This window comes from Rhopalosiphum maidis, chromosome 1 (assembly GCF_003676215.2).
Source record: "Rhopalosiphum maidis isolate BTI-1 chromosome 1, ASM367621v3, whole genome shotgun sequence".
In the NCBI taxonomy this organism is placed as follows: Eukaryota; Metazoa; Arthropoda; class Insecta; order Hemiptera; family Aphididae; genus Rhopalosiphum; species Rhopalosiphum maidis.
The window spans coordinates 17,929,615-18,001,703 of NC_040877.1; the positions used below are offsets into that span (position 1 = coordinate 17,929,615).

General features: G+C 27.3%; 6 protein-coding genes across 12 annotated transcripts; 4 read left to right on the forward strand and 2 right to left on the reverse strand.

The window, feature by feature from the left end:
• Positions 1 to 4,238: 4,238 nt before the first annotated feature.
• LOC113557060 (linear gramicidin synthase subunit D-like) lies at positions 4,239 to 15,045 on the reverse strand. Its single transcript, XM_026962352.1, is given in 22 exon segments — positions 4,239 to 4,456; positions 4,591 to 4,749; positions 4,821 to 5,054; positions 5,124 to 5,368; positions 5,623 to 5,930; positions 5,990 to 6,102; positions 6,226 to 6,502; positions 6,891 to 7,092; positions 7,596 to 7,731; positions 7,811 to 7,946; positions 8,023 to 8,211; positions 9,114 to 9,302; positions 11,399 to 11,601; positions 11,871 to 12,089; positions 12,188 to 12,312; positions 12,371 to 12,386; positions 12,388 to 12,496; positions 12,613 to 12,778; positions 13,656 to 13,787; positions 14,349 to 14,609; positions 14,706 to 14,850; positions 14,920 to 15,045. Coding segments are annotated over 22 exon segments (3,834 nt in total). The 3' UTR covers positions 4,239 to 4,312.
• A 4,763-nt stretch (positions 15,046 to 19,808) lies between these two features.
• LOC113548567 (anaphase-promoting complex subunit 7) lies at positions 19,809 to 24,308 on the forward strand. The gene is made up of 10 exons (XM_026949513.1): positions 19,809 to 19,958; positions 20,037 to 20,259; positions 20,349 to 20,530; positions 21,280 to 21,389; positions 21,461 to 21,647; positions 21,723 to 21,929; positions 21,998 to 22,108; positions 22,165 to 22,296; positions 22,622 to 22,896; positions 23,924 to 24,308. The coding sequence occupies exons 1-10, from the start codon at positions 19,890 to 19,892 to the stop codon at positions 24,165 to 24,167; spliced, it is 1,740 nt and encodes a 579-aa protein (XP_026805314.1). The 5' UTR covers positions 19,809 to 19,889; the 3' UTR covers positions 24,168 to 24,308.
• Positions 24,145 to 31,400, reverse strand: LOC113548566 (vam6/Vps39-like protein). Its single transcript, XM_026949511.1, has 15 exons — positions 30,872 to 31,400; positions 30,299 to 30,454; positions 30,129 to 30,235; positions 29,863 to 30,069; positions 27,751 to 27,931; positions 27,430 to 27,683; positions 26,193 to 26,322; positions 26,002 to 26,126; positions 25,805 to 25,930; positions 25,518 to 25,740; positions 25,066 to 25,449; positions 24,845 to 24,993; positions 24,505 to 24,783; positions 24,344 to 24,438; positions 24,145 to 24,287 (listed from the first exon to the last, which is right to left on the reverse strand). The coding sequence occupies exons 1-15, from the start codon at positions 30,939 to 30,941 to the stop codon at positions 24,218 to 24,220; spliced, it is 2,556 nt and encodes an 851-aa protein (XP_026805312.1). The 5' UTR covers positions 30,942 to 31,400; the 3' UTR covers positions 24,145 to 24,217.
• Positions 31,401 to 32,186: 786 nt separating this feature from the next.
• Positions 32,187 to 41,258, forward strand: LOC113561188 (serine/threonine-protein kinase WNK1). 6 transcript variants are annotated; one of them, XM_026967465.1, is made up of 25 exons: positions 32,703 to 32,988; positions 33,195 to 33,406; positions 33,468 to 33,588; positions 33,643 to 33,959; positions 34,033 to 34,135; positions 34,198 to 34,591; positions 34,651 to 34,808; positions 34,908 to 34,996; positions 35,069 to 35,282; positions 35,343 to 35,472; positions 35,560 to 35,645; positions 35,784 to 36,395; positions 36,459 to 36,640; positions 37,216 to 37,414; positions 37,493 to 37,624; positions 37,794 to 37,916; positions 38,034 to 38,093; positions 38,156 to 38,370; positions 38,446 to 38,653; positions 38,722 to 39,042; positions 39,123 to 39,215; positions 39,864 to 40,013; positions 40,125 to 40,246; positions 40,315 to 40,445; positions 40,512 to 41,258. In XM_026967465.1, exons 2-25 carry the CDS (start codon positions 33,201 to 33,203, stop codon positions 40,676 to 40,678), a joined length of 4,533 nt encoding a protein of 1,510 aa, XP_026823266.1. In that variant the 5' UTR covers positions 32,703 to 32,988; positions 33,195 to 33,200; the 3' UTR covers positions 40,679 to 41,258. The 6 variants fall into 6 exon arrangements, with proteins under 6 accessions (XP_026823265.1, XP_026823268.1, XP_026823266.1 ...); XM_026967464.1 differs by lacking the exon at positions 32,703 to 32,988 and adding an exon at positions 32,187 to 32,369 and having other exon boundaries at positions 35,784 to 36,640; XM_026967462.1 differs by having other exon boundaries at positions 32,705 to 32,988; positions 35,784 to 36,640.
• A 1,638-nt stretch (positions 41,259 to 42,896) lies between these two features.
• Positions 42,897 to 44,822, forward strand: LOC113548495. Of its 2 annotated transcripts, none has more exons than XM_026949398.1 (2): positions 42,897 to 42,982; positions 43,843 to 44,821. In XM_026949398.1, exon 2 carries the CDS (start codon positions 43,866 to 43,868, stop codon positions 44,712 to 44,714), a length of 849 nt encoding a protein of 282 aa, XP_026805199.1. In that variant the 5' UTR covers positions 42,897 to 42,982; positions 43,843 to 43,865; the 3' UTR covers positions 44,715 to 44,821. The 2 variants fall into 2 exon arrangements, with proteins under 2 accessions (XP_026805199.1, XP_026805198.1); XM_026949397.1 differs by having other exon boundaries at positions 42,916 to 43,209; positions 43,843 to 44,822.
• Positions 44,823 to 56,569: 11,747 nt separating this feature from the next.
• On the forward strand, positions 56,570 to 64,386 carry LOC113548783 (protein tramtrack, alpha isoform-like). Its single transcript, XM_026949846.1, has 4 exons — positions 56,570 to 57,708; positions 62,993 to 63,794; positions 63,940 to 63,996; positions 64,081 to 64,386. The coding sequence occupies exons 1-4, from the start codon at positions 57,523 to 57,525 to the stop codon at positions 64,320 to 64,322; spliced, it is 1,287 nt and encodes a 428-aa protein (XP_026805647.1). The 5' UTR covers positions 56,570 to 57,522; the 3' UTR covers positions 64,323 to 64,386.
• Positions 64,387 to 72,089: the final 7,703 nt, after the last annotated feature.

A 72,089-nucleotide genomic window follows, 5' to 3' on the forward strand; every position in this document is an offset into this window, starting at 1 on the left:
CTGTAGGTAGCAAATAGTTGTCAAGCGAAGCGAAAAAAAATTTTTTGAGTTGGCACATTATGCATCTCACCCCCCTTTATTATTTTGTTCGGGACGGTTCTTCATTTATATTGATAAACATAAGATTCGTTATATTTTTTAATATCAATTTAGATCTTACATCTGAACATATTATGTTCAATAAACATTAAACTAAATCCCGTTCACATTTTGCTGTAATAACTAGCAATATTTTTATAAGTACCTATTTTTAATTCCTGTATTTCTTTATTCATTGTATTATTATGAATAAAGTTTCTCATTCCTTATACTAGTACAGATGTATTTAATACAAATCTACGGCCCAATTGTTGTATTTCATTTTCCTCATGTCTTATAGGTGTATATCATATTGACGTCATAACTCATAATATTAATTTTAAATATTTAATTTGACGTTTGGACAATTTAAAATTTTTCTATTTCCTACCATTTTATAATTAATCATAATTAATTATTCTGGTAAACCAATTCTTTTGAAGTTATGAGAATAAAAAATTAGAAATGTTCAAATTATAAGTTTATTATTAATAAATTGTGGTAATTGTGGTAGCCAAAAGGCTACCACCATATACCGGCGTATTTGTTTTATTTTCTTTCCAATACGCATTTAAGAATTTTAGCGTTTTGGGTATACCCGCGTACCCTCCACTACACCACTGGGTTTATTTTGTGCAAATTAAGAAATTAATCATACAAATTCATACAAGTTGTGTATTAATTATTGATATAATAAAAACAATTTTACCATCAATTTAATAGTTTTTCCTGAACAAAAAACTGATATTTTAAGTATTCAATGAAAATTCCAAGGTTCTTAATTAATTCCCGTTATTCCATCATTTCCATAAATTGTTATTAGTTTTTCATTATGCATTTAAGCATTTATTATAATTGCAAAGGTTAAAAATCAATATTTGGCAAATTCAAAATTCAATCTAAGTCCAGTTATCTTTCAGGAAAAATACTGAATTTAAAAATTGGCTTATTATTATTTATTTTTAGTTGAAAAGTTGTTTCCAAAAAAAAAAAATAATTGATAACCGTTCAGATAGCAAAAAAAAATTTAAAAAGAATAGGAACGCTTTCCTTTTTTCAACTGGAACGGGAGTTTTTACACATACAGCATAGCCGACAACTTCGTCTACTTGAGTCCTTATACTCATTACCAGGGTTGATATTTTATAAATTATACCTATCTATTGGCTATTATGTTATGTTACAAAGAAAGTAGAAACAATAAGTTCAATAAAAAAATAATTATGATTAATGAATTTAAATATAAATGTACTCAATTATTTTTGTCACCCTGACTAAAAAAATAAATAAACTATAAAAACAGTTTGAAAAAAAAACTGAAATTAATTAATTTTCAAATTTAATATTTTTTAATGCCTTTAATTATTAAAGGCATTCAAAACTATAATGATAATGATAATGTTTATCATGATATTTTCTATAACTCTTGAAGATAAGGCTATGACTACAATAGTCCGAAAGACGTGATTATCCAAATGTACTTGAGAATTATCATATTTAAACATGTATTGATGTATGTACCTATATAATAATAATAATAATTAATACGTACTTTCTGATAATTTGCCGATTTCGTTCGTACATTACATATAATAGGTACGTAATTTAGATATACGATACGCTGTATGATATTTGCTTTAGAAGCTACTTTATAAACGTTGAGTACGGCCATTCTATGGGCTAAAAAAAAAACATTGATAACTGCGAAGAACTAATTTTTCGTATGATAGACATTTGCGAGACAAGGATTTAATTGGAATTTAGCATATACCTATATAGGAACAAGTATTAAAAAAACTATCAATATTTTAAATGAATAGGTTTATAATAATACATAATAGTTAATACATACAGGTACATTAATTGGCTGTATGTAAATTATTAAAATAATTTTGATTATTTTCATTGTCTTTAGTAATAAAGAATTTTTACGAATTAATAGATAAAAATAAATTTTAAATTTTAAATTGCAATAAAATAGATTATTTTTTTTTTTCATATAGGTAATCCAAACAACCTCTTTCCTCAATCTCGTTTGGATTAACGATACATTACTGATACATAGTATTCAAAATTACAACAAAGCAGAAAGCTCAATGACCACTTATTAGCTAAGTGATTTAAAAATAGTTGGACAATTAAATTCAACCATAAACATTAAAAATAATATAAAAGTGTGTATGTAAGTAATTAAAACTTAAATATATGTATACATATAATATTTGAAATATTAAATACAGATACCAAATACCGTTAATTATTTAACGGATAGATTCATAAACGCAATTTGAGGGGGTTAATCCCTCCCCCCAAAATGGTTTGTATTTATCCCCTTCCACCTTTTATTTATCTCCGGGAGCATACATACAGTACATGCATCCAAATTATAATAGCCGCCAAATTTAAAACTCAAATTGCACCTATGGATAGGTTTACAGAGTGTACCCATACATGCCTTGCTATTTTTTATAGGCCAAAGCGCCCATGTCTTAATCAAATTGCCTATATTATACAGTAATAATTCTCTAAAACGAATTTTAAGTGACCAAGAGATTTCTTACGTTATTAAGAGTTTTCGTAATAGAGAGGGTATAAGAATTATATAATAAGTTATATATAAATCAAACCAACCATTATAATGTAATATTTACGTTATATAAAGTTTTTCGTTGTAACAAGTTTCGTTATAGAGTTTTTACTGTATTAATGATTGTAATAAATATATATAAATTGCCTAAGTCAATTTTAGATTATATTTTTGAAACAAATTCAAAAAATTAGAATAATTTTATTCACTATGTACACTTAGTAGTTAAACAGCTGTACAGCTCAACGTAGCCACGTAGACATAAACACTTAGTGGCTAATATGTAGGTAGTTATGTATAAAAATTGTTGACTTTAGGAGTTAATTGTACTTAATTAAGATTGAAAAATAAATTGTTCAATGTATTACTTTAGTGATTATCTATTATTGATAAAATAATAACATTATTATTATTATTATTTGATTTTTGGTTATATTTTAACTTTAACGTTAATTCACCGCGATTATTTTCTCGAAAATAATGTGTAATGTGTATTTTTTATTTATATATTATATATACATAAACTTTTTAGGAGGGGATGTTTTTCATGTCTTGGCACCGCTTGAATTAAAAAAAATAGCCCAATATATTGGTATTTTACTAATGTCTATCAAAATATTTATATCCAAACTGCAAAACTCCAAAGTGAAATTAATTTTATTAGATCCAACCACACTTTTCAAGGTATATTTTTAAGTACACAGTTTATCTGAAATATCCAGGAATTATCCAAATTTAACCAAGTTATTAAGAGATATTTTTGATAGGTACCTTCCAATGAACCAATCAAAATACACCAATGAATATGTACAAATTATATTTTTCTATTATATGTATATTAAAAATTTAAATGCAGAGATTCGAGGACCGAAAATAATATATGGGCATTACCTAGGTATTTTTATAGTTTGCACATGTCTATGAGGAATCATATCTGTATATTGAATAATTAATTTAATAAATATCTAAAATATCTATTATAAATTATTATATAAATATTATTGGGTGTCAATATTAATATTGGCAATTATTTAGCTATCAATTTTATTAATAAATACTTTAGTTTAATACTTGTGACGGATTTTAAAATTTTTCTGGGGGGGATCCTAAATATTATACTAATATGTATGTAGATCTAAAATTCAAAATTTACAAAATAAAATCTAGTCTTCTTATAAAATTATATATGTTTAAATCAGTGTCTATGGGGAGGGGGGATCCAGACCCCCAGCCTACGTAAATCCGCCATAGTACTTTATTGTATTTAATATATAGCCACTAGGCATCATTAATAGAAACAATGATAATTCCTACATACATTTTAATAATGATCATATTATTTCCAATATTTTCATAACATCTAAGTTTATATCTATTTATAAATAGTATTCTCATTTAGAGTAGTGATATATAATCCTTTTTCTCATCTTTTATAGAAAATAATAGTACCTTAATACCTAATTATGTTGAACAATTTTAATATGGTCAATTTAGTCTATTAAAAAAAATATATATTTATTAAAAACAATAAAAAAAATATAAAGAGTAATATAATATTGCTAAAAAAATAAAATTAAAATACATATCTTTCTTTTATAATATATATACATATCTTTTTTTGTACTATAGAACTGTGATAATAAATATTTAAATTGGGAGCATTTTTGGTTCAATTAGAATTTCATTGACAGCACAAAATGATGGTTGGGTAACAGCAAATAAAACAGCTTCGGCGATATTTGATGGCTCGAGAATTTCATTATTAGAGCTGCAGTCATATCGTTTTAAAGCCTAAATTTAAAAAATATTTTATACTTTATAGTAAAGTATTATTGGTGGTTAAGAACAAATATTTGTATATAATGTATAATAGTATTTGTAATATAATATTATAATTGTATCAAAATGCAGGAAACTATTTTTACCTCATAATCACTAGTCTTGTGTAACAATTCAGTTTTAACATCTCCAGGTTGAATGCATGTGACTTTTATGTTATGCTCAGTCATCTCAGTTCTTAGTGCACTAGATATGCCCTCCATGAAAAATTTTGTTCCCGAGTATACCCCTAAACCTGGAAATGACTATGAAATGCCATTATTTTATAATTTATATTTATACATTGAAGTATACAAATTTTGAGTTTATGACTTACTCTTCGACCAGCATTTGATGTTATGTTTACAATATGGCCGGAATTTCTTAGTGTCATGGTAGGAAGGACAGCTCCAAGACAATTTAACATACCATTACAATTCACTTGTATCATTTCATTCCATTCGTCAACTTTACATTTGTCAAAAGTTGTATAAAACATTACTCCTGCATTTATAATCATTATATCAATTGGGCCAATTGATTCTTCAACATTTTTAACCACGGTTTTAACCTTTATTAATAAATAATAGCTATAAAATCTATTTACAAAATAATATATAACCTAAATAATTAAATGTACATTAATTGGATCAGTAACATCCATTTCATATGGAAAAACTATGTTTTTGTTGGTTACACCCAGTGAAAAAATCTTCTTTTTTAATTCCATCAGGCGATTGATTCGTCTTCCAGTTGGAATCACTATAGCACCAGCTAATGCTAAGCTTTTAGTTATTTCATAACCAATACCTGAAGAAGCTCCAGTAATCAATACAACTTTTGACTTTAAAGGCAAAAACTGTGTTGTTAATGGTTTAACTGAACCTAAATAAACAGGTATATTATATAGTTTATACAATACTTAAGGTTTATAGCACATACCATGAAAAAATGATGGAATGAAAATAAGAACCTTAACAGTTAACAGTAGACTATTTAAGATGATATAATTTTTTTTAATCAATATTACTATTTACTTAAAATGTAAAGACTGTGTGTAAATGTAAGGTTTTAATTTTTTTTTTTCAAAATATTTTTTTTATAAAATTATTCACTATTAATTTCAAAAATATCTTTACCTTCGATTAGGGCCGGTTGGGGAATCAAATTTAAATTGGCTAATGTCACTAAAATTCTACGGCATTCATTACTGTCTAAAATTGGATATTCTAAATTGACAGAAGTTAAATAAGATTTGACATTTGTTTTTTTCACTGTTGACTGATTCTCTAAATAATTATTATCTTCCACAGAAGAATTTAATAAATAAGCAAGAGAAGCTAATTGAGGTTGAAGATTTGAATTTTTTTCAATTATTTCTGACCATTTTTTATAAGATACACATTCTAAACTATACCCAATGTCTTTCATTACTTCCCATAAATATCTACAAAAAAAATTAATAATCATTATTTACATAAATTCATTTTAAAATGGAATTCATACTTTGAATCAAATGTGTCATTAATTAAATGATAGATTTTTCCTGAGGATTCATTTAAATTTTGTGCCAGTTCCACAATAGTATTTGCAACAAAATCAACAGGAGTTAGTTCAATCTGTAAATAATTTTGCATATTATTTGTTTGTTTGTCTTATCATTTATCTTCTTATAGCTTTCTTATACCCTTATATAAAAATATATTGAATACCCTATCAACTTTGGTTAGTATAATATTCACCTTCCAACTTATATCAGGATATGTATTTGTATATAATACACCTTGTATTATAAATAAAGTAAAATCTGCAAAGTTCCAGCAAGGTATCAATCTACTTCCACTTATGTTACCACATCTAAATATTGATGCTGGTAATCCTTTTTTAATAGCATTCAAAGTTAATTGTTCAGCCAGCCACTTAGTTTGCCCATAACCACTTTTGAGTAATGGTGCCCAGTTTTCAGGGTTATCATCTTCTGACAAATCTTTAAGCCCTTGAGGAAAAACAGCTGATGAACTAAAAATATGATAAATAAATGTATTATTTTTATTTTATTTTAAAATGTTTACATATTTTAATATTTTATTAATTTAGATTAATAAGTGATTATAAATATTGTAGTTATTTCTTATTATTTATGTTTCAAAATTTGTATCATTTTACACAACTTTTTTTATATTTTATTTTCAACACAAAAATGTATTTATGTAAATCACCACATATTATTGTAATTTACTAAAATAACACACATTGTAATCTATTCATATTAAATTTTGTATATAATTTTAATTTTCTCGAAAGGTCAATTGAAAATGAATATATATGATACACAACTTAAAATTATTTTGATATTTTATGATAAAAAATAATAAAAATAGCTTTAATACTGATTATTTTTTCTAACCTAATATGATGTAGTGGTTTAATTTTACCATCCATACAAAATTGTATTATATTTTTGGTACCTATGACATTATTTTTATACAATGCTCCAAATGGATATGATAAATTAACTTGAGCTGCTGCATGTATAACATAATCAATATCATAACATATTGCTTCATAGTCATCATCTGACATTCCAAATTGTATTAATGATACATCACCTAAAATATAGTTGAGCGGTTTAAGCAATTTAATTTATTAATGATATAATAAATACAAGGTTTAACTACTCCTACTTAAAACATAATATAGATTTTTATGACCAGAAAATTCCATGGAGTAGGTAGTTATAAAATATTACTGGGAAAATAAAACCTGTCCTAGGACAAAAATTTCAGAATTCAGCATTCCATATGATGCCTAAATCTAGTTATATATGTATGTAAATTATAAGTGTTTATCAGCGGCTATCTCGAAAAATTTAACAAGTGCTCATTTAAAAGAACTAGTACCCTTCCTCCTAACCATTATTTCAGGTAGATAGCCCAAAAAATTACTAATTTCATAAAAAATGTGCGTATTCACTATTATAGTATTATGTTATACAAAATATATTATATTTTATTATTATAGCATAAATATTACATAGTACATAACATACATAGCAATTTAGTACATAGGTAGATAGTTTAAAAAATTTTCAATTTTCAATTTATACAGGTACCTTTTAAGATAACAACTTTAGAATAAAATGGGCTATTTAAAGAACCAACATTTATATTATACTTTTTCATTGTCTGTTCAAGCTTTTCCAAAGGTTTGAATTCTGCTGAATCCCTTATCAAGCAGAATATGTTTACCTAAATAAAACATTGATAGGATACTTGTAAGAATAGTACAATTAGTATTAGTAAATATTAGTACACGGATAATTATTACTTGAGTTTGCAATAACTTTTGTAAAATAAATGCACCGACAAATCCTGTTGCGCCAGTAAGGAGTACATTACCATTGGTGAATTTATTTTTATTTAAATTTGCAGCTCTCCAAAACCATCTTATCATTTTATCTGAACTAAAAAGGTATATAATGTTTGTTATAAAATGTAATTATATGTATTTTTATTCAACCAAGAATCTGTATACATTACATGATAGAATCATCGACAAGATTATTTAGTTCTTTCATTAAGTTAATTTCATTTGATGCAGATATGTTTTGATCTAATAGTGATGCCATTGCTTTAACATTAGGATTTAGAAATAAGTCGTATACACGCAATTGAGTTCCAAATGTATTATTTAATTCACCAATTACACTAGCTGCTAATAATGAATGCCTAAAATTAAAAATAACAGTCAATACAAAATAATTTGATGAGAGTATATTTAATAACTAAATCTCACCAGTAACAATATAGTATTTTCTAGAAATAAAATAATAAAAGTTTTACCTATTATTATAAGTAGGTATGTATAATATAATAATCTCTTTTCTATGAATGTACTTATGACAGTTGGTGCATTCTATAAGTAATGGGAATTAATAGGGGCCTGGTCTATCATGAATGTGATAGAGTGTAGAGACAGTAACACACTGGAACAACTACCTCATAAATCTTGGAGGGGGAGCTTAAGCCTTTTAACCAGGCTATAGATAATATATATAGATAGTACATATCTAATATCTATAGCTACCTATATTACTATATTAGCTTGTTCACATTTTGTTACATTATAGTCATTATACTTCTTTATGGTCTATTACTAACAAAATGTGAACTGTACATAGTAAAATAAGATCAAATGTTTCATTTTATAAATTTGTGTTGACAGTCTAAAAAAATGGTGGTATTAAGAGTCTATGGTGGTTTAGTCTCACTAATTAAAATGAACTAACTAGTAACTACTAACTAAATATTTGAATTTAAAACTTTGCTAGGTATATAATCTCTCGTGATTTTTAATTTTTATTTGACAAGAATTAAATGTAGGTGTATTAATCGTATTTTATTAAAATCGATCAATACAAATAACACAATAGACAATTTGGCATCATTACATATTGATAATTAATGTGTAAATTGTTAGAAATTTAATAAAAATATGTTTTGAACATGATAACCTAACCACAAATCATCAATTTTTATATTATAGGTATAGATTTCTTAACTATATTCTATTATAGTAGGTAGGTAACTACTATAAAAATACTCTTATAGGTAGATTATTTTCTACTTACCCGCCATTCTCAAAAAAATTATCTTCAACATCAAGACTATAGGTTTTCAAAGCTTTACAAAATATGGTAGCCACAGTTTTTTCAGTTTGTGTTTTCCAGTTTTCAATTAAAATACCATTTGATTTATCCAAGATAATTTTTGGTAGAACTGACTTATCCAATTTACCAGAAGCTTCTACAACTGGCAATCTATAATTAAGTTATAATATACAAATTTTAAGTACTTTAGTCTTATTATAAATTATAATATTTAATGTTATTATAGATAATTGTTATTTATATATTATTGTAACGCTAGCTCCACACTCTCACGAGGTCGCCTCGTCGTGAAATGTGAATTGAACATTTTAACGACATTCCCCACTTTCTGAGAGGCCGAGAGTGTAGTTACTAGTTGGTGCTTCGTGTCCTTTAATTTGTGTTGCGACCAAAATACCGACTTGGAGTGTAGCACGTACGACACGAGTGAATCAACTACACTCTCGCGCTGCCTCGGTGGGTATTTAAAAGTTTTCCATAGCTAATAATAATATTATACTATTACATTAATATTTTAAGACTAAAGATAAATTACGATTATGAGTATTGAGTAATGACTATTGATATTATATTATAAGTATTATAACACTTATAAAACATAAGTAGTCATATTTAATTGACAATTGTGTTTAAATAAACTATAAATAGTCTATAATATAGTATTATAGTAAGTTTTGTTTTTAGGAATTTATTATAATATTTATTATTAGTATTATTACCTATATCAAATTTAAAGAATTGTCTAACACACACACACAACATATTAGGATTATATACGTGTTCTATTTTCATCGTACCGATTAATATAATTAAGCGATAAGAATTCTGAAAACTTATTTAAATTTAGCGTTAAGTCTTCTTGTGATCAACTTTCTCATATTTTTGATTTTTACTTCTCCAAAAGGAAAAAATTATAATATGTCAATTTTTTAAATACTCTTTTAATAAAACGTTTTTAGGATTTTGGGGGAATAACATAAAAATGTGGGAAAGTCGATTTGACGATAATATCTGTGTTCAAAATATTCTTATTGCTTCGTTACATCAATTAGTACGTTGGAAATAGAACACGTCTATAATCCTATATTGCGTAAGTATTAGACAAAGAAAGAAAATCACCGCTTTCGATTCCCTTAAACCAACCTAAATGCTATAGATGTTAAAGGTCAATCATCACCACCTCCTAAATTTTATTATCCAAAACCGTATAATAATATATTGTTATATTTCACAGCCAAGTTTCGAAAGCAAATTGGTTTTGAAGCAATGGCCTCATGAAATACCCTATCGTTCCTATTACCTTATTATGACGCTACTATACGTCTAAAACCCCGTTACTACGATGAATATACCTACTTTTGCGTTGATGTCTTCTAATAATGATACATTGACACTCAACAATCAAGAGTCAAGGACATTTGAGCTAAAAATATGCCTATAATTTATTAATATAGAAGTTTAAATATTCTTTTGTATAGTATTCGATTTGAAAATGTGTACGAATTTAAACAGTTTTATGTTGAGGAATTTTGTTTTTGTGTAATTAATGCTTGGCCCATACTCGTCTTTTGGCGGGGTTCTATGTCAAATGTCAAATTTATCAATACTCATTAATAAATAAAATGGAGGAATGGTGTTAAGACATCGGAAAAAAATGTCACGTTCTGACTACGAAAAATCAAGGCCCAGTTTACACGAACATTTTTGAGTATCCGAAAAACAGATCTCTATTAGATATATCGTATACATACTAGTTACAGCAAGGTCGTACCCCCCAAAAAATGTTCACAGGGGGGGAGCGTATATAAATTTTATTAAGTGGTGTACCTATAAAATAATGATAAATTTGCGAAATGCAAGAAAATATTGAGGAGGATTTGAGCCTTCCCACCTATGTACGACATTGAGTTACAGTGAAGTATTTGAGATATATCAAAACATTTTTTAATAATACTAATATAATATTGCTTTTTTTCTATAAAATGTTACTTAAAGCTATTAGAATATTTTTTATCATACTTAAAAGTCAAGAGTTAAAAACTTAAAGACACACATAAATGTATTCACAAGAAAAAATAAAAAATGATCTTAAAAAGTTAAAATTACTGAATACATTAATTAATACTTCCTTCAGATAATCGAAATTATCAAATAATGTAATAAATAATCTATCGTTTTTTTGTTATCATAAAAAGTAAAAAAAAATAACGGTGCCCAAGAGTCACCCCTATATGTTCTATATATACCTATCTAAGAAGAAGAAAAATGGTGGAACCATGTAAAATGGTAATTTAAGTTTCAATCTTTGTTTTAATGATGATGCAGATAACTTTGCTTCAGCTTCTAATACAACATAACCTATTAAATACTTGTCAGTGCCTTCTTCTCCGATGGATAAGACACACACGGAATTTACTTCAGGTTCACTTAAAATAGTAGCTTCAATAGCCTATAAAAATAAAGTGTTTATAAATTATATTAATATATCATAAAATCTAAGAACCAATAATAAGGGTCTTTAATGGATGCATACAATACATAAAATATATAAATTATAGTCATATATTTATTTAGATAATATTTGCAAAAGATATATATTTGTGATTAAATAATAATCACATAATAAATGTCATATGTGATAGCTAAACAAAAAATAATTATGTAATAAAAACACTTGCATCTGGTAGTTTAATGTATATACTATAGTGCTATACTAACCTGTAGTTCAACAGTATAGCCTCTAATTTTAACCATAGTATCACAACGTCCACAAATCTCTAAACTTCCATCAGATCTTAAATAACCCCAATCACCGGTTTTGTATAATCGATCACCAAATTCTTTTGGTACTGTACTGGGTCTTTTAATGAATCTTAAAGCATTTAATTCGGGACGATTTAAATAACCAATTGCAAGTGTAGGTCCTCCGACATAAATCTATGTATATACATATATAATCATAATATTAAAGCGATTATTATTATTTGAGAACCTAGCGAAAGAACATTATTCAACCGAATAAAATATAACTTTACCTCGCCTGATATTCCTATGCTTTTAACTTTATATTCGTTGTCCATTATTATTATGTGAACACCAGGCAAAGATGCACCAACGGGAGCAAATTTGCTTGGTTCTAAGTTATATGCTTTTGAAACATCTATAAAATATTAAATAATGAATATTATAAAATAATAAATATATTATTTAATAGTTACCAGCACAAGTCACGTCAGTGACATTCAGACACACTATAAAAATTAAACATTTTAACCCACGGAGCAATTTTTTCCATTCTGTCTCTTAAAGAGGATGTCATTACTTCTCCACATATCCAAATTTGTCTGATGTATATGCAATAAATAAACAATTATTACAAAAATAAAGATATATTTAAGTATTATGAATATTAAATATGATATAGCCTAATAGTTTTTTAATATTTGATTAAATATTTTACTTAAGTGATTTGAATCCTTTGGGAATGTTTATACCCTTGTAATCGAGGACTGCTTGTAAAAGCGATGGTGTGAATAACATTCTTGTTATTTTATTTATCCGTAAAAACATTAGTAATCTTGGCGGATCGTAAATCGCATCATCAGGAATTATATACATCGGAAATCCTATAAATATTTGCGCCGTGTATTACATAATAGACAACAAAATCTAATAAATATGCAATTATAAAAAAAAAATAAAAAAATAACGAAGTACGTATATTATTTAATTTAAAATTCTGTAAGTATAATATATATTAATCATAACTGTTTCGTTATTAAGCTAATTTATAAAACTTACAAATTAATTCATGTGATTAAAATAATATGTTTACTCTTTATGTGTTATCAATTATTTATAAATTTATTTTAAATAAAAATAATTAATAGGTAAAAGGTAATATATAATAGTTACATAAAATATCAATAAAACGTACATGCTGGATTATAGTGATTATATGATACAACCAACTCTTTAAGAGGCCGCAACACTCGCATGTGTTGTCTCCGTCTAACAAGTACGTAACATGGCAAATGTGTGCTCAGCAGATCACATTTAGCTCCGTTAGCTTAAAAATTAAAGTGAATCGACCTATTATGAAACTTGCTGGTAAGAACATTATCTGTGCTTGTGTGTTGGTTTTTTACGATTGTTAAGTTTTTAAGTGAGTTATGAGCATTTTTAATTTACGCTAAGTTATATACGCATAATTTACTAAAAAATTGAACTATCGTAAAAAACTAACATACAAACACAGATAATTTTCTTACCATCAAGTTTCATAATAGGTCGATTCACTCTAACTTTTAAACTGACGGAGCTAAACGTGATCTGCTGAGCGTAAATTTGCTTGTAAGACAACTTCTAAGACAGAGATAACACATGCGGGTGAGATGCCCTCTTAATCGTTTTTGATCTTTAATGTACTGTTTTTTAAAAATACCACATGTCCACAAATACCATCTACTACCAATTAATTAATAAAAAAAAATATAAATTTACCTTTAAGTAATGGTCTAATCATTTCCCAAATAAAAAATACATTACAAGCTTCTCTGTCATCATCCACGTAAGGGTATGCTTTATGTCTCCATGTAAATGAATACACAGCACCACGATGAGGACATTGAATACCTTTACAATTATTTAGTTTTATTAATATGAATATTTGTTGTATCTGTTTAATTTTCATCTAGCTATATAACTATACAAATACATTAATATTTACTATTGTGTATATAGTCAGTAGCAAAAGAGTTCTACAGGACTATACATTTTCATTTTGTAGCCAAATCGTTTAAATTAGGTAAACATAACTATATAATACATAATATAACTTTATAACATTTGACAAAAAAAGTTTTGATCTAGTAGTTTTTTATTATTATATTTTAGTCTATTAATCAAAGTTAACAATAAATTAATACAAATAGTCGCTTTAATATATTATTGTCTAAACTAAATATTTAAAAGCCTACATTGGTATATGGAGTTAATAAAAAATTAATAAATTTATATAAATTGTATACATTATATAAACACCATTTTATATTAAAGCAATTTTTGTATTAATTTACGTTTACAACTAAGTTAAATAGTTTTGTCTATGAATAATAAATATACATATAATAAATTTTATCTTGACATTATCTAAGATTAATTTTAAAAGTATCATACATTTTTAACGAAAAATACCTTTTGGTTTTCCCGTGGTGCCAGATGAGAACACTACAAGAGCTAAATCATCGAGTTCATTTGGTTCTTTCTTGAGAAGTGATTTATCCACTTGTGTTTTCAAACTATCGTACCAACCATTATCCAAGTAAATTAGTTGCTGTTCTTTAAATCGACTTTCAAAGAATTCTTTGGTAAGAATTGCTTTAGGAGACGAATCCTCTAAAACCGAACGAAGTAGTGGTAATGGATAAGATACCTCCAAGATTAAACATGCGCCACCTATACAGTTAGAATATAATTTGTTGAATATTAAATTATTAAACCTTTACAAATAAAGAATTAACAAATAATAAATGTCACTAATGACGTAGGTACCAGCTTTATGAATAGCAATGTAACTAATAGTATACTCAAGACAACGTTCCATCATGATTCCAACCATCGAGTTTTTGGTAACACCAATGCTCCTTAGTTTTACGGCCAATACATCTGTCATTTCATCTAATTCTTTAAACGTGACCTTAAATGAAAGTAACAATTGATTATATTAAATGTCGAATTTATATAAACTATAAACAACTGAACTAACCGTTGATCCATCGACATTAACTACGGCAACTGCATTTGGGGTAGCGTTTGCTTGAATTTTAAACATTTCATCGAGGCATCCTTGTTTGTCATAATTAGACATATTTACAGCAGGAACTTTTGACATTTTAATAAACAAAGTTTTATTTTAATTAATAATAATGATACGTATTTAGAAATTTAAATTTAACGTTTAAATATACCGAGTGAAATAAACCTAATAAACACTCAACTACAAGTTACAACGTATATATACACTCCAACTGTAGCGTAACCGCACCTAAACGACTAAACATACTAATAATCCTAATATTATGTTTTTATCTATAACCAATTAATAAGGAAATAATATGTAGTCTGATGTACAACAAAGTGGCGTGATTTGGTTTACAAGCATCATATTAACGATGTGTTTATATTTACTACCGTAACTGTTCTATCTGGCTGTATGTATTTACAATGTATTGTATCATTTTTTCATATTTAAATATTTATAAATATTAATATAAGTTGTGAATATGTTTTTTATTAATTGTGTTTGTATTCAAAATTATGTATCACTTATAATTTTAATTTAAATATAAAATTAATAATAAGTATACATTTTATTAATCTTTTATTTATTATATAATCAAATTATAAATCGAATATTCTGATACTAAAACTAATTATATATTGATAATAATGATAATTATAATTATTGAGCTACATTAGTCATAAGTCAAAAATGTAAATATCCAATATATAGCTTGTTGGTTCTATTAAAATACCTAACCGTATACCAACAGTCAACACCTACAAGGTTTAAAAGAAATATAGATGTTAATCATATTTAATAATTATCATATTATTAGTAAAATTGTTATATAAGTATATATAGGTGTTTAAATTAAAAACTAAAATTTTTTTACATAATTTAAATATTTGATTTACGTTAATTAAAATTATATATCAATATAAGCTTAGTTTTATTGAAATCGTATACCTAGGTAGGAGTGTAGGACAGGTATGAACTTATTCATTGATATGATGAGTCTGAGATAAAATGCATATTAAATTATGTAGTTAATATTGATGTACAAAGTTTCATGTTAAATATGGGTACCAAAAAAAAAAAAAAACTGTTAAAATAATATTCTAAAGTATAAAAATAATTTTGTAAGTAAAGTCATATTAATGTGTACTGAAGTAATTTATTGTTATAGACTCAGTGCTGAACTTCTGTCTAGGTAAACTAGGCAGCTGCCTAGTGGCTCTTAGATACCTACCTTCTCGCCTTCTCGGTGCCCAAGTATCGAAAAAAAAAATGTCACACAAAATCAATCAACATGGAGAAATATTTTGTATATAAAATATTATTATTTATTTATTTATTTATTTTAAGGCTTCAATAGAAATAGCCTTATATAAATATTATTATGAGGTAGATAGTAACTTGGAAATTAATAATATGTTTCACTATATTGTTAATGTTATGGATGTATAAAGTAATAATGTCTATCTTAATCATATTTTATACATTTTTAATAGCAAATTAAAAGCAGTTTTTATTAATACATTTTAAAATTACGCCCTTTTTAGAAGCTGTTTTGGGGCCCGGAGACCTTTAAGTTTGATACTATAGTTATGGTAGATAGTAGTTAATCCATTTCAGCAGCTATTTCAAAAAGTATTATTAGTTGAATTATTTTGTATATATATTTTTTATGTTTCCGGAATAAAGTATTTATTGAATGAATAATACAATTCATATATAAACCTAGTGTCGGTAAACTGGATATATAAACATGGCTAACAGGTTTCAAGTAGTCAAGTACTTATCTATAAGTATAAATTAGATACTTACTACATACCTAACTACTTATATTAGTTATATTGTAATTACTATTACGCAATTAAACGAATAACTATGTTTATATTACTATATAAAATGAAGCTACAGAAATATTAACCAAAGACCACTTCAAGATCCGATCCACTTTTTCATAAAAGTAATAATACATTAGCTCTGATATCACCCTCAAAAGCATCCGCCATCGAAACCCTGCGTGGTTGCATACACTATTATGGTACGGCATCTCTTGAAAAGTGACTGCATACACAGAGGACAGTTAATAATAAATATATATATTTATATATTTATAGATAATAGAATATAGACCATAAAACGATTCACTTATCTAATAAACTGGAACCAAAAGAATACAAATATTCACATTTCCCCCCAATTAATAGGGGAACGTGATTAATTTTTAAGGAAATAATGACAGTATAAGTTTTTAAAATAGCTGTTTAGAATTGGTCCTCCTTCGAGAAGACGTAGTTAATATTTAATAATTTTATTTGCATTATAATATGAGTTACCTATTGATAAAAATATGATAAATGTGATACCGTGTAAACGGTGATCTAAAAATAACGTTTTTAATTTTTAATTTTTTCTTTGGTTGAAGATAAATTATTTTTACATTATTAATTATTTCAGCAATGCATGTATACACAAAGAGTGTTTTCATAAAAATAATAATTGTCATAACGTCTGCCAAAATAATTCAATAAATATAACTGCATGTGTTTTAGGGGCAAAATGGGGACGTGATATCTAAATGATGATGATATTTGTTTTTATCGCGATGAACTTTACTTTAGTCTTTAATATGTCTATTGATGGCTAGATTAAATGCACAATCTTTAAGAGATATGTTCATAATCTTTGTGCTGGTATTGATGTGAATTTTGTTAATTTTTTTTATATACACATTATATTACTCATAAAACTATTTTTTTTCTTTATGTTACCTATTCATACAATTATTTGTAAATATGAAATAAGAAAACTTAGATTAGGTAATAAAATAAATAAAAAAATCAAAAAAATTGTTTTTAGTTAAATTTTTATTCAGTGTATAAAGAGTATTCCATTTTGCCCCATATATGGGGCAAAATGAGATTTTTAAGTTTTCAATTTTTACTAAGTTAAAAATTATTTTATTGTTATTAACTAATAGTTGTATCATATGAGATGACATAAAAATTATATGACTGTAATTTTAGAAAAAAATTATACGAAGTAAACAATTTATTCCTATTAAAACCTTATTTCGTCCCATGTTCCCCTATACTCGACAACTTATATATTATACTGCCGTAGTGCCGTGTGATTCTGTGAAGATTTTCTAGTAAAAAGCGAGGTGGCGTGGTATTATTCCACCCGAATCTAAACTTCAACGCCTAACAGTTTCCGTATCAACTATCAATATCTTAATATCTATACATGAAAAATAGAAATATTAAACAAAATGGAAGCCCGAGGTTTAAGTGAATCGAACACGAGATCGTGGCAGGCGTTTATACTTTATATAGCATAGTCCAATGGTATTAGCAGAAAAAAAACAAAATCAGTCACACCGACAGTAAGACTCAAGTACTCAACTAACTAAGTATCGAAATTTGAGACTCAACCGATGCCCCACGTGAATATTATGATTCAATTATATCTATATGATATGACATTAAGTTAAATTTTTATAAAAATAATAGATATAAGATAGGTATTAACTGAAGTTCATAGTCTTCTTAAGAAATAAATAATTTGAATATTATTATTTATTGGTTATGAATTTATTATGCTTACTGGATAAAGCAAAATGATTTTACTAGTGCTACACAAAAAATATATATCGTCAACAGTTCAACATAGTAACACCTTTCAACCTTTGTAACAACTCTGCAGCCTGCAGGTACTTGTACAAGTAGTCTTAGAATACTAACTATAAAGTTCTATATTCTCGATATTTCGATAAATTTATGGTCTAGAGATTAAATATTTAATTAAAAGCTAATGCGTCTGATTTGATTTCACGATACTATTTTAAATGTTAGATCTCCGGAAAAAAAGTTTCCGTGTCTGCGGTCTACCGCAACACCGCGAAAGAAGTTAATTTTCTATTAGATATAACGACCTGCGTTATGATCGTAAAAATATTATAATGTATCAATGTATAGTATACTCGGGATAGTTTCAAACTGAAATGCGTGTATAAAGGTTTATATATACATTATGTATTTATGATTTGTGTAGATACTGTTTTCCAACAGACGGCGTTACCGTGTTTGTGTAGGAATAAACTATATGTCTACACGGTAGTATGATATGAGGCAAGGGGTTGTTTAGGATTGGCAAAGTTTGTAGACCCAGCGTTGATAAATTGTGTCGGTCAGTCAATGTCTCAACGAGTCACTTTTTAATCAGTCTCTTCTTTTATATGAATTATGAATATATAAATATTATAATATAGAAGATTAACCTTCCTCGTGATCGTATTTACTGTTGTTATCATTATTATTTAATTGTTAAAATTTTTGAACTGTTATTGTTGTGTCTTGTGCGTTTAATAATTAACTATTGAGTTTAAATGTTATTTGCGCGGGAATATGAATAAAATTAATTGATTATTTATGACGAGGAGCGCTACAAATTCTCAAATTCACAAGAACCCTCATGAACCGTGATTGGTCTCTTATTCCATTTAATATCTATGTTGTTATTAGTGATAACTCATACAGATTACAGATTACAGATTATTCGTTATTTTGTTAAGACATTATTAAATATTAATTAATTAACGCTGTGGCTGTATTAAGCCGTTAATCGTTATTATTACATTTTTTCTTTTGTTAGCCATTTGGTTTGTAAAACTTTTTCTACTATATAGTGTACTGAAATTTTATTTTTCCGGAATACCAAATAACCTTTTCTCATGATTTTTAACTATACATTTATCTAATTGTACCTATTGTTTTGTTTATTTTAAATACTTCTTGAATATTGTATTTTCCTATCTTTTATTTTGGATTTTTACTTCTAACAAGTAACAATAATATTAATTTTATACATAATTACATTTAAAAGTGCCAAAAGTTATTATTTTTAAAGGCAATTTAATACAAAGTTTAAATTTATTTTTCAAAATGAGTATGTTATTTGATCAAATAAAATTGTTACACAGTCAAAAGTTACACTCCAATGTCATAAAAGTGGTAAATTTTTTATATATTTAGAAAGTGTAATTTTATTTTATTATATTTTTTGATTAATTTTACTTAAATTTTATTTAGGCAGAGATGGTTTTAAAAGTTAGTGAACACTCAACAGATATCTTAACAGCCCCACATAAATTCCGTATATTAGCATATCAGGGTGATTCACATTATTACTTAGGTAATTATCGTCAAGCAGAAGCTGCGTATAAAACAGCATTGACCTTTAAAGATGCCTGTTCTACAGCAAAAGCTACACAAAAACAATATGATGGATTAAAAGATCCTATGCCTGATTTAGGTTAGTATAAATAATATATGTAATACATTTGTAGTTTTGTGTTTTATTTATTTTTATTAAAAATAGCAAAATACTGTTTATTCTTATAGATATAAAATATCATTTGCATTTATGTTTGGTGAAATTAAAAGATAATAAACAGGCTTTAGCTATTTTACAATCAGTACCATCCAAACAAAGAAAAACTAAAATTAACATGGCCATAGCAAAACTAAATCATCAAATGGGCAATATTGTTCATGCTGTTACTGCTTATAACAAAGTTTTAAAAGTAAGTATCTTCAATCTTTTGTAATAGTTTTGGTATTCTTGTCGTATGCAGTCTACTACCCATTTCTATATGTCACATGTGGTCTCTGTACACTTGTTGTTTACCACCCATGTTTATATATGCCTACCACATAGGTAAAAAACGTCAAGAAGTCCTCTTTCCTTTAAAAAATCTATGGTATTTTCCAGTGATGGGAATAATCGAATGATTTTAATAATCTAATGATTAGTAATCGATGTAATGAACAATAATCGAATGCTTTTTTATCTTACTAGCCGTATACTATTAACTGACTACTTTATAGTTTATACCAATAAAAATAATAATACAATTAGGTAGGTAAATAATTTATAATAAAATAATCGAATAATTTATCAGTTCAAATAATAATAATAGATTAGGTGTGAGATAGACCATATTATATAATGTGTAAAGACATGCGTGGTAGATGACAAGTGTGAGGTAAACCGCATACATCAAGAATACCAGTTTTTTTATAAGCTAGATATTATATTACTGTTAATTTTCAATCTTATTGTTTAATTTTAACCTCTATAAAAATTGTTTTCAAACTTAAAATTAAATTGTTATAAAAAAATGTCTTAAATATATCACTTATATTTTAAATTTATATTCATAAAAATAAAATTAAAATCAAATTTAAAAAATTATTTCTGCATTGTTTGTTTTTCTCAGAATATTTAACTAATTTATAGATAATTTAATTCAGTTTTAATTTAATTTTCAAGGAATGCCCACTAGCAATTGAAGCAGCTGAAGGGCTTTTGAGCTTAGGTGTTAAAGGAAATGAAGTAAATGCTATTATGTTAGAAATGGTTGGAATTAATGGACTTGAATGGTTAGTGTTTAATATTTATGAAATTATATTACTGATTGCATATATATAGTATATATTATATATATTTTTAGGATTAGTGGTTGGATAAAAGCCCATGCCTATCTATTTCAACAGACTGAATATCCTGCAGCTATTAGTACCTTAAAACAGTTGGATGATAATTCACCTTTATGTAATAGTAATAGATTATTAGTAGCTATTGGAAGATCATATTATTTTTATGGAGATCGTAAAAATGCACTAATTTACTTACAAAGAGTTAGTATTTAAAACCATTCCTTGTTTCAATTTTTATTTTTTTTTAAATATATTTTAAGACAGTTCATGTTGTAGGCTTACAGGTTAAATCCACTAATGCAAGATGGTCTGTGTACTCTAGCTATGTGTCTATACATGGAAAAACACAACAGAGAGTTAGAAAAATTACTCCCGACAAGTTATGCAGATGAATCATCGATTGATTCCCATATGTGGATTGTTCTTGCTTTTGTATGCTATAGTAATAGTAATTATTCAAAAGCTTTGTGTTTGGCGCAAAAAGTATTTATAAAGATTTTTAAATAAATATATTTAATATACTGTGTGCTAACTATTATGTGATTATACAGGCTTGTTCTGTTGATCCAAGAAATATTGAAGCATTATTGTTGCACGGAATGATATTAACAAGTATGAAAAAGTATTCTGATGCTATTTTACAATTTCGTAAAGCTAATGATGTAAGTTATTAAATTCTCTTTTTTTATCATGATATAATGGATGTTTTATTTCTTAGATTGCTTCTTATCTGTTCGATCCACATAAAGGTATGGTAGATTGTTACATAGCATTGCATAAGATGAGAAATGCTGTAACAGCTGCTAGCAATTGTTGTAAACAAATGAATAACCATCCAAAAGCATTAACTGTAAGTATTCATTTTATTAATAATCTATATGTTATATATATTTTTGATTTAATAGCAACTATATCATTAATGCAAAAGGTTGTTAAATTTTTTTTTAATTGATCACATTTTATAAATTAGTATTTTTAAAGCAGCAATATTTCTATGTAAATACAAATCATAAAAAAAGTCATTTTCATTTCAATTTTCTTGTTCCCTATTTTACTTAGAGGTTGGAAAATTTAGTAAATCAATATCAATTTAGTTATTATATCTCTTAAGTAAATATTTATAGGTTTCTTTGTATTTGTAAGTATATATTAAATAATACATATTTATTTTCTAGTTATATGCTTCAATATTAATGAAAGATCCAATGACTGTTGGCAAAGCAAAAATACTTTTGGAAAGAGCATTAAATGTTGACGAATATTATCTTCCAGCAATATATATGATTGCTCAGATATTTGAACAAGAAGGAAATTACAGTCCTGCTGTTGCTGTATTACATAAGCAAGCATTAGATCAACCAACTTGTAGATTATATCAAATGTTGGGTGATTTAAGTGTCAAACAAAATCAATTAGAAAAAGCATTTGACTTCTATTATTCTGCACTAAAGTAATTAATTTGATTTATATTTTATATCAATCATATGGATATGGCATTTTTATTTTAGCTAAATATACACTTTTAAACTTACATAATAGAGAGAGAAATAATGATTCTCACATGCATAGAAGCTTTCGAGCGATAAAGATACTAACATTTAAACAAGAAGAAAAGAGATGTTATAATATTGTGGTTAACAATGATATTAGTCATTTTGACTTGCAGATTTTTATATAAGGCCGTATCCATAAATTTAATAGAAATTATAATTTATTTATATATATATTAAACAATTATATAAATTTAATAAATTACTATTAGGATAGGATAAGCTTCAGCAATTTTATTTAACTTATATAATTTTGCCAATTTCATCAACCTTTAGTGTTGCACATAGACCATGTGGTAATTATTTACTCCAATTCACGATCTTGTAGTAATATATCAGTCTATGCAATGATCTAGTTATCTTATTATTATTATGCTATAATTACAAACACAGAATTGTACAACTTGCATTGTATAGTATATTTATTTGTTATTTTTTTAAATATTTATAAAATAGGTGAACTAAATTGTCTAATGCTCTAAAATTAAGAAATTAAAATATAATTTAAGATAATTAAAGTATAATAAAATAACATTTTTATTGGTCAGGGAAATGTGTTTACTTTACATGCACAATCTTTTTATTTAACACCGTTTCACTTGATTACACTACAATTACAAGTTGCTTAACTATCTTTAAGGATTATTTGGTATTCTTGGTTAGGTATAATAAATATTATGATTGAATAAATGATATTAATATTATATAATACCTTAATAATTTAAGTATAATTATGTTTTAATTTTTAAAAATAATATAATTTAGGTAAATATTGAATACTAATTGTAAAAACAATAAAAACATAGTTTAATTAGAATATTTCATCTGATAACAATAGGATTTTTTATTACAATTTATTATACAGATTTTATAAATTTAAATTTAAAAAATTCACTTAATAAATATCATTTAATGCTTTTTTTTTAGTCTTGACCCGAATAACAAACGAGTTATGGAGAGTTTAGAGGGTTTGGGAAAACCGTGCAATACTTCAACAGCCACATCCGCAGATTCTACTGGACCCGTTTTAAATGGTTCACTTTTAGATGCGACATTTAGTGGTGTTAATAATGCTGAAAATGAATCAACACCATTCAATAATGCTGTACATGAAGAAGATACATTCATGGATTCTGATCATGAAGGATCTGGATCCGACATATCTATATAATTCATGACAATTTTAACCTATGCCAACGAACTCGGATATTATAAGTTTTCTTATTGATCTGCCTTGTGATTATGACACGAATAGTGGACAATCTCACCATTTGGGCATCTTACAAATGCACTGAAACATTAAGATAATGAACATTTTGTTTTTTATTATTTAATTAATTAAAATACCTTTGATTTCCAAATCGTTTTTTACATACTCCACAGATATTAAATTCAGTCAAAGTGATATTTTGCGACTCATAAAATATTCTCTGTTGTTGAATCTAATAAAGAATAATATTGAATATTAGAATTTCAAGTACATATTAAACAATATTAATAATTATTACTTTTAAAAGTTTAGCATAAAGTAGTCCACGATTCACTTGATAAAGCCTTCTATTGCTAATTGCTTTTTCTTGAGCAATAACTAGAAAATTACTAATACGATGAATGGGTATTTCATCTGGTAACACTTTTAATACATCTGGAGTAGCTATTTGAGCAGCATTTTTATTTAAAATTTCAATAACTTTCTCTAAATTGGGTGCTGGTTTTGATACATCACCTAGTCCAGCTAACCAACTATCTGGAGGGTCAATGAGCAATCTCAATAGTATAACGTAAATCTATAATTTTTTTTAATGTATAAACATAAGATGTATTATAATTTTTAGTTATAAAAATTACTTGATCACAGTTTTCATTTTTTGATTTATAAACTTTATCACAGTATTCAATTGCTCGGTTAACATCATCTAACACAGTGACATACATTGACAAGACTTGTTCATGGCGACCCAGTTTACCTAATACTATAGCACGTTCTTCAAAAAATCCTGTTAAATTATATGTTATAGTGGTAAGATATCTTTAACAATTTAATAATAGTAAAACTTTTTTAATATTACCATCCAATGGAAAATGTACCAATACTGTTTCAGGAGTATAATACTTTGATTGTTCTAAAAATTCCAGAAGTTTTATTTTAGTATTTTGTGCTGTTTGTTCATCAGCTTGCATTGACATGGTGTTATATTTTTGAAGCTTTTCTCTATATTGATGTATTAAAGCATTATGACATATAGCATTAGTATCATTCCAAACGTGTATTACATGTTCCATATAAGGTATAATCAAATTTTTATGATTTCTAATTAAAAAATCTAATACTTTAGGTCTAGGTAAATTTTCTACTTCAGCAACATCTTCTGTAAATATAGTAAGCCCTTCTTCTGGATACTTTTTTAATACCCAATCAGAAAACTGTAGAATAATATCAATATTATTTGAACCTATAATGTAAATATTTTGTAAATTGTATTAATTCATATAATAAAAAATAATAATTTTAATTAATTACCAATATTTTGTAGGTACTGAATAGTTCTTTCAGGTCCTTTTAGATTAGAATCGAAATCATCCGACTGCTTCTGAAGAAGTTCTAATGCTTTACTATGTAGTCCTTTAGTTTGGTACAAAATTATTAATTCACTGTATTTCTTATACTTTTTTAAGGTTGTTTCAGTTTCTAATAAATGACAATGGTTAAGTCTTAAAAGAGGTGCTATCAGAGCATCATTGGTCTATAACACAAACATTTAAAAATTATAATTTTTTCATTATTTTTTATATCTATAGCTAGCTTACTTGTAAATAACATTTTAGAAGTGTTGTGTCTATAATCTGAAGTAACTGTTCTTGATGATTAGTATTTATTTCAAGAATATCTGACTGATTTTTAATATTGGGTTCTTTCAAAAGATTGAATCTCACCTAAAAATTCACCAGAAACCAAGGTTTAATCTTGAAATACAATCAATTAAATTAAATTCTCGTCTAATTACTTCAGTTAAATATTCAATCAATGCAACAATTTTTATTTCCATCTCTTTTTCAAGTATTTCTTCTCCATAATCTGAATCACTTTGAGGTAATAAATTTGGAAATAATCTGATAACATCATAAGGATCTGTAAGAATTAAATCAATATTGCTCAAAGATAAATTTTAAAATATTAATTATAAATTCTTCTTACCCGTATTTAATTTCAAAAACTCTCTCATGGATTCTTGATATTTCTTTTTTTCAAATAAATCATTGGCATATAAGGTTCTAATTTGTGATACATTTTTTTCTTTATCATCGATGGATTCATCGGATATATTCTATATTATATGTAAAATATAAGTATGAATATATGATTTTTATTAACAAGAATTATTACTGTATAAAAATAGTATTGATTTACTTTTATAATTTTTTATAACAGTTAAAAGGGAATTTTATTGTTGTTACTAGGGCTCAGATATAAATGCCTTTAAAAATACCAAAAATGCATTATTTATTAAATAAATTCAAATTATTATGTAAAAAAAAAATATAATATAAAAAAATGAGTAAAAACTTAAATTACATTAGCATTACACCATACAATAAGAGAAATTTACAATTTCAGTCTTTTCCAATTTAAAACCGGATTACCTAGTATTAAGTTCAAAATGTAAATAATTTATATTATGTAGTACTAATATTTTAATGAAGTCAATTTTTTTAGTCATAATAGGAGAAATTTGTTAAAAATGCCCTAAAAAAATTTTATGGATGGAAGACAGAGTACTTGAAACAAATTTGTAGCTTGGAAAGCATGTGTAAGAGATTCCAAAAAAAAGATGCAAATGCATTGAAATCCGAGCCCTAGTTATCACATTAGTTATCATTTTTATTTTTATGTGTACATGTTATTAAACAAATAAACTCAAAATATAGGGATGAAAAGTGAACTGAAATATTAAAATATTTTAAAACAGATACAATATCTATTAAATTTAATAAGATTGAAATGACTAGAAATCAATATAGGCGTGTCCATGGGGGGTGCAGGGTATGCACCTGCACTCCCTGCGATTTCAGGTGGCACCATAATACTTTTTTTAAATTTATGATTTCCGTTCTATATATTGTAAATAAAAAGAAAGCGTTTATTAGACTGCATGAAGTCAGCTGTGTTTGGCCAGGTTGCATTCTCGTAATATCCACTATTGTAGTCATAGACGTTATTTAATTTGAAATACAGATTTTTTATATAAGAAGAGAGCATATACATGACAGTTGTAGTAATCAATGTTTTAATAAACATTATTTAAAAAAAAAAGTTAAGAAAAATGTACATTTCTATAAATAATTTTTTGTAAGGAAATAGTATTCAATTTAAAATGCATTATTCTATGTAAAACATAATTTAGTAATCTTATTCTTTAGAGTTAACTACTTACAGCCAATTTTAAAGCAAGCTGAAAATCTTTATCTTCAAGAAGCCGTTTGATTTGTTTAGCAAATGGAACTGCTTTTAAACAGCAAACATCCAACGTAGACGAAACATAAATTAAACCATTTTTACAAGTAAACATATTCATAGTTTTAGAAGAAGCTGATATTACTTGACGTGAAACCGAACTTTCGACTGATTCTATAGTTTGTACATACAATTTATCACTTATACTTGCAATTAAGTAAGGTTCATCATACACTGAAATAAAATTATATTAATAAGTACAATAATTAAGTATATTTTTAAATATAAAACTTTTACATACAAATAATAGACGGTGTGTCCAACCATTTAATAAATTGCTGTTCAGCTACTTTACCCATTGTACACATAACAATTAATTGAGAATCTTTGACAACACCAAACATTGTGTCAGATATTTTGGTTATAATAGGTTCTTGATTTTTGCCAGTTAAGATCAATGGTTTTACTTGTTCCATAGTAACCTAAAATAGATATAAAATACAATATTTAAATTTCTTTAACTCTATTAAATTTAACTAAAATATTAACATAATCAGAATATATCAAGTATTTATTTTAAAACTTAAATTCTTTTAACAGGTAATGGATCATATTATTATAGTTGGTACACACTATAAGCTATATACTAAGATTCTAATTTTTAAACAATGAATCATATTATTTACTAAAAACTAGTTAATGAAACTTCAACTGTTATAAAAATGTTTGCAAAAATAGAAAAATATGATTTTTATTATTGCTGAACTTAATTCCTAAAACTTACATAAGCAAGACATTAAAAGCTATAGGATGTAGTAACTAGTAAACTAATAATTAATGCAAAACCAAAAATTCAAAAGTTTGATTTAAATTGTTTTGTATCTAAAACAATAACCTAAATATCAATATATCATTAGAAGATTTTTTGATAAACTTAAAAATGAATGTTTCCATGGTCTATCTCTACATTTACTTTTCCATTAATTATTTATGACTGTTACTCTAATTCTATGAATTAGGTAGGTACACTTAAGTTTTTATTTATATTTAATTGTTATACTTTATAATACACCTTTTAGGAATTAGTTTATTTATTAGTTTTCACAGTTTAACTGATAATGAACAGGTTTAGATTTTCAATTGCATTTAAATTTTAAATTGAAGCTTATTATTATTATTATTATTATTATTCAATATTCCTCATGACCCATGAATCATATTTATACTAAAATATTCAGCTTAAAGTTAATTTACAACTATCTGTGGGTATTATGAATCCCGAATATCTGATCTATAGTTCAAAAAACTTAGCCCATTTAATATTTGTACAATCAATGTCTGTTGTTGACAAATTAAATATCTCAACCAAATTTAATTCCTTAAAAAAAAAATCAAGTTTATCAGAGTATAATTACTGAATATAGTAGGTATAGAGTTTAACTGGTATCGAGATGGCTGATAAAGCAGAACTTGTGACTAGAATAATCACTGGCATTATAATAATATTAAAGCCTCCATCAAACAAAACAAACATGGGAAAATTAATGAAATTCAATATTAACAATTAATAAATTAAAAATGACTAAAAATCACAAATCCAAAACACTGCAATAGATAATAGGAAGTCACTTCTACAGAGCAATAATTAGATATTCATTCTTAACCTATAAATTCCTAATTAGTTAAGATCCAACACTCATACACCCTTAATGCCTAATTGATTTAACAATTCAATATATCATTTAAAAATGTTCAAAATTTCAATACATACAAAATACCTAAATATCAAAAAATTTAGAAGAAGCTTTCAAGTCTCAAATAATATAATATCACAAAATCCTAACTAACTTAAAATATTGTAATCATTTATAAAAACTCACATATCTTAGATTTTAATTGAACCATGTAATTTCAAATAAATATAATGTACACATATAAATATCCTTAAACATGTTAAAAGCTATAGATATATTTTATAAAATCAATAAGTAATTCAACAATATATTTTTTAATGCAAAAAATTAAATTATTAAATTATTGTGAAACACGATAGTTATTTTATGAAATTTAATGTAGTTCTATAGAAAAAAATTGTATTTTTAGTGTATTATTTAATTATAAAAATTGTTATACATTGTGTACAACACAAAATATTTTTTAAATATTTTTTTTTATAGTTGTTTATTCATACATTTAATAAACAAGGCAATACAACTACACAATTTTAAATATTTGCATAGCTTATTATAATATCATTCAAATTAATGAATATTTGATAAACATAACTTTTAATTTTTAATATTTTGCAACATATTATTTATTTTTTTTATTCTCTAGGTTAATAACTTATGATATTTAAGTATTAAAAACTACCATCTAAAAAAAATATATAGTTATTATTATGAATACTTACATCAAATAAGTAATATTCATTTTTACAGCCAATAATTACTGTTTGATCACACCACACTAATGTGCGAGGTATATCTGGTAAGTTAATATTTTCAGAATGCTCTAAAAAATCTTTTCCTTTCCAATAGTAAACTTGCAATTGTCTTTTAACAGCTACACAGAGTCGAACAACTGTGTTACTGGCATTACTTTGCAATCCATCGGGAGTCTATAAATTAATTTTAATAATTTTTTTGTGTACACATTACATTTATATAAATAATTTACCTTCACATTTACAGTAAAAGTACTAGCACCTTTAGTTTTTTGTAAACCAGGTGTTTTTAAATGTATTACTTTATCTCGAGATACATCGAGTACACTAACTCTTTCATCTAAAAATGTAATAAAAAAAATTAAATAGTATAAAAGTAGTTTATTATTAAAATATTAAATACCTGATAGACAAATAACTATTTGACATTCTGATATTGCAGTTAATTGTAGTATAGGTCTTTTGCTAAACGTTTTATTACAGTCAACTAATTGTACTCTAGGACTGGTGGTATATAAGAATATGTGCCCTAAACGATTACCAACCAGCAAATAATTATCTAAAAAACAAAAGAATGTTATTAATAATAATTTTATATGGTCACATATATTCATATAGTTTGTGATATGTTCACCTATTGATATTTAAATTTATAAATTATAAACTAATTGGAATATAATTAGAAGAAATATTAATCAAATTCTGTAAAAACAATTTATATAGGTAATGAATATGGCAAGGAAATTCAAATCAAATAGAATAGTCTAAAACACTGTAATGTTTTTGATGCACATAATAGTTGAAAAACAAATAATTGATCATATGATGCAGATTTCTGTATATCATCAAATATGAACACCCGTTAAAAATTAATAATAATAATAAAGATTGAATAATATTCTTTAGATACAATAAATACTTTTCAAGAATTAAATATAAAATTAAATTCAAAGGTATTTATGATGAAAAAAATTACCATAAGCAGTGATACTTTCGATTTGTACAGAATACTTTAACAGTTTTACAACTTCGTACACGTCATGCATTTTGAACTGTAAATCATTTGCACTCGTAAATCACACAGGAGTAATAATTTATAGCTCTGTAGTCTTTATTGAACAAAGATTACTATACCTAGAATAGGTCAAGTAACTAAAATTAATCAATTGAACCTAGACCGACATATTTGTATTTGTACAATACAGTAGCTGAGTTTATGACGGTAATTAATATTTAAAATGATTTAATTATTTAAAGACTTAAAGTTAACAGTTAATACAAATATTTGACCATTATTGCCATAATTATCTTTATTCTATATAAATAAAATTGATATTTGATTCCCAAACCCTAAACTCCAAATAGTCCAAAACTCCTATGTAAAACCTAATCAGTAATCCTAAATTAAATGCAAGATATGTTATCAATTACGATAACATTGATAGACGTCGTTCGGCGATGAATTTACATTACGTTGTGGAAAGTAAAACGGTTTTTTTATTCTTCCATTTACAATTTCACGAATTTCGCGGTCTTTCCGTAAAAATATTTTTAATTTTTAGATCACATATGGTCGAGTGGATCTACATATTTTACGAATACGGTAATGATATAAATTTAGAATGGTAAACTATTGACTCATTATATCATTCGTTAACGTATTATAAAATAATAATATTACTGTATACGTCTAAACTATTATAGAACATTGTTACATTAAAATTGCAATAACATAAAAATTAGTATTGCTATATTATAGGTATTAGTATTATTATATGTATCGCAGTAGATACTTAAATACATTTTATATATTACATAGGTTGTTTAAAATCAAACACACATTAATATAATAATCAATTGAAACATTTAGTCAGTACGCGGATTTCCTATGTTGTGGTAAGAGAAACTAAGAAAGAGTTTACGAATATTGATGAGCTTTCTCGCGATATGCCTAAACTTTACACAACCAATAACCATCAAAAAAGATAACTGCGAAGTGTGCCTTCAACTGCCTAAAAGGTAGACACATAATGTCTTCATAAGTTTCGCTTCAACGTCGTTAAATATAAAAATATTCAGTATGACGTCGTCGACTTTATAGAACATTCACTGACTAGACTAAAATTGTGGAAAATCAGATAACACAATAATACCAGACGAAGTTCCGAGAGATAAAATGAAAAGTGGGCGTAGTCGATGACGACCGGGTGACATCATCGACGGTAACGGCGTAAAAACAGTGACATTCTTGTGCGCTTCAAACGAAAAAAAATTCTATGACAAAACAGTTGTTGTAACTTGTAAATCAAAAGAATTCGACGTACCTACCTAGACAATATTATATTATATTGACTATTGACAGAAAGATTGCGATGTGCTGTTTGTTTTACGGTCGTTGGTTTTTTTTCTGCACCGATGACGGGCGTCAACAATAAATATTATACATTCTAAATATCAAAATTTCAGTTCCGCAGGTAATAAAATAATTGAAAAAAAAATCGATATTAAAAAAATTTAATTTTTATTGCTGCAGCGGATAAGAGGAACGGATGCATGTGTGTGACGTATCACGTATGTGTGTGCGTTTGCTCATTTGTGTGTGTGCATACGTGTGTTACCGTGCCTGCAAGTGTATTATATGCAATTTTTTTTTTTTATTATTATTATTAATTAAATTGGCTCCCATAGAGATTTCACGTTCATTGACTCCGTCGACGGGTGGTGGCAGCACTTGTACCAAGGTTGTTTTGGGCGGCGCTATTTCTTCGCCGCGCCCCGCCGTCGTCATCCCCGCCACAGCACCAGTAGGCAGTATCTCACTGCGCGAGGTTCCGTCCCGCCGTCCCGGCCTAATCGGCCTGTTCTTGTGGTTACATCTATTATCACCTCAGCAGTGGAGTTCCGATCTGCTTGCGCGATATTGTGGGGATAGGCCAGAGCCGAGAAAATTTAACTCAATTTAAAAAAAAATAACATACCAAGTCACTAAATATACTCGACGCAATAGAGACGCGACTGTTTTTGTGCATCGGTTTGTTAGTGCGCCGTACGTGTTTGGCTCAATGAGCAACCGTAGTAATATGTGAATATAAGGTAAGCTCTGTTGTGTATAGCCCGATACGAGAAAACCACTGCAGTGACAGCTGCATCACAGGATTATTTCGTTCTCCATTCAGATTTGACATCGTTTCGTTTTTTGTTATTTCCGCTTGCAATTTTGAGCGTAAATCTGTTTGATTTTTCCGACTGTTAAATATTACCCAAGTACATTTTTTCATTTTTTTTTCTCGTTGACACAGTGAGCCATGAGTTTTCGGAATCGGCTGTCCCGCGTCGCCAAAAACAACAACGAAACACCATCAAGAAACAAAAATACTTCCAGACACGACTGTTGCAGTGCTACTAAGTTACGAGCAAGTAGTGTTGAGCACGATCGCATTAATGGCAACCACGAAGCACACAGAAATGCTACTTCTGTAGATAGAGTGTTAGGCGTTAACAGAATTCCTAGGTAGTTTGGTTTAATCCGGAACAGTGAAATCGAGTTATAAAACGATCACTAACAATTACAGATTAAACCAATTGACAGGCGATTCGAGTTGTGCAGCCAGTTGTAGAACTCCAAATAGAACTATTACAAAAACCACAATAAATCGTACCAGTCTGAGTTCTCCAAGTACTCCACTAAGAAAGGTTTATGTCTTTTATTTATTTTCTTATTATTATTTCAATATTTTATTTCCATAGGTGTCAGCAAGAGGTAGAGGAGCTGCAACACCATCTCCTCGTTTCAGACGTGAAACAACTGTTCAAAAGAAAACTGTGGATAACAAACCTAATAAGGAATGCCAATCATCATCTGCAGATATGCCGTCCAAACAATCATATCTATTTACCCAGAATTATTATGACACAGGTTCTTGTTCTGTAGAGATAATCGAGGAGTCATGTTCTCCTCAAATTACATTACCAATACCAACAGAAATATTGAATACAAAATCAGCTATACTCAATCGTTCAGATGACGATGAAGAAAAAGCTACTGGAATTTCTCCAGATGGAAGGTAATTTATTTTATTTATTGCATTTTATGAGAAGTTTTTATAATTACTTATTCATTACTTATATAAATATTAGGTTTCTCAAATTTGATGAGGAGCTTGGACATGGTTCTTTTAAAACAGTCTTCCGAGGTTTAGATACTCAAACTGGAGTTGCAGTTGCTTGGTGTGAGCTCCAGGTAAATTAAAAAAAAAATTTTTATTGATTAAATTATTAATTTCATTGTATTATTATTTATAGGAAAATAAGTTAACCAAGACTGAACGCGCTCGGTTTCGAGAAGAAGCTGAAATGCTTAAAGGTTTACAGCATCCTAATATAGTTCGGTTTTATGACTATTGGGAAGTTTCTTTGACAAAACGAAAATATATTGTTCTTGTTACTGAATTAATGACATCAGGAACATTAAAAACATATTTACGTCGTTTCAAAAAGATTAATCCTAAAGTACTAAAATCTTGGTGTCGACAAATCGTAAAAGGATTAAGTTTTTTACATTCTCGAACACCTCCAATTATACACAGAGATCTAAAATGTGATAATATTTTTATTACTGGTACAACTGGATGCGTAAAAATTGGAGATTTAGGACTAGCCACTCTAAAAAATCGATCATTTGCTAAATCTGTGATTGGTAATTTATATCCAGATGGTAGTCATTTTAAGATATTCATTTTAGATTGTACATTTTAGGTACTCCTGAGTTTATGGCTCCAGAAATGTATGAAGAACATTATGATGAGAGTGTTGATGTATACGCCTTTGGAATGTGCATGCTGGAAATGGCTACGTCTGAGTATCCTTATACTGAATGCACTGGACCTGCTCAAATTTATAAAAAAGTTATAAGTGTAAGTCAATACTTTTGTAAAGAAAATGAAGTAATAGATGTATATTATTATTTATTATATATTTTGTATTTATGTAATCTTTATTTTATAAACTTTTAGGGTGTTAAACCTTTAAGTTTTGATAAGATTGAAAATCCAGAAATAAAAGATATAATAGAGTCATGTATAAAATTGAAAAAAGAAGAAAGGTAATTTTAAACATCTTTTAATGTAATAGAATAATATATATTTGATATTATGGAATATACTTTTTTTTATAGACCATCAATCAAAGAATTATTGGCTCATGATTTTTTTACGGAAGACCCAGGAATTAAATTAGAAATGGTTAGTAGAACAGACAGTCGAATTGAATTTCGTTTACGTATTCTTGATCCAAAAAAGCGTTGCAGCAATAAACATAGAGAAAATGAAGCAATTCAATTTGATTTTGATATCAATAATGATAATGCAGATGATGTAGCATCTGAAATGGTATAATATTTCATTTTTTGAATAATTTACAGATATATACTAATATCTATTATTTTGTAGGCAAAATCTGGATTAATTTTGGAGGAAGATAGTAAAACCATTGCTAAAATGTTAACTAATCAAGTTTATAATCTAAATAAAGAACAAAATGACAAAAGAGATGTGCCAATTGACGAAGAACTATATAAGGGTACATATGAATTAATTGTTATACAATAAATTTTGGAATTTGGGTTAGGAATCGTTTTGAAACTACATGGACATTATTTTTATTTAGATGATATAAATTCAGATGTTAGTGGATTGCAGTTTCGACAACCAGAAACTGTTGTTATGTATCAACCTGCTAAATATATTAATCAGGTATACATTTAATATATATATATACATATATTTTATTGTTACTAAATATTAATATACATAAAATATTGTTGATTCAATTTAATTCACATTTTTTTTATTAACCAAAATTGATTTTGATACTTAGTATTTTTATTATAGGACGAAGAAATTAAGTACGATAATACATCAATTCCACCTAAGAATTTACTTAAACCTTCAAGTGAAATTAACGTAACAGAACTTATTAATCAAGACCAATTATTTACACAGACCTCACCATCTAAAAGTCTCCCTCTTCGATCAGTAGATACATTAAGTCAGCAAGATAACTATAGAAAAATATCAAATATATCTAATGCATCTACAGATTCAGCTTATACATCAGATACCAATATGACTTACAAACAACTCTCTGATATGAATCAAGTGCCAAATATGGTAGAAGTTGTACCAGAAAACTATGTATCAAATGGAAATGACAATATTTATCATCAAGATTCTACTGTGTATCAAAATGTCGAACCTGCAATAAATCAAGATGCTTCTACATTTATTCAAAATGCACATTGGAATTATCAAGTTAATACTGTTCAGAATCAATTGCCTCCAACAGCTGATGAAGAGTTACAAAGAAAAATATCTACAGTATCTACTGTTTCAAATTTATCTTCATTATCGTCAGATTCAGTTCAAGGACTTGTCTTACAAGATATTCAGCTTCATGCTATTATACACGAAGAAAATGCATTACAAAATAATCAGAATGTATATGTAAGAAATCAAGAAGGAATAAATGTGAACCAATCTGATAATTTAAATTATTGTAATGCACAGTCTCCATCCAATGAAGCATATTTATCAAGTATACAATCCTACCAAGAAAATCAAGTATGTTCAAATTATAATAATCAAATTATCCTTCCTGAAGAGACCATACAGGTAGAAGAAAAATTGTTGGAACCTACTATTGAATCATCAATTAATGCTGTTGAACCTGATGTTAAACAGAACTTGAGGTAAAAAAATATGTTCTTAATTTAATGTTGAATATCATATATTTGTACTGACGGTGGTACCAATGTCCTCTGAAAATTTCAGACCAAAATATTTATGATAAATTTTTATATAATGGTATACCTAGTATACTTGCCACCTACCACAACTTACTAGAGGTTCATTAACTCTCTTGAATAACTAATTATAAGCAAAGTTTTGAATCTCTCTTGATATGCGGTAGTTAAAAGCTTGGTTTCACCAATTTTAGGTGTCTAGATCGACCTACCCACTTATAAATTACCTATAACATTTATCATAACTGAACCATAAGATCAGCATCTTTGTGTACTGATTTTCGTCGTTAAGATGCTAACTGTAAATTATCAATAATTAATGCTTATAAATTATAAATAATACAATTGATAATTTTATTTTATTAATACTTTATATTTATTTAAAAAACAAAGTAAAACATATAAATTTACAAAAATCATGAATTAATTACTAATTAATAACATTTTCATTTATTGTATTAATTATATGAATGTGATTTTTTTATGCTTACTGCTTTAATTATCTATTATTGGTATTTTAGGGTTGATAATGAAGAATCATCTGTGATAAAAGAGGCTGCAACTAGAAAAAAAAGTAGAACTTCTGGTCCTTCATTAAATCTTTTGGCTGTGTATGATAATCGTCAAGCAGAATGTCAATTAGAAAATAATAAACATAAAACTGTAACATTCAGGTTTAACATTGATGATGTTGTACCTTATGATGTAGCAAACAAATTGGTAAGGACTAAATAGAATGTTTAAAAATCTAAGATAAAAACAAATAAAAATTAATGTTTGGTATACTTTAATTTTAAGGTCACTGAAGATTTGTTAGAAGTATCCCATGTGGATTTAGTGGCTGAAATGATGAAAGACTTGGTGAATAAACTGAAATTGGATATGGAACCTTTATCAAATTGTGTTGATCCGTCTCTATTAAAACAAGAGGTACTAAAATTTGTGATTTGTAATATTTATCTAATCTAACCTAATGTAATGGTGTTATAAAAATAAACTTATTTATTGTACTTACTACATTGGTGCTACTAGCAAACTTCTTTTTGTTATTAATAACTAAGTATTCTATTTTTTTTTTTTTAATTAATATAATCTTTAGACTGAAGGAATTCCAATTACTGGAGACTCAGAAAATGCAATAAATACAAATCAACTCAATGTTACTGTTACTGAACCCATAAAAGAAGTTGAAGAAAAATCAGAGCCAGAGAAAAAAAAACCAGTATGCACTTAAACACTAATAATTTTTTCTTTTACATAAAATCAAATTTTAAAATTTTATTTTATTAACTATAAAACTTATGTCTATTGGTCCTAATCTCAATTATTGTTTACTTAGGCACGAAAAATATCAAGGTTTTTAGTAAGCCCAGTCATTACAGAACAAACATTAGAAGATGTAAGTCTGTTATTTTATTATTGTATTTGTATTTTTTTTTATTATTTTCATTTTTTTATTAGTATAATCTTGATAAGAACATACCAAAACAAAATGAATTACTCAGTCCAGAATCACTTCAAAAAAATATTTTAAATGAAATGATAACACTAGCAAGTACTAATAATCAAAATGTACCAGTTTGTTCTTCAACTACAAATGAAGATACATCAAATCCTGATATGAATACCGGTCTAACGACTGATTCTAAACTACATTCCCAAGTTTCATCTGATATGTATGTATTAAATAAAATTTATCAAAGTGAACAATAAATTAAAATTATTGATTAATTAATCGCAATTATATTTAGAGCATGTCAAAAAGGAGGTTCTCTTACAATATCCGAACTCCAGCAAAAATTAATCCAACTGACAGCTCAGCCATCAGAGTTATCATCTAGTACTCCACCTATTGGTTCTCATCCAAGTACACCACATGGGCATACTGGTTATGAGACATACATGAATAACCTTCAAAAACGTTTAGCTTCCATTTCAATGCCTGCTGGCAACATACTTGTATGTATTAACCAAACTCGTTATTAAATATGTATTTACTGTTTATAATTATATATTATATATTAAAGGGACCGCTCTCGCCTCAAAGTACATTACATGCAATAAGTTCTGCAACATCTAAATTAAAAATACCTATTGCTATTGAAGTCGTTAAACCTATGCAACCAGTAGCCATTGGAGTTGATGAAGTACATATTGGTGATGAAGTTGGGCCAATTGTTGTGCATGCAGTTCAAGCTCAGTCAATTTTGACGGGTAATGAAACACTTCAACGTGTGATAGTACCAGAGGAAAATAAAGATCAACAAACTATGGTTGTACAACCATTACCGGGTCATGTCATTATGGTTCATTCAAGATTTATACAAAACCAAGATCCGTCTGTTCAAGTATTAAAGCACTTTGTTATACCCTTAGCTTAATTTTTTAACCACATTACTAATTAAATTGTTAACCTTTTATTTATTAGGAATTTGAAAATAATTCAAATAGTCATAAAGAAGATTCTAAAGAAAGAAAAATTAGTCGTACTCAGTCAGTTGATTTGCATAGCTTAGAAAAGGTAATGTTTAAAAGTAATAGTTAAATAAAAATAAAAATGTATGGGAATAAATTAGTATTATTATTTATTTGTGTAGATATCAAAGTATTAATAATTTTTTTTACATCACACGTTTTATAAAAGACACATAAAGTATATTATATTATATCAAAAAATGGATGACTAGGTTTGTTTAATAAGTAACAGGGCAAGAGTACATAGTCTAAATTGATCAGTTATAAATATATAAGAATGTAAACTAAGATAATTCTGTGACCTTTGGTTTTAGTATGATAGAAATTAATTACCATATAATATTAATGTTATGATAACGTGTAAGGTAATATTAACAAATAAAATAAACAATAAAACATAATGTCATATTATATTCAAAAGTTTCATGACAATATTTTCTTGAATATTTAAATTTTTCTGCAGTTTGAATGAGACACAAGAAGGAACTTTAGTGGATTGATTTTTACTGATGTAGCATTGAGTCCTATCACATCAAATAGAAAAGTGATGACTTATTGTAGTTTTTTTTGTCTGATTGATGCTTGTAGCAGGTTTCTTAGGTTCCTTCTCATTTTGTATAGATTAAAGTAAATCTATCACGATAAATCCATTATCAAAATATTTTATGAATAATTTGTTGATTATTTGTTTTAGAAATTGTCTAGTATCCATAGCAATACATACAAAAAATATTCCTCAAATGCAGTCAATTTCCATACATTACCCTCATCAACCGATCAACATGTGACACAATCTGTAGAAACAGATGTCCCTTGTGATAATTACCAATCAGTTTCACACTCTGTATGTTAAAAATATTTAACCATAATATTCCATCATAAAACATAAATTTCTACATTAATTATAATTATCATAATCTGTATATTTATTGATTTTTATATATTTTTTTTTTAGAATGAAGAAACTAAAGAGCAGAAAGATTTAAACATAGATTTTAAACCTTCTAATTCAATTGAAATATCACAAGCTACTCAATTAAATGTATCTTCTTTTGATTTTCAAAATTTATTACAAAGGTAAAGTTTAATAAATTAAAATAATTTATTATTTATTTTTTGAGTTGTTATGTATATTTGGATTTTAGGCAATATTTTGAATTAGAGAATTTACGTAAACGACATGTAGAAGAACTAAAAAGTTGTATGCAAATGTTAAAATCAGAAAGTTTGCAACCAACTATACTATATGAAGCTTTATCACCACTTTCTAGTTCTAGTGAGTATACATTTTAAGCATTTTTAAACATAAATATTATTATATTAACATTTTTTATCATTTAAGGTAAAAAAATACCTAATGAAACTAGTGGAAATTCCAGATCAGCCTCACCAACATCAGATAATGGAGTGATGAAGTTTACGCCAACTGGTTTATACTTTTTACCAGAGTCTGTTAAGCTTTTATCACCTTCCTTAGCCGAATCCCAACACCACGGCTCTAATCATTAGTCAACAACAAAAAAAATAATAATAATCTCTTAAGCGTACTTTTAACATTTCGTTATTCCTTATTTTTTTTCACTATACACAACGTTCATCTAAAACGCTTATAATTAAATTGTTATTTTATTTTGTATAAGTTCCTTAGAAAATTGTATTCATCAAATATATTATTTAATTATTCAATTTATAAATACATATAACTACTAATATGTTGTATTTGCACATTTATCCAAATGATTGCATAATATAACATATTTGAGTGTTACACTCAGACCAATACTAACATCTTTATTCTAATAATATTATTTATTAACAATCCATCGTTTTATGTTTAAAACATAATTTAGTGAAATTTGTTGCGATATTTAATCAATTTTTTTTTTATGATTATTAGTTTTTCATTAAATGTTATAATTGTATAGGTTACAACTTACAGATTGATTGTAATTCGCATAGTCTAGTCTAATTAAAGTGATTTTGTAAATCATAAGTCATAACTCTTAAGGTTAAAAATACAACCTGAACTATTAGAAAAATACTAGTGTATACATTTTTAATAAATTTATATAATTGTAATTTATAAAAATTCAGAATAATCTATGATGCCTATTGAGATACCTCAAATATGTCATGTTAAAAAATTGTCTTACCAATCTTATTTTTCCAATATTAAAAGTATCAGAATAAATAATTCATTTTTTTTATTAGTCAAATTAGAATGACTGCAAAATCTTGGTTATTAATTTTTTCCAAAAAAATGAACTGATAATTTTTAAATTAAAATTTGGCTATTTAAAATTATTTTTTTCTTCTAATGAATGTATCAATGTTTTAACCTTTAACCCTTCATAACAATTAACAAGTTTGAAACCATTGAATTGACAGATACACACATGTGAAACATTATTTTTATTGGTTTTATTTATTTTTTTTTTAATTGTATGTGTTGGTACAGTCAGATCATAGTGTGTTTGAAACAAGATACATTGAAATTTGAAATATTCAATATAATATTTGTTAATTAATTAAATTAAATTAAAATTTTCCATATTTTAAACAAAACAAAAAAAACTTTAACTGACATATTATTATTATATCTAATTTTTCAGACTGGTCACAAACTCACTGGATTATATATACATTATATTATACATTGTATTATTTACCACCGTAACATTACATATTTTTTTTACATTTTGTTTTGTATTTGTACTGGTAATTGATGACAGTATCACTACATTAGTTATTACTTATTCAGTAATTACTAATTAGTATTATTATAATAGGTTTTAAAGTTTAAATATATTCTGAACCCTATGTTTCATTTAATCTGTGATTACCTAGCTGATTCTTATGATTTATAATCATATTGTTCAAAATAACATTAAATACTTACCTACTTAATGGGTATTTTTTATTTTTCAAATATATTTACAATCTATAAATACACAATATATTATACATCAATAAACAATAATAGAATTATAAAGTACAGAAAATTTAGAACATTGAGCATGAAACACATAAAAAGGAGACCGTTCAGAAAAAAACTCAGGTTAGAATTAATGTTAGGCTTATAGCTTAGATTTTTTTCATATTCAATTTTAAAATGTCTCCAGCACAGGTTTTTGAAGTTAATAGGACATTATTTTGTCGCAATATAAAAGGGAAAACTTTTTTTATATAAGGGTTAGAGTGTTTAATTTTAAATGAATTTTTTTTGCGGTGGCAAATTAATCTATTAATTTTATTTAAAATTATTATAGGACACCTATGATATGTTTTATTAATGATCGATCGGAAGGATTAAATGGGGTAATATTCACGAGTAGCAGTTTGCTGGGACTCAAATTTGTTACCCCGATTTAAGAAAACCGTGCTAGTATAAAGAATACAAATTTGCAATGTCATTACTAAACTCGATAGTTCAATTATTACTTTGGTCATTATTTATTACTAATAAAAAAAAAATTTGTTTGGTAAATACTATTTACTAAATAGTAAAATAATTAATAAGTGTATTACGTTTTACTGCTTTGAGTGTAAAGTATAACAAAGTTTTAATGTAGTTTGTTCTATGAGGCATAAATGGTATAATATATATTTAATCGTGACGTACAGTGTTTTTCGGGTACAATAAAATTATAATTATTATTATCAGTCCAACTATCTTATCATTTTTTCAATTTACGGTTGATAAGAGATATTTTGATTTGTATTTAGTATTTTGCTTATTTCTATTTTCCACTGTTCTAGTTTAAAATACAAATTCTACTTAGAGTTATGATTTAAGGCTATGGTACTATTAAGGTATTAACCACAAAATAGTTGTAAAAAAGTTAAATTTTAGTTATTAGGTCTGTGGTTAGAGCTTTTAATTGTATATTTTATTTCTTAGATTTTAACTAAAAAAATATTCTAGTACATAATAATAATTTAAATTAAATTATGACAGCCATCAAAACGGTAAAGTATAACTTTAATTATTTTCATAACTTCTTGTCAGCGTACATTAAGACTGAATCCGTAAGGTATGAGTAAGTATGTTTCGGGAAAGTAGTAAAATATTTGTGACGAGTAAATGTAAAAAATAATATATATCATTAAAAGATAATCACTAACCAGTATACTTTTATTTTATTATTTTATCATGAATTTAGGCTGGTTGAAATTCTACTATTTGCAACAATTTTGTGATCCATATTTACACAATATATTTTTGTATTAATATTTTTGAAAAGATAATTGTTTCCTTGCAATTATCTGTTCGTTCATATTAATACACATATATTTATGGCACAAAAGTATACTTTTGAAATAAAGTTCAATATTTTACTGTAATTTAGGTAGTTTGTTTATAATAAATGTATTAATTGAAATTTAAAGTTATGTTATAATATATTAAATTAATTCAAATGCATAAGTATTGTTATTTTATAGTCCTTGATCCTGTTCCTTGAAATGTATGCTGCATATGATAAACTTAATAAATTTGTCATACTTTCATGTTAACTTTAGTATTAACTTATTATCTATTATAGTGTGCTTTTACTGTTTTTTTGTCTTCAGTAAATTGCTATTTGGCTATGTTTATATGCTATTATATTAACGCTTCTAAATATTGTTTTTAATTAATTTTAATAAACTAATCATTATTATTTTAAATTAAGATGATGAAAATTTTAATTATGATATGGACCACCAATCAACTGAAGAAACTGAAGTAACAGAAGATTTAGAAGAAGCTAGTGATGCTGTAAAATCAATAGTACTTGAAAACCGTGAAGAAAATGAGATAACAATTCATGGTGATCAAAGAGTTTGGGTGAAACCTTTGGATGAATTGTTTACAGATCAAATTAAAGAAGAAATATCCGAATGTGAGTACCAAACCATTATAGATGTTAAAGATGAAATAGAAGAAATAGAAGAAATAGAAGAAGAAGAAATCAAAATACAACCACCAATAGTATGTGAGCCAATTCAACCACCTCCACCACCACCACCAGCAATTGACATTCAAGTAAAAAAAATTGCTTTACCAAAACTTAATTTCAAAACAGTGAAAAAACCTAGAGGACGAATGGGTCGTAGACCTAGACCTATACTGCCCATGACCCAACCCATAGCTTCAGCAAGTACTTCACATTTGGAGCAAGCTCAGCATCAGATTATTATGCCTTCTCCTCAAATGCCTGGGATTGCTTATCAAATTTTTCTGGGCGATCATAGTAAAAACTCAAACAACCCTGTTCAGTATACAATGTTACAACCACGACCAGTGTTTTTACAACAAACTTCGACACCTGTTACCACTCCGTCATCAGTGATGATTAGCCAACCTTATCCAGTGACTCGGTCACAGGTTTCAACTCCTAAAATTCCCAAAATTGCTCCCAAAAGCTCTATGGTCAGTCAAACTTATTGTTCATTTTGTTATAAACTTTTTAAGAATGTAAAGGAACATGTTAAAGAGTGTTGGGCAAATCCAGCTAGTAAAAGCTATAAATTCAGAAAAATTGCACCATCTACTCCTTTATGAACAATTTTTTTAAAATGATGTGTAATAATAGTTTTAATAGTTTTTTTTTTATTTTACAATTTATTTATTACTGTATCTATATAGACATTTAAACAAATTTAAAATCTGTATAAATATTTTTAAAATTATATTATTGAATTATCATTAACAATTTTCATTGGTACTACGTATATTTGTATACATTAGAAATAGGTAGTTAATTCTTTTGTGATTTATCTAATAACATTAATTAATTAATTAAATATATATTTTATAAATTAATATTATTAAATAAAATTTGACATGACTCTCTGTTCAAAATTAATATTAATGACAATATATTCTGAAAATCTTATTTGTAGTTATTACTTATTGTCAGCATAATGTCATCTGAAATACACATGACAAATTTCCATTTAATAGTATACCTAACGGCTAACACCCATACCTCAACCCACTAGGGCACTAGAAGTTCATTAACTCCCGTTTAGGTTTAACAACTAATTATAAGCTAATTTTCGAATCTCTTTTGATATGTTGTAGTTCAAAACCTGGTTTTATCAATTTTAGGTGTCTAGACTCGTCCAATTACACATTAAAATTAACTGTAAAATTTGTCACAGTTAAACCACGTGAATACGTGATCGGTGTCCCAGACATTACTTTACTTGTGAATTATGAAAAATAAATTTATCAGTAGGTACCTGATTTTAATATGTTAATCTTTACCCTAAGTTATTATTAATACTATGATCAACCACATAGTTTTATAATTCATTTTTCACTTTCCGTAAGTATTAGCTATTAGGTTTCTTTCCATTGGGAACTGGTTATATTTTTCGAAATTTTTTCGGGAATTATCGATAATATACACTAACACAATTGTTACATATTGTTATATAAATGTATCGGTTTAGAACATGTACAACTAGCTACTAGCTATATATCGCCGGGGAAAGCGAAATACTAATCTATAATCGTATAGAAATTACAATAGGCTAGCCGCTTACCAATCGCTGTTCGGTACCTAGATATGTAAGTGTTTTGTATTTCTCATCAATTTACGAGTACAAATTATGGGACGGTGCGGCGGCTACAGTGGCGATTTTAACGAAGCAGAATAGCAAATTTTGCTGACTGATCACTGCCCATCAATCAAAAACTGATTGGATCTAATAATTCCAGTCATATTTAAGTAGGTATACTTATATACTTTGTACTATTACCATGGTAATAGTATTAAACTATTAACTATTTTGGTTAAAGTACTAAACCACAATTTTAGATGGTTCAAATGCACGTAACTCGGCGCCACTATTACCAGGAATGGTGTGTCATCGACTGTGATAATTACTAAAAACTACATCTTAATCGCATACCCGCATATGCCATATTGACAATCACAATCTATCTATATGCATGTATTTATTTTTAATGTATAGTATAATATCGTCTTTGATTACATAAATTACAAATAATTTACAACAATAATCGAAAGCAGGAACAATAGCGGCTATTTACAACCAAATTATAGTTGTGATAACTTTAACAGATTAAAATTAAAATTTGTGCATACAGAGTGATTTTTTTTATAAATCCACTCATTGTCGACATCACGCGTTAAAAATTTTTGAAATTTTTTTTTTCATCATTTTTAGTGATAAAAAACAGATTTTCTAAAAATATATATTTCATTATATTTACAAGTATGTTAAACTTTGTTTTGTGCAATAACATGCATTTTTAATTTCGTTTTCCTTAGGACTTAAGTAGAATATTATTCTGAGTATTTCGATTCGTAAAAATCAAATTTCGGACTACTGGTTTATTTAAAGTTTTAACTAACAGTGTATTCCATTTAATTCATTAAAACTTTTAATATCTATAGAATCTACAGGAATATTTGTATATAACTGAAAACGAAACGTCCAAAATTTAATTTTTACGTATTTATTTATTTCATAGTTATATTAGTTATATTGATAAACAATAATAAAAATAGAAAAATTTTGTTTTTGGGTTTTTTTTTGTACAAAGTTATGTGAAAGAACTATTTTCAAAAATGTTTTAATAATTTTTTAAATAATAAGCAGATTATAAATTACAATAAAGGAATCGCTTGCAGATACTGGTAAAATGTTCTTAATAACCTACAAATAAGTACACTAATACTCCAAGTATATAATTATAGACATAATAATATAAGGCATTAGCTACATAGTAATAGTATGTATGATTTGTATGTTTTTAGTACAGCAAGAAACTTTTGAGCAATGTAAATTGTCAATACGCATTTTAAATACTTCCAATAGAGGTGTTTAGGAATAGGTAAACTGGTAGAATTACTTTTAAGAATATTTGTATTTTCTTTTCAAATGGGTACTTCGTTATCATTTTTCATAAATAATATTATAAACTATAAACTTTAACGATCGCATACACCGCAGCACATATTGATTGTCACTTCGTTCCAACTTCACATAATATTCATGGTAAATCAGTAGATACTTAATTTCTATAACTTTATAAGTAATTATCCAGACTTTCATTGCTCTATCCATATACATACTTTTTTCATTCATTACTTTAATTTACACAAAAATGTGTCTAAGAATTTAAGAATCAAATATTTACATAAATAATAATAATTAATAATGAATATATAATTTATATCTATTATATACATTTTTAAATTTGTTTATATAATAAATGGTAATGATTATTTTGTATAATCTAATAAGTACCTAATAGATATAAGTGATTGAAACTAAAATAATTAAAAATGATTTAAATTTTTTTCACTCTAAAATATTAAAATATATTTTCTAAAATCTAAATACATTTTTGTATAGCCAGAATATATATTTATAAATACTTAATTAAGTACCTATCTTTTTATAATAATAATATAATGGTTTAATGGTTTAATCATTCAACCATTATATTATTAAATGGCGTAGTCATGGGGAGTGTTACAGGTGCAGTAACACCCTTCCCCCTCTTAGCCATAGTATACTTATGTGTTATGTCTTATCTGCAATTTGTGAGCTTACAATATGGTATTAATAGATAAAAAACAAAAATCCTAAAAATGTTACGGAATCTTAAATCTTTCATTGATTGCAATGAAGAAATATTTTCTACTGTTTATCGACTTTTACAAAGTTGTAATATTTTGCATAGCTATAACTCACTTTAAAACAATATAATATCAACAAAAGCATATGACATTGCCTAGATAATATTCTTAGCTTTAAATTTGTTAATAGATAAATTTACTCTAATATTAAAGCTACACCACAAAATGTGGTCAACTTAACGCAAATGAGACAACACATGCAGGTGTAGTGTCCTCTTTAATTAAATTAAAGATAACATTTTTTTTCTCATAAACCATTATTTATTCACTTGTAAAGTATATGTAAAGTTATTATTTTTGTGTGTATAATGTTGTCAATTAATTTTGAATAACATCCCCGCCCCCTTCATTAAAATTCTTAGCTACGCGCCTGAAGTAAACTTTTATGTAACTGTGGAGGATGAAAATATTTTGATTATAGATATATAGTTTTAGAATGTTTTTGTAGAATTGTATATAATATGAAATATGATATATGACTAATATTTATGAGCGTTATAATAAGTTTTTTAAGTGAAGTGATTTAATATATATGTTTTATCAAGTCATTTTTTAGTCAAATGTTTGATAGTGTAATTCTATATTAATTTTATTAATTTAAATGAATTAAGCAATAGAGCGGCGCGAGATATTTTTATTGAGGGTGGGGAGAGAGATATACCCGAGAAAATTTTTTTCTGGTGGGGCATTTATGTATGACTACTTGATCACCCATTAATTTGTTTATACCATATTTTCATGAAAGTATTATTGTTAACATATTTTTAGATATGATAAGTAATATTTCTAAATAAATAAATAAAAACCTAACCTAGTTTATTATTATCACAAATTTACTAGGTACAGTAAAACTTGAAATTTCCTCCATTTTCTATTATTTGTATGTAACAATACATAATTTTTTATTTTTTAATGTATATATGATTTTAGAAAGCTTACCGTTAGCATTAACTCTATTAAGTATTATATTTGTTTCTCAGTGGCGAGTTTGAGATAATTTTTCAGGGGGGAAATACGAAAATCTCTCAAATTTTAAAATATAAGGAAATTTGAATACAATGGTTTATTATTTTTATTTAGTTAGGGTTTTAGACACTAGTTCAAACTTGTTCAGTTATAATCCAAAATAAATTAAACACAATAAAAAGCACCTTATTTATTGCTCAAAAGTTTAAATTTTAATATAATATAGTTTATAGTCTTAGGTAGTCATATCTATATTTCTTTTTTTCGTGGTAACAAACATCAAACATATCAATTATGACCTCATTTATTTAAATGCCATCGCTGTGTTTATGAATATTTAGTAAAGCCACGTAGTCCTAGTCATAATACTCATAATAATGGAATTTAACTTATAATTACCGCAAAACAGTGAAAGTCTAGGTTCCTCAGGGAGAGAAAATACCCCTATTTCCCCCCTCAAATACACCACTGTTGTTTCTAAATGTGCAAAAAAAGCATAATTAATTTGAATATAATAGTCAAACTTAAAATAATATAACTTAAGTCTAAAAACTCTTTAAAGTAATTAATACAATTTTATATATTAATAATGATATACAATTTCTTTATTTACTTACATATTTTTAACATTAAATTATAGGGGGGGGGCAATATCAAATGTTAGTGGGGCACTTGTCCACCCTGGTACCCATTTTAACGCCGCCTCTGGAAAACATACTTTTAATTTTAATAGCTTACATAGGCTTTAAGATATAATACAAACTTATAGTAAATCTTGGATTACTTATTATAAAGTTATAAGTTATAAGTACTGACTTAATGAAACTTAAAAATTTTTCAAAATATATTTGCACAATTTTTTTAGGCATTTGAAGTAAAAATTTTAACAAAATAAACATTTAAACAAAAATGAACGATTTTAGTTAATTTTTCGTATTAGGGATTTTAAATTTTTATACATAGGTATTTATAGGTATATTCGTATATTAAATTATTAATGATTATATTTTACTATTTTACTATACATAGGAAGCTGCAATGATATAATTTTTAAGAGGACGCCATACTCGCATGTGTTGTCTCTGTCTTACTAACGTACATATGCTTTTAATTATATTATAATTTTAAAGTGAATTACAGCTATGTAAAATTTTACAACTTTAAAATGTTCATAACTCACTTTAAAATGATAATATTATTAAAAGCATATGTCTAGATAATATTCTTACCTTTAAATTTGATCATAGGTAAATTTACTCTAATATTAAAGCTAACATTACAAAATGTATTCTGCTGAACGAAAATTTGTTATGATATACATTAGTAAGACAGAGACAACATGCGAGTATGGAATCCTCTTAAATATTAAAATTAATATTAAATATTATTTCTTGAATATATCAAGTTCTACACGTTACAAGTTGATATTAATGATATTGACTCAAAAGTCAAAAGTTAACAATAACAATAATATAAAATACAAAATATTAGTATTTACTATTATTACAATAATTAATAATGATATAATATAATAAATTATGTGATGTTTTTGGAAAAAAATAAGTTTAACTTACTACCTATTATGTTAGTTTAAATGTTTAATAGTAAAATAAATTACTAATAGCAATGTATATAAGTGTATAAAGTGATAAGAATGATAGGTTATATAATGTATAGGTAACTTTATAAACTAACAAGCAACGTCTCCGTTGAAAATCGTTTTCGTTTTCAATGATTTATCATTAAATTGAAATTTAACACATCCATATTATAGAATGACCTATACTCAATGACGAGGTACAGTCGAGTTAGTCGACACCAACTATACAAACAGCTGAGTATCTAAGTTCCCAGATTTTACGTTTTTAAAGTCATATTTGATGAATAAATTGGTTTATTATAGGATCTAATCAAGACAAGGCGAGAAAACGAGGAATCCCAAGTTGCTTTCAAAATACTTATTACGCAATTGATCAATCAATTAGTATTCAGTAATTCAGTATATTATATGTCAGAATAAAATTACCTATTGTATCTTTTTAGCAAGAAAACAGTTTATTTTAAACACATTCAAGTACTATTTTAAAATGTCCTACTATCGGGTGGCATAATGCGTTTTCTTATTCTATGAGTGGAAATTAATGTACCGTTTTCTTTCCGTCTTTTCGCTTGCGCTAGTGTGTGTGTTTTTTTAACGATCGTTTATCGACCCGTCCGATTAGCGGGCACGCGTGCGCGTAATTTAATATAATCGAACGAAAACTATCGGTAAATAATAAATGTAGGTGTATAAGTATAATACATAAATAAATGATTTGTATTATTTTTTATATATTCAATAGAATATGTAAAAATTGTATAATGGCGTCTAAACTGGACTTGTCGCGATTCCATTTACCTATACGCGTGAATTCGACAATCCCTGGCCTTGGCGGACGCGAATTCCGAAGGCCGACGACATTGGAAAATAGTTATGTAGTGTACACGCGCACGACGATGATTATAATAATAATATGTACAGTTTTGGTTGACGGTCGTGGCGAGAAATGGAGATTAGAGAAGAGTGTGACGATGCCGCACCGGAGCGCTTTTCTGATGGAAACCAAACGTAACGAATCGCGAGAGAAAAACATTTTCATTGCGTGGCGGCGGAGGAGGCCGGAGACCTACATCGGCACACCGAGCGGCAAGCAGAATACCACCGCCGCCGCTGACTTTCATCGTACTTTTCAAACCGTTCGTCGCGGTAAAACAGAATAATGAATATTATAAATCTCTTTACACGCGGTACCATTATTAAAGATCGTTGTCGTTGTGAATATTATTATAAAGTGTGCGAACCGATTATTACCGTACATTTCATTTTAATATTATGTAGTTTGATTTTAAGTTTGCCGTTCTGTCATATAATATCGCCCATATCGGTCATTCGTATTGAACAAGATTTTTGAGGGTATCGATCTCGACTAATCATATTTTATGTCTTATGTGCATCATTTAATAGGCGTCTATCTGTACTCTGTATATGTTATAGGTAAACATAGCTATTTCAACGATGTACCTATTTTAATATTATTTGTATATGTATTTATTTATTTACATTAATTATGTATTTATGTACGGGAAGTACATATATTTACAAACATTTTGCTTTATGATGATAAATCATAATGTATAATATTATATTTATATACCTCATATTATTAATATAATATAAATTGATAAAAGCGCAATAAAAATTCAGCTACCGACGGTATTTGTAATAATATTACGGTCAACACGTTTTCGCGATCGAACCAAAAAAAGTATATATACGAATTTATAATGTACCTAACCTTATCGTGACTGGACAGTTAGGTAGTTGAAATATAATCTTGTACATTTTATGTTTTTTTTCGAATATATATATTTTAACTATTAAAATATAGAGGTTTTTTTGTCGTTATTTAGAATTTATTCATACACAATCGCGCGCGCCATATTATACCGAGTGATTCTTAGCCAACCAGTCTTTCGCATATAATAGTAAAACATTTCACACACGATATTTTACCCAAGTCAATTTTTATTTCTTTTTGAAATATTATTGATCACACATTCGAAATGCTATGCGTGACCTTCAAGGAATCCCCACCCCGAGTGGCTTCATCGTTGTACAGAGCCGTACATGATTTTGATTTAAAATCGAAAACACCCCGGTCACAAAATGTCAAGATGTATTTCAAAACGATAGTAGGTATTGTTTGAATGGACTTTTTAAACGTATCCTAGGAAGAAGTAAGGACTCTAGGTGGTCATTAAAAAGAGATTTATAGTTTTCAGAATATGGTTGTATGAAACGAGTGTGTTTTTCAACGACTTTAATAATACTAATATCATTGTCGGTGGCAATAACTTATAACTATGTACCTACTTACACCACAATATTGATATTGTGATTGTCAGACGGATTCGCAGATTAATTGAAGCGCCCTGTATACGCGCTTTACGCACGAATATCGCATATATACCCGTTCGTAAACCAGTTTTTGGATATTTCGTCGTCGTCGAACCTTTTTTTTTCCATTCCGTCGGCAGCATAACCCTAAACCCATGCCTACTTATCTACCGACTACCTACCTGTATTTTTTTCACGTGTATTTACCTACCACCTACTGTAGTACAAGAGACGATGATGCGCGCGCGTTATTGTGTGAACGTTGAACATTTGGATCGCCAGTTCCAAAAACCATCATTGGGAACAGTGGATGAACACAGTCGTTGTATTAAGTATAATAGCGAGGTTACCACGTGTGTGTCGCTTTTGGACAAGGGTTCAAAACGGGCTCGGCACAATGAATAGCAGCAGGTATAGCCGTATAGGTTATATTCGATGGCGCGGGGTCGACGAGATTTATTGCCAAATATTATTATTATTATTATTAACATTATATTCGTGTGGTTGGTTCGAAAAGAAATTTGTGCGCAAACGTTGTATAAAATAATATTTAGTATTCCAATAGTCCGTGTTTCGTCCATTGCATCGACATACGAGAAACCACAACACCGAATGTTTGTAATAAATAATAATATTTACTGTTAATATTGTTAATAATATTTATATATTGAACGATATCAATTAATTCGTAAGTTGAATTAGTAAAAAAAAATTAATCCAAGGAAACACAAATGTACTTAAGTTTGTTAAGATTTAATGACTTCAGGGTCAAAATTTCAATGAAAAACTGGGGCTTTTAAAGTCCTCTATCAATCAAACCACCCGAATTTTTTTTATTAAATTCACAAGGGTAAAAAAGAACAATAATTAATTTAAAATTAATTTTATCTTCTTTGTTTATTCGTACATAAATCTGAAGAGAGTTAAAGGGTCTAATCTTCTCTTATTCCGACCGTCATAAAAACAAGTTATTCTAAATGTATAATTCGACAATAATTATTTCGTGATCCATCTTTGATTAAATCAAATGCAATTATAGTTTTATGACTCCATAATATATAATATGACGGTTTCAAGACACATTTTTTTATCGATACGATACCAGTATGGTAGTCTATTCCATATAATAAATTATTATAATTTATAACAAATATAATGTAAAAATAAATACAAATAATATCTTGGATTGAAAGCAGTAATTATTATTAGTTATTGTATAAAATACGCTATACGCACTTTATAATATTAAATATATGAATTTAAATGTTCTCTATTTCACTATTTGTAACGGATAATGATTGGTGGATGATTTTGATCATAGCCGTCAGAATTCTCAAAACATATTTTAATTTTTCGCCAATCTACTCGAGATCGACTTTCACATGTTTTTGATTTTTTAACCTTCTAACTCTTAAAAAGTAGAAACCAAAAAATGATCATACTATTTTAATGTTTAGGAAAAAAAAATTGCGAAATTTGATCTCAAGTAGACTACAACAGTACAACACATAAAAATAAATAAAATATTCGGAGTACACCTATCTCATCTTCACTATAGCGTATTCAGTCTATTGGAAATATACCATATAATATTTAAATCTCTGTATGTTGCGTGTCGTGTGTTAGTCAAAGTTAGAAAATCACAGCTTTCAATCCCTCAGGACTTTAATTATTATTTGTGCTTGTGCACCAGCATTACAGTCAAGGAATCTCGTTTATATCCGATGAACAAATTTCAATCGGTATACGATAGTAATCATACATTAATATAATAATACTTAATAATATCGTTAATTTGTATGATAATTGATCAATAATTATCTCGGGTACTGCCCACTACAGTATGATGTGATGTAGTAAGTAGTTGTCAACGATGGTATTATAATCATTCTCTGTTTCCAGCCTTGCATAACAATGCGCGCGCCCTGTATGCGGACGTAGTAGTCCTAATACTGTGTGGCGAACATTACGTATAATAACGTATTATTTCGTGGGTGTGCAGCCTGTGGTGGTGAACACATTTTTTTCCCTATACGTTTTTGCCTTTTGGGGGCGAAGCGACGGACCATCGTTGTTTTTGGGTCGTCCGCTGTTTTTATCCAATTTCTCGGAATTCGTGTCATGCACACATATGTCGAGTCCGGTGGCGGCAGCAGAAAAACCGAATAAAAACTACGTGAACGTGAACGGATCGCCACCACTGGACAACGATCGATTTTATTGTACATCTTGGTCTCAAATGATAATATAATGGTACATCATACGTGTACGTAACACGTGTTTACCGTTAAAAATGTAATATACGTCGGTTTGTCGTCATGCCATTACACGCGACGTTTCGCCGTAATATAATTTTTTTCATTAAATATTTAAAATATTCGAATTCGGCCGACGAATTGTATAATAATATAATATTATGAATATTATGAATTTATTGACGTTGTGTGTAAAGCGTATATTAATATCCGTAGGCGCCGGGTTGGTTTTTCGGGAATTACTATTACATATCATATTGTGCATAATATTTTAAACAAGACATCATAAACATAACATAATCACACGTTCACACATATGCACAGTACCTATCTACTATCTATCCACGTATATAATGTTAATATGTTATAAATGGTTAGTACAAGCGCATTGGCTTTCAAATAAAATATGTGCGAGGAGAGGACGCAAAGTACGATAATATTAAAGTATATTACCGTTTTTCGAGCGCATTGTATTATATACGCGTTTCAGCAAAATAATAATAAAACGTGTATAATATATATATATATATATATATATATAATATAATAAAAGAACCATGAGGCAGTGATGAGGAGTGAGGACGGACGGACCCGATACGGATCATCACAATGTAATTCCGTGAAATAGAATTCTCTCCTCCCACCGAAACGATGGCGGCAACAACCCGTGCCGCCGTCGAAAATTCATATTATTTCTTTCTTTATTTTTTTCCCTTGTTTCGTTGTTTTTTTTTTTTTGCCCGCGTTCGAATCTCCGCGGTTGTATATATTGTGTAAACAAACAGCCGCTGCCGCCGTCGAACTTTCCAAACGTTCGTCGCGCGCAGTGTGACCGGTACGCCGAATGCTGCCATTCCCTCGGGCGCGCACACTGCAAGCACGTTTTGCCTCAACCAATTCGGCACGTCGGCGAGCTGCTGTTGCTATGAACAGTACGAACAGCCCACCGGATAACAGAAATAATTATTCGGATATTATTATTACTATACAACTATAAATTGTCGGTCATGTTTACGGATCCGTAATCGCAGCCGCCGCCCCCACCAACGTCCCCCCCCGGTCCCGCACTAATTAACACTGCCTATCCGTTGTTCATTTCATTAATAAAAAAACTCATTTACGCGTGCTGACACGCGGACTGATAACAATTATGATTTTTTTTTTTATATAACGAGTGTGCGAGCGTGTGTATGAGCACACATTAATAATAATATTAAAAGATAAATCATCATACAACACGACTTTATACTGTCGTTAGCGTTGTTTGATGATTTCATACGCAATTTGGCGAGAGTGACAACTTAGTTACTACCGACAAGCCTCCATGTAACCGGCACGGTGGCTCAAAGACGACCGCGCTTCGTGCAGCGACCGCCGACCGGTCCTAAATTACCGTGCAAACTTTCAAAGTTGGCACTGCCGAAAAAAAACTTTATTGTCCGCGTTTCGCGCCGTCGTTTCTGTTTTTTTTGTGTTGTTGTTTTTTCTCTCTATTTTTTGTGTATTTCTCTCTCGGCTCCCCGCACCGCCGTTCCAGTCCTACCCCTCCCACGGCCCGAGACTACCCGGCCCGCGAGCGCGCGCGCGCACACACAATATTTTTGGTAATATACGCGACGAACGAACCGAAGTACCGAACACCACACCGGAGTGCCGATGCGATGGTATGTTTGAATTTCGTTACGCCGCGTTTCAGTGTGAAAATTTCTCTTTGTCCCACAGCGCTGCTTTCGCCGGTGCTGCTGCCACCGCTGAAAACGGGACCGGCGGACGTCCAATAGGTACCCACTACCCATCATATCGGCCGGCTATAACTCATCCGACGCTTTTGTCGCCGACACGACCGTGCGGCACTCCATAGTTCGACTCGTTCTGCGCGTCCGGTCCGTCGCGAAACCTGTAACGACGTCGTGGATCGTGAACGACATAATATTGTTTTATTATCATCACTAACTACCTCTGCACCGTAGCAACGCCAATAGTAATTATTCAGTTCGGAGACGATCTTTTATCGTGTTAAGCTATTCAAATATTTTTCAAACGTACCGAATTTTGTGATTTTTTATTTTTTCCCTATACGTTTCTCTATCTATTTCGTTCGGATTTTCTGCCGACAAGTTTTTCGCGATCTCGTGTGTCTGTGCGATCGGCGCTTTTTGTAGTGCGTGTGGTGCTGCCGCCGCGGCGCGTTTTTACTTTACACAGCCGTCCGGGCCTATCGGTCGCGTGCTTGCGAGTGCGTGTGTACGTGCGCGCGTGTGTGTGTGTGTGCGTGCGTGCGTGTGTATATGTTGTGCACACGCGAACGCGCACAACAGGTCGTCTTCGCGTCGGCTGCTCGTCGCCGTTGTTGTCGTCGCATTTTGTAACGCAGACATTTTCGTCAGGCAAGAGAACAGCAATTCACCGTCTACGTTTTAGCCGGTCAGCAGCATCTGTGCGTCCGGACTATAATATATATTGTTATTGTCGTAGTAATAATATTACTATCATTATAATCACCGCCGAACGCGCATTACGTCCCGTCACGCCATGGACCACCAACAGCAGCAGCAGCAACAGTTCTGCTTGCGGTGGAACAACCATCAGAACACGTTGATTTCGGTGTTCGATAGCCTGTTGGAGAGCGGATCGCTGGTGGACTGCGCCCTGGCCGCCGAGGGACAGTGCATGAACGCGCACAAAGTTGTCCTGTCCGCCTGCAGCCCTTATTTCGCGGTAAGTCTCGTCGACCGTTTGTAATTTTATATAATATTATTATTATGTCATATGGTTGTGTCGTTGTCGTCGTAGTCCACCCGACTTATTGCGTCGTGTCATCGACGAAATCTTGCGACGACCACGTTGTGGCGTGTCCCATATGTTGAGCCTCCGCGTTTTTGTTTGACCACGCGAAGCACCTGTTGAGTGTGCCAGAACGTATCGATTTTTCCCCCATAGAAACTTCCAACTTTTTCTTTGTTGTCGTGGTCGCGGTTGTTCTTGTTTTTATTATTGTTTTAATAATTGATATCTATTGTTCTCAAAACTTTTTTTAGTGGTTTTGATATTTCCCAATCAACTATTGATCAATCGAAAATGTGATTTTTATTCGACCGTAGGTTACGATTGTTCAAATGCTTTAGTTATTCGACATTTACATTCTCGGCACATTATTTTTTGCACCGACTATAATCGGCTTTTTATTTTTTGGTTTTGGCTCTTGTGATTAAACTAACCTAAATCTTTATCAATGTGCGGTATAAGCATTCATATGAAAAGTTGTATTCACACTTTTTCATTGTGTGATTGTTTGTTGAGAGTTGGCTTATAATTGCTTTAAACTACGCTTTAAATTAAGTTTAAAAAAAAAATCTACGTTATAGGTATCTGTATGGATATCTACAGATATCCACTAAAACTATGTATACTAAATTATTTTATAGTAATTAATTTAACTACCCTTTCATTTAAGTTAGCTTAGAAATACTATTGTCTGGTATATTTGACACATGTATTAAGGTATATTATAATAATACATTCATACAAGCATATTATATTGATAGAATATTAATAATATAGAAAATGAATGAGAACATTAAAAATTGTTAATAGGTCCTATTGAATGCTATCTTTAAAAGGTTATCAACCACATTAAATTTAGCATACTATTTGACTATATTTTTTTAATAGATGTCTCCTACAAACTAAATTGTTTTTAATTTTAATTGAGATGTTAGTGTAACTATTAGTATTAAAAATTATATTTGATTATATAAAAGAAATTATACTTAACGATCTTTTTTAAATTAGTCAGTACCAATTAATAATAGATATGTTGTTTTATGTTCCTAATTTTATGAACACCTATATGATGGAAAATGTATAAAGATTTTGTTTATTCAAATATTAATAGTTATACCTATTAACATTTCACAAGAAATTTCATATAACTTTTGTATTGTTTGAATAACACTGATATCTTAAAAATTTCTCTATTGATTTATTAATTTATGTATTTGCTGTAGAAAGCCAGAATCTTCTGAATTAAGGTATACTCATAGCAGTATAGTTATGTAAGGGAGTCTGGTTCGATGTGTCTTAAACTTGTTTTAAAAATGTATATATGTAAGGATGATCATATCAAGTTAAATTGCAATGTGTAACAACTAAACATAAATTTTCAAAATTTATCGACAATTTTTTATACATTTTATATCTATTGAAAACTAAAATAAATTATTTTATTGCTTACTTATTAATTATATCATATAGCAGCTTTTTTACCAACAATACAGTAATGGTAACTAGCTAACTTAATTCCTTGTATAGAAAAACCTGTCTTACTTTATATAAATAGATGTTTTAAAAAATTTCATAGTATTTGATATTTTAGAGTAAAATTATTGTTAAAAGAAAATATATTTTAAATTAATAAACAACTTATGGTGTGAGTTGTAAATGGCAAGTTTACTGTAATATAATCCTCACTGATATACTCTATCACAGTTATTAATATATTGACCGACAGAAAGTTGAAACTGTTAGGTTACACATATCTCATGTACCTATTAAAATTGTATAAGTATTCCAATGTAAGTATCTATTTAATTTATAATATCAAAGATGCATTTTATTTACATTTAATGCGGGTAGTAAACAATTAATTATATTGTATGGAATTGAGTGTACAATGAAAAATTGAATTTAACTTTTATACTATTTTATTTTATTTTAAATACCTATAATAGTTTTATTATTATTAATATACCTAGACACTAAAATTTTAAGTTGTATATAATAATGGTCTTTGCAAATTAAAGTTGTTGATTACATTTACCTGTTAGTAGCGTTAGTATTTTAATTATAACTGTTAACTATTTGCTTTATTTTTATTTACCTACATTTGTGCTTAATAACATATTAAATACCTTTGTTATCTCAATTAGATTTTCAAACAAGCTCCACGAATTAATTTGATATAAGTATTTTTAAATAATCATAAAATGGATTGGGCAAATTTCCTTTATAAAATTAATTATAAATGTGTGATGTTAACTATATTGTTTGATTTATTTTATTTTTTCATGATTGTTATGACATCATATTTATTATTTAAAAACGAAGCAATTGTTGATTTTAAATTAAAAATTAGATCACTGCATAGTTTTATGTATAAAATACAATTTTCTTAAATAAATATTTGGTATCAATGCATTTGATGATACATATTTATAATTGTCTTCTATTGCACATTAAAATATAAAGTTAAAATAATAATAACATTTTTTTTTAAATGTTTAGGCTATATTAATGTTGATGAATAAATAAAAATATTAATCATTATTAAATAAATTGTTGTTATTGTTATTATTATTATTGTTTTTTAATAGATCAATTTAATTGAAAACTATTAGATTCTAAATAGTTTGTTGTATTATATTTTCTAATAATCAAATAAATGTTTTTTGAATTTTTCTTGTGTAGAACTTTATTAAAATAAACTGATCGCGGTAAACTTATTTGTGTGACTTTAATAATTAATTTAAAAAAACAAAACAATTCAATCAAATAATTATAATTATCTTTTTCATTGCCACACCAAAAAGATTATTTAACATTTTTATAATTTATTGTTTTGGTTAAATGTATTTTAAGATTTAAAAATAGTATAATACGTTGGTTAAATAGAAATCAAATAACAACTGTTAGGTATACTTTTTTTTAATGTAGTCATTTTTAAATTTTAGGTACCTTTTTCTATTTTTTAGTTATACTTTGCATTTTAAATGTTTTAATACTCATTACTTATTGAGTATCAAACAATTTTATTATAATTTAAAACAAATATTTAATTTCAAAACTTTTAATCATGTTTTGTTAATTATACTGTATTCATTTTTTTATTGAAACCCAAGTTAATAATTATTGATCAGACCTTGTTTTATCAAACTATAAATTGTCGAAAGATCATTAGATCAATTATTTTTCGTATATGTTAAAAACGGTCATTATTAGTTTTGCCTCTGTTATTAAGAATTATCAAAATTTGAACCTTTTTATATAATATATAATTATAATATCCAAATTTAAGATGTAGGTATTACACAACATAAACATATTAATTATTGGTTTTTTTTTTTTACATAAACTTATTTATATTTATATTTACCTTTATATTGTACAATAGTTGGGTATAGTGTTAACTAATTTTTCAATTAAATTACTGTGTTTGTTCTACCATACATTTAACAATGTATTGTAATTTGCATAATTTGTTTAATTATTTATCATTACCCAAGTAAGTACAAAAAGTTATTACATAATGTGATGTGGTTGACAAATATGTTGACAATTTGTTAAAAAATAATTCGTAGAAAAAGTTTATTTTTCGCTTATTAAAGCATATTTCAGAGATAAGGGAATATTTAGCTTATTTATCATATTTTAAAATACTTTGTGTACAAACTAAATGTGTAGCAAAATAATATTTTATTCTTTTATTTCTTATTTTTTTATAAATTTAAAGGAATAAAAAAAAATATATTTGATGTTAAAAATTATAATAATTTGTCTTAATGTTTTTGTATGAATAAAGTGTTTATGTTGTTTATTTTAAGGTATGCATTTGTGTATTGGTTACAATCTATTACATTTTTTATTAATTGAATAGAGAGTGCTTATTATCTATTAATCATTGAAAATTGCCTTATTTGTGTATCATTTGTTATCCATAAGGATATTGCAAGTGAATGTATTTATACCAGTACAAATCTTTATTCTGCTATAATTTATATAGGTACATTATGTAAATAATAGATTATGTATTTATTTCTTTATTCTTTTTAATTATTATATTAAGTTAGGTATTGATTTAAAAAAAATGTATATTATATATTATAAATATGTCATTTTTGAATTTGCATTTAAAATATAATATATTTCATATTTAGGTCTTTGTTGAATTACTTTTAGTTCAACTGAATGATTTAAATTAAACAAATACCGTGAAAATCTTGTTTGAAACTATTATATAACTGTGTTTAGCCTCATCTTATTATTGCCTTTCTATTTTCCATTCACTGATTTGGTACATCCAACTTTGAGTGTACTGTCAATTATAATAGAAGGTACATCACAAAAAAAGTGGCCTAGATAATTTTTTTTTTTTAATGTTTATTTCGTTACCTAATTTAGTATTTTAATTATTTATTTTAAAAATTCACTTAGATCTATTATATATTTATGAAATGTATATGTAATAAATAGAATAAATCAAATTTAACACTTAAATAGTGTTTTGATTTTTCTTATACTATTAAACACGATTTTTAAGGAATTTATAAATATAATAAAAAAAAGAAAATAATATGTCACACAATAGGCAATAAATGTGTAGAATATAATATATTGTTTAGCTTGTATGTGTGAGGAGAAATTAGCTCATACTTTTTTTTCTTGTTCCGGTAGACTATTGAGTATATGACATTATTCAGACAGCTGTCTGATACACTTTGTCAACTTGACCTCTTTTATGAGATACCAGTAACAAACTATGTGAATTATTATTTAATAATAGCCTACCTACTGTGTTGGACACAGAGCTAGGCTATAATAAAAAAATATCACTTAACTCATTGGTAGTCCATTTTATCTATACATTTAATTTTAACTAAAATTACTTTAAATAATAATTAGTCTTATTATTGCATTGAATGAAATGAGTAGGTAGTTGTTTTGATTACTTCAGACAATTGTTTTTTCTTATAGAAGGTATTTTCTTAGTTTACATTAAACTCATGCGAGCTTATGGAAGTATAATTATTCAATTTTAACTTAAAGATTTGTAGGTACATTTTTTGTTGTTGTTTTAAAAACCTTTCAATTTAAACATAGCACTGGTCTTAATCAATTTTCTTAATTTAGGTTATACTTATAAATAGAAATAAAATTTATTTATTAAATGTTTCATAATTACTAGAATCCTTTTTAACTAATTTTTACTCTATTTTTTTACTTTTAGATGCTGTTAAATCAACATTTTGATAAATATCCGGTGCTTATACTTAAAGATGTAACATACCAAGAATTGCGGTCTATGATGGACTATATGTACCGCGGTGAAGTAAATATTACCCAAGAACAACTTGGATCATTCCTGAAAGCTGCAGAATCGTTGCAAATTAAAGGACTGACTGAAAGTAGTGGCCGATCTGATCGAAAACTAGATACTCGAAAAAATGCAACAAGAAATATTTCACCTGGCTTGCCAAAAAAGTCTGTTACACCTAAAGTTACTGATGGTGCTTTTGATCCATCCATGACTGTCCCACCACTGCCACCCCCAACACCTATTGTACCTACTATACCAAATACAAAACGACGTAAATTAGTACAACCAGTGAAGAACTTTAGTAGCCTTGTTGTGTCACCAGTTAATCCAAGTCGTACTAATGCCAATAGTTTAGATGTTAACAATACACCAAATCCCACTGCACCCAGTTTAGCTGGTGAAGGCAAGGCAAACATACCATCTCCTCCAGTTATTCCTAAACCTGTGGTGGAATCAGCAAATGTTCAAGCTGATGAGGAAAATTCTGAGAAAAAGCCCGAAGTAAATGGTGTAGTAATTGGAGATAAAGAAGATAAGTACTGGCCTTCTAGTGGCTCAATAAGTGATATTAAACTTGAGAAAACTGATACGGAAGAAGAAGCTAGTGAAAGTGAAAATAATGTCCATAGTGAAATGTGTACAACAAGCACAACTGTTAAAGTAGACTTATCATCCTCACAAATCAGCATGACAAATTTTCGGCCCGAAGAAGGTAAAAATCATTTTTTAAATTAAAAGTCGTTTTTATTATATGGATTCGTTATCATTAAAAATCTAATTTAATTCATTGACTGCTCAATACATTAATAATTAATTAAATATTTTATATTAATCAAAATTTAAAATTATTTTTCTAGGTATGGAACTTACTGAGTATGGAGGCATGAACATACCACAAAACATGCAGGATCAAGGTATTTATGACGACTTTGTCATTTGACATAAGTCGATTTTATGTGCTAATAGATTATGTTTATTTATTATAGTTCTTTCTTTAGGTTCTTTATGGTGGAAAAACTTTGAACAAAACTCCAAATACGTGCGTACAACCCAAGCAAATCCATTCAGTTGTCAGCATTGTGGTAAGAGGTATCGATGGAAGAGTACATTAAAACGTCATGAAGTGTTTGAATGTGGAGGAAAAGAGCCAGTTCATCGTTGTCCTCATTGCGAATATCGCGCCAAACAGAGTGGTAATCTTAGGGTGCACATACGCAAGTATCATACTGCGTTAGAGTAAGTTCCTAGATGCGTCACAACATCCAATATAAAAGTTTTGAGTAGTTGAGGCTCTCTAAACTTTTTTTATTTTTAATTTTTTTTTATTATTATTATTAAACAAATCTTCATATTTGCTCATTGTTGTGATTTCATGGAAACTTCATTGATCAGGGTTCAGTATTAGCTTCCAATTTATTGAATGAAATAAAACAATTATTTTCCTAACTCGTTTGAACAAATAATTTTAAGGCTCAATATCAATTCGAGTTGATTCTATTGATTTTATTATATTTACAGTTATTAATTTTATCCAGTGTGTATTGTATAATGTCTAAGAACATTTTAAAGCACTATGACTTAATATTGTTTCCTAAGCATTGGAATTTTATATGAATAATGTCCTCATTATGACCAGATGTTTTTGAAACTGAGTTTTTATGTAAAATGTTATATGCATGTGTCTTATGTTAAGTTGTATTTTTTTTCTTATGTAATTGTAGGACAGTGTGCGTATTATTTTATATAATATTAATATTATGTATGCAGTATTTAAGGATTAACCGCTACACTTGTTCCTAAAATATATATAAAACTAAATGATAAATGTTAATCATTTAAACTTACATATAAGTTTATTCTCTAGTATTAATTATTTTTATAAGATTTAGTACTTAAGCGAATTTATTATTATTATTATATAATTACGAATTTCAAAGCTCATGAATTGTTTAACGCTATGTGATAAAATATTTTTTTCTTTTTGTATCAATGTTTTATTATATATTTTTTACGGATATACCTCACTGTGAGCTTCCAAAGTGCCTTATGAACATGTGATTATTGAATTTTTACTTAAACTACAGCATTCAAATTATACTCTCGTTTTTAAAAATGTATGTACAACTAGTGTCTTCCAAATGTTTGTTGTATTTTCAGGTGTACATGTTTTATTTTTTGTAAAATTTTTTTTACATGTGCTTTGTTATATGTTAGGTTTGTATTTTTATATAATGGTTAAAACTAGTTGTCAGTTAACTACCATATTTTGTAATATGTCAGAACGAAATATTGTTAAACGAATTCCACACTGTTGGGAAAATGATAAAAATAGTACAATAAGAGTGTAGATGATTCATGTTTTATGAATTTGCTCACAAAATCAAGTCTTAGGATTTTGAATATTACATATCGACTGTTTAATCGCTACGGGTCTTCATCTTATGCACCACTAGATTTACTTAAAAAAAAATCACTATTTTTCCATGACAATAATTTTATGTTATATATATATGTATATATATAATATATGTATTTAAATATATACTTCATCTGACTGATTTAGATCGATCTGACCATGTACAATGTTTATTATTGTATTTTTGTGTTAATAATGGGCATTTTCCTTGATTTATATTATTTACAAACTACCAACATAAAATTTCGTTTTATTATTTTGTATACGTCTATATTATGAATTTTTTTGTAACGGTAAACAGGTTAGAAATATGGTAAGTGCCCTATTTTTTTTTTTTTTTTTTATACATTTTATATGATTTATACTTAAGACTAATTTTGTTAACTATTAATTTTTGTATTATTAAGTATTGTGTTGGATTTATAATATTATTCGCTTTTTTATGAATCTATTATCATTCTTTTTTTTTTAGGTACCTACTTATTTGATTTTTCTATAAAATAAACTTGTAAAAATACCTATGAAACTGTGGATGATTATTTTTGTATCTTAATGTCTTAATGGCGAAAAAAAATAAAACGTTTCAAATCGTTTTCCACGATGATAATTTTTATAAAATGAAATTCAAAATAATCAACTAGTCACACGATTACATTAATATTTTTGGTCTAGTTATGAATATATTGAAAAGCAGTCGACGAGCGTGTGTGCGGTACAACCGGTATAATAATAATAATATATTATCAATTTATACGGTTTTGCGATGTATTTATGATTTCACTCGAGACTTAAGCGTATCTGAAACGAGGAAAGCTATGCAAGCTTGTGTTGGCCACGTATTTTTTGCTGACCGAAACGAATCGCAATTGTTCACGGTTTGCCGGTCATTTACGATTTGAAATTTTTAAGGCGTAAAAAATAAAAATAAAAAAACAAAACAATAGTCGTACGACTGTCGATGATAAATTAATAGAGGAGGTTACACGTGCGAATACGAACGAAAAAATATGCGCAAGGATGTATTGTCTCGGTACCTATTCCCCTTAATCCGTTGCTAAACATAATAGTTAATATATACTATTGAACGATAAACTATCAGTGTGTTAGATTTTAAGTTTTCGATAATTTTCCATAGAGCTTTATTAGACACGTTTATACTTGCCTACAACAGTTACATCATCTCAACTATTAAATCATTGCTGGTCAACGGTCGTATCTCGGTATTTTGTCTAGTTGTATCGTATGTGTTAAGAGGGAGATCCCATCAAGAACAAATATAATTCCGTTACATGTTTTTTTATTTATATGCAGTATCAATATCAGTATTAAAAAAGGATTTCAGTTGTTGCCCATAGACCAGGGAACCGCCAACTTGCTTGACAAAGAAAACGATTCTTGTAGGTATTGTAATAATAATAATTTGTATAAAATACGCTGTTTTTGATTCGAAATTTTCTGTCGTCATTTATTCTCGATACTCTAGTTGATTTCGGAGAAATTTAATGGCGCAATCGTAATATTATAAATATGCTACCATTTTCGCTATTTAAATACACTCGGTGCTATTTAAAAACAAGCGATTTATAATTCGTCGTTTCGCTATGAAAGCATCGTCAAACGTAAGGGTAACTACATTTTTATTTCTGAAACCATCGTAGTTGTAATCACGGTAGATTAATCTACCGTGGTTGTAATTCTCATGATATGCTCATTTCGGCACATATACGATATAATACATACTTAGTTTTGTAATTTGCGTATAATATTATAATTAATTAAAACATAAATATGTGAAAAGTAAAATTATAGGTACATGGACTCAAGTAGATTAGACTGAGACGAAACTACCTTGTTAATATTGTTTACAAAAATTAATTGGTAACACAATTATTATTGGATTAAGGCGCCTATTGGCCAATTATTTTACAGCCTTCTACGTATAGTGACATTTCTTGGAATAGATATTGCAAAGAGTGGTTGATGTTCGATAGATGGCAGTTTATTGCGGTTTGAAAATAATGCTCAGTTTGCTGTGAAATATACATTGTAATAGAGGCAGGTAAGTATTACTGCCTTTTTAAAAATCAATAATAAACCCAGTGTGTATCGAAAATTAATTAACAGTCTGAGATAAACATACCAGAAAAAATCGAAAACATATTTTATCCATAATAATTTAAATACATATTGACGGCGACGGTAATGAATTATAATTTATAAGTAAACATATTATCGTTCACTCTTTGTTTCGTGTAAAATGTATTAATGTAGACATGTAGTACACTAAAACTATTAGATAGGTATTCTGCCACAAGTGAAGGCATGTTGTATAGGTCGGTAATATACTAATATAATATTGTAACTATTGATTGGGTCGATTGGGATGTTTTGTTTTAATTGGCGATCAATAAAAGTAAAAAATACACAATAATGCCTGTGAGCCGAGTGAATAGTACCTATTACTTAAAAGTCTTAAAGTAATAAACAATAATAGATAAGTTGTTGACAGATGCTGTAACAATAATACTGATGTACAATGTACAAATATAAACTGCAAAAATATTTCATTTTCTGTTGACAAATCGATGTGCATTTTTAAATTGTTTTCTACAAATGAGTAATAACCATTAAAATAGTATAATATGATCAAGGATTTGCATTTTCTTATGAAGTTCACGAGAAATAAAATAGAATCAATAAAGAAAGCTAAACAGCATTATTTGCTATACGATCCGCCGGTGTAAATAACGGAAATAAAAAAAAAATGTGATTTTTTACATTTTTTGCTCTATTTCCTGGCGTCCTAATATTTACGTTATTTATTTATGTTTTTTGTTCGTATCGATAATATTGGTCATATGGTTTGGGTTTTTTATTATGTAAAACTAACATTTTTATATTTATCCATTATTATTAATTACCGTTATTGATATATGTATTTGAAATTAGATACCGTTTTTACATATACCTATAGGCTATAGATGATAATATGATATTAATTTTTAACGAATTTGCACTTCGAGTAGGTATTAATTATTAAAGAGGACGCTACACCCCCGCAAGTGTTATTTCCAGCTTACAAACGTACAAAACACATCAAATTATTTGCTTTCAGTTGAATCGATTTTGCGTTTCTGACTTTATTAATATTAAAGCGGATTGATCTATTATCAATCTCATTACAGGTAAGAGCATTATCTGTTATCTGAGGTATTTTACGATATTTTAATTTATAAGTGATTAATGAAAATATGTATAATACTAAAATATAAAAATGTCCATTAATCGTAATTGCTTATAAATTAAAATATCGTAGAAACCGACGAGAGTTGACAGATAATGTTTGTATCTGTAAGTTTGATAAAAGGTTAATTCGTTCTAATATTCAAGTTAAAAACACAAAATCGTTTCTAATGAAAATAAATTTGCTATGTTAATAACTCAAAATTGGTGAATTTGAAATTTTAAGTATAAGTATAAAAAAAAAAGAGCTAAAACATGTTATTTGCTTAATCTTAGTGTGGTATTGTGGTAGGAAATAATAATGACTTGATATTAACTCAATAGTATAATATTACTTAATTAGTTTTAAATATCACACGCAGCATATATATCTTAATTCAAATTACTTATCTGCCGACTGACGCATAGAAATAGTAATAATAAAAATAAGTGCGCATATTGACAATTCACCAGTGGTTTGTCTTTTTTTAATTGAAAAAAAAAAACAGTGTAACGGGTTTCTATTTTATCCAAAACCATTTTTACGCTGTAGGTGTTGTAGGTATGTTATATTCTATGTTTTGGTTTAATTTTCTAGTATCAATTAATTTTTAAAAACAGTATGTACCAGAAAGTACTTAGTACTAAATAGTCCAGCGATTCCTAACCTTTTTAAAACTATTACCAATAAGCCAGGTTAGATATTAACAAACAACCATACCTCCCAAAAAAATGTTGAGTAAAAAAATAACGAAAACAAAATATATATTATGATTATAGTTATAATTTATTTAAATTTTTTAAACAAAGAAAACATGAGTTATTAGAATTACATTTACAGTCATAGTACACATGACTAAATAGATAATAAGTACTTAAAATAAAAATAAATAGTTAAACTATTTATTTACTCTCTTGTGGGTGATTACCCCCAGGTTGGGAACTGCTGAAATAGTCCAAATAAGTACCTACTTTAGAAATGTGATAGTACGGCGTCATGGATAGGCTATTATGTTACATCACAGAGTCTTATTCTTGTATAATAAGAAATTCATAATAATACAATTTAATAGAACGTGTCAAATAATTAAATAATAAATCAATATGCACGTATATAATAAAATATTATCAGGGTGATTTTCTTCCGTGATGATATATTTTATTTAATAGCAAGTATGCTTTGCACGATTTTCAGAACTTTACTGTTAGTTTTTGGTTTTATACGTACAATATGCACGTGGGCAGATTTTACAATATTGTTAAGCAATTTTAAAAATACCTAATAAATATAATTAAAAAAATAAAAATATTTTTATTCAATATTTAAAATAATTTTCTAAATATTATTAACCTATCAGTTTTCGTAGAAATTATTCAAGATAATATTGCAGTATAAAATATATATAAAATTACTATATAGCAGGGGTGGCGAATCTACGGCACGCGTGCCAAAAGTGGCACGCTGACCAAATTTCAATAGCACGTGAAAAATTTAAACTATTAAAAATTATGTTATTTATTATGTTTTGATTATTACTGTTATAAGAAATTCAATGAAACAAATTATATACATTTTCAAAATTATAATAACAAAAAAAAAAAGGTGTGCTTACTTAATAAAATAAGATATAATACATCAGTAACTTTATTTTTAAACTTAGAAAATTTAATTTCTTTTGACCACGTGAAAAATTTTCAAAATTTTAATTGGGAAAATTTGGCATTTGACCCCATAAAGGTTCGCCACCCTTGATATATAGTAAGTAGTAAAAAAATAAATGCATTATTAGTTTGGAAAACAATGATTTATAATACAATTTCTTATGCAATATAGTCTAATTAATTGCTCGAGATATAAAATAATATAATTTTAATAAAATATCATTTAATCAATGCTCGAAAAAATGTAAAAGTTAGATATACACGATCTATCACTGTCATACTACGATGATTTGATCAATAGACGGTACACATTTTAATTGCTGTACGATGTCAGATGATTTTATTCACATCCTTCTCTGATTCTATTAATATATACTTTACTCGTCCAATTAATTGGTATATTATTGTTATTTGTTAATTGGGTCGCTACACCAACAATTGTTTTTTCTGTCTATCTCCTACATAATATAAGAACAAAGATATTCCGTATTTTCACGATTTATGATTTTCTAGTTTAGATTAGGACAAAAGCACTTATTATATATTTTACATTTTACAAAGTAAAATAATTCCTGTTTATTGATCAGATAGATTTTTAATATTTACATTTTTTATAAATATAAACATGTTTTAATTTAAAATTATTTTCATTATTTTTAACCATTAATAATTTTATTAAAAAATGTAAATATCAAAAATCTAACCGATAAATGCATAACAAATATTTATCTTTATAAAATATTTAATAGGCGCCTATGCCTTAAACTGAACCAGTGAGTCGTAATCGTGGAAATATGGAATATATTTGTTTTTATATATTATATGGGAGATAGACAGAGAAAACAAATGTTGGTGTAGACGGTGTAGTGGCTTTTTAAAACATATATTAAATTTAAATAATTATAAACGATGTAGTATTTTAAATATGGCTGAAATTCAATAAATTTTTGTTTTTATGAACAAAATATATTGATATGCATAAAAATAGGATAGTTACGAGATAAAACATAATATTTGGTGAATAACCGATCATATTTTAGTGTATAATAATATTGAAATCCTAAATACATCGTTGCAAATATCAACAAACAACTTATTCTTATATTTTGAAAGTCTAATGTTTTTAAAATTTTGATAATTATTAAGGATCGTACAATAAATTTAAGAGTTGTTAAATGACTAATACCTACTTTAGTTATTTTTATATGATAAATTAATTCTTATTGATGTAATTTATAACTTTATCTAACATTAAAAATTGTAATTTACATTGTATTTCGTTTAGGCATAGATAATTATATGTATATAACGACGAACATTTTTCTTCTATTTCTTATGAAATTATTTTCCATAACTATTTGAGTAATTGATAAATTATATGAAATGAAAACCATAGTAATTTATTGAAAGTACTATTACCCCAATAAGTTTGATTAATTAGTTTCTTATATTTTATTTTTATTTGGTTCATTTTGCTAGTATCCATTAATTTTTAAAACATTACGTATCATAAAAAATATAACAGTACAACGTCATGGATTCGCTTTAATATTTTTTTTTAATGAAAAAAAAAATTGTAAAACGTGCTTATGCTTTATTCAAGACCACTTTCATTGTACAGGTGTTGTGAAGTATGTAATTCTATTTGGTTCATTTTTTCAATATCAATTAGTTTTTAAAATCATTAAGTAGGTTGTACAATGTACA

What these genes read in the sequence shown, in the direction of transcription:
- LOC113548567 (XM_026949513.1), top strand. Translation starts at nt 19,890, where the DNA reads ATGAGTATGTTATTTGATCAAATAAAATTGTTACACAGTCAAAAGTTA. An exon ending in CACTAATTTACTTACAAAGA is followed by an intron (nt 21,648 to 21,722) that starts GTTAGTATTTAA and finishes TTCATGTTGTAG; the next exon opens with GCTTACAGGTTAAATCCACT. An exon ending in ACCATCCAAAAGCATTAACT is followed by an intron (nt 22,297 to 22,621) that starts GTAAGTATTCAT and finishes TTTATTTTCTAG; the next exon opens with TTATATGCTTCAATATTAAT.
- LOC113548566 (XM_026949511.1), bottom strand. Translation starts at nt 30,941, where the DNA reads ATGCATGACGTGTACGAAGTTGTAAAACTGTTAAAGTATTCTGTACAA. An exon ending in GGACACACCGTCTATTATTT is followed by an intron (nt 27,684 to 27,750) that starts GTATGTAAAAGT and finishes ATTTTATTTCAG; the next exon opens with TGTATGATGAACCTTACTTA. An exon ending in TTCTAAAATGTTATTTACAA is followed by an intron (nt 25,741 to 25,804) that starts GTAAGCTAGCTA and finishes TTTGTGTTATAG; the next exon opens with ACCAATGATGCTCTGATAGC.
- LOC113561188 (XM_026967464.1), top strand. Translation starts at nt 33,201, where the DNA reads ATGAGTTTTCGGAATCGGCTGTCCCGCGTCGCCAAAAACAACAACGAA. An exon ending in TTGCTTGGTGTGAGCTCCAG is followed by an intron (nt 34,136 to 34,197) that starts GTAAATTAAAAA and finishes TATTATTTATAG; the next exon opens with GAAAATAAGTTAACCAAGAC. An exon ending in CTGCTAAATATATTAATCAG is followed by an intron (nt 35,646 to 35,783) that starts GTATACATTTAA and finishes TTTTTATTATAG; the next exon opens with GACGAAGAAATTAAGTACGA.
- LOC113548783 (XM_026949846.1), top strand. Translation starts at nt 57,523, where the DNA reads ATGGACCACCAACAGCAGCAGCAGCAACAGTTCTGCTTGCGGTGGAAC. An exon ending in CCTGCAGCCCTTATTTCGCG is followed by an intron (nt 57,709 to 62,992) that starts GTAAGTCTCGTC and finishes TTTTACTTTTAG; the next exon opens with ATGCTGTTAAATCAACATTT. An exon ending in ACAAAACATGCAGGATCAAG is followed by an intron (nt 63,997 to 64,080) that starts GTATTTATGACG and finishes TTCTTTCTTTAG; the next exon opens with GTTCTTTATGGTGGAAAAAC.